This window comes from Cryptotermes secundus, unplaced genomic scaffold, assembly GCF_002891405.2.
Source record: "Cryptotermes secundus unplaced genomic scaffold, Csec_1.0 scaffold3240, whole genome shotgun sequence".
Classification (NCBI taxonomy): Eukaryota; Metazoa; Arthropoda; class Insecta; order Blattodea; family Kalotermitidae; genus Cryptotermes; species Cryptotermes secundus.
In genome coordinates this window covers 221,567-293,655 of record NW_019738910.1, presented here as the reverse complement: position 1 = coordinate 293,655, position 72,089 = coordinate 221,567, and the positions used below count along the sequence as shown (strand labels likewise).

The window sequence follows — 72,089 nt, the reverse complement described above, 5'->3', positions numbered from 1 at the left end:
TCTGATCATTTATTGGTGTCTCAATAGGAGAGAAACATTTCATGAAACCTGAAGTGTTTCTTTCAGGACAATTTCCCAGTTGAATAAAATCTCTATTGCTTGTTGTTTCAATAAATGTTTAAGGACATAAACCAAATTACAAATGAAACGTTGTGAATTTCAGGAGGGGGAGGAGGAGAATGCTAAGGGAACAGAAATGGAAGCTCTGCAGAAAGATAACAAAGGTGAAGGAGAAAATGAAGAAGTAAGAGGCGAAGAAATTGATAGATGGGAGAGACAAGATGATGAAATGGAGGCTACTGAAGAAGATGGGGAGGAAGATGCAGGAATGGGTGAGGAAGAAGAAGAAGAGATAGGCCAAGAAGTTCATGAAAGACGTGATGTAATCGATCATGATGTTAATGCAGCACCACCAGAGGAAGATGAGGAAGTGAAACGACTTATTGAAGCAGGAAATATGGAGCAGCTGGCAAATCTGGTGCTAAATGGAGAGGGACATCGTCTTATAGGACAGACATCTGATGATCCCGATCTTCAGGGATTCCTCAACAATGTTCCAGCATACATGGTAAGTTTCTGATCAATCATCTAAAGTTCAACAACTTCACTGTGTAATGCAGTAAAATTAATGATCCCATACTGTGCATTGCATGCTAAAATATGATGTATAAATGACACTTAGATTAACTGGTTAGATAGCGTCAGAATGCAGCGGATTTAAATGGAGCCGTAAACATATGATAATTCTCCCATGTATCATAAATACCATCTTTTTGTCTTTTGACTGCTGTTCCTGTTTTATAAGGGTCATTGGATAAAAGTCTCTAAACTTTTCCTTCCCACAATACTTCCATTTTCAGTTTCTTGCTGACTCATTACTCTTTTCCTGATGTGTTGCAGTACCTGGCTATACAATTTTATTCTGGATTATCATATTGTCTTAGTTACCCATATCTGATGCATTCTAATAACTTTCCCTAACCACTAAAATCATCATCTTCCTAGGATCCATATCAGGGGTTTTATGTAATTATCTCACTTCTTGGTTAGTTCTAATTTTCCAAACTCTTGTTCAGTTACTGGTCTGTAATTGGTTACAGTTATTCATCTTCCCTACATGACACAAGAATGATATTATTCAATTGTGTGGTCATTTATTAATTACTCACAATGTTATTATTATGCACTGGATGCTAAGTTCCTAGGTCATATAATAGATAAATCAGTATATCCAATCAAACCATTGCAAGAGGATGGTACAGTGTAGAAATGGTTCATAAACATTTCTTAATACTGCAATATAAAATTTACTCAAGAATGTTATTTTATAGGGGAAGATTCGTGCAGTTCACGAAGCAGCTCAAGAGGGCCACTTGAGGGACCTACAAGCTGCCCTGGACAGACGTAAATTTGCAATTGCCCGTGATGGTTCAAATTCAATGGGATCTACACCTCTCCATGTGGCCATCCTGTTTGGTCATACAGCTATAATCCGGTACCTAGCTGGACGATTTACAGAGACTTTACAGGCTCGAGACAACAGTGATCGCACTCCTTTGCACTATGCAGCCACAATGGCAGACAATGGACACTATTACAACTTACTGCTCAAACTGGGTGCCGACCCTACACTCAAAGATAATGTAAGTTCTAACAATTGAATTCGGTTTATTGCTCTTTTCATAGACTGTGCAAATTGTTTCCTGTACCAGACTCAAAATAATATTTTCATTATAGTCTTCCTTTAGTCTCTGTTCTCTAGGTAGGCCACTTTATCCAATGGAGAAGTGGGCACCTGCTCAGGGACCTCACCACACAAAATTTTCATTCCACTTTGGAACAATAAACTTATTTTTCTTCTTAATTTTTATTTACAGAATTAAAAAAATCAATGGCTATTTCTGCTTCTACTTTTGGTTCACACACCTGGGCTTCAGACACATAAAGGACAAATAAAGTGTTTGGGTGTGGGGTGACTGGTATATTCAGCATTTCATATTTCAGATTTCAATGTATAAAATGTTAAGTTTGAATTCTTGTGTTCGGTTTTTACTCAGGTCTGTCTGGTAGAGTTAGGATGGTGTGTCTTTTCAGTCTCTGTGTAGTTTAGCTATTGTCTAGTAGGTTCACTTCTAGTGAATTAGTGNTAGTGAGAGTGAGAGAAGAAGACAGATAAGTGTACGCACTGCAAGACGGATTAAATAAATCATGAATTTGTGTTTCTTTAATTTTCTTGAGCATTTTGTATTCCACAGTTTTATTTCACTGAACACTTTGCTCTTTTGTAAGATCTACATGGATCCTTATGCAAAAATTAAAGTGAATATGTGAAAATAGGTTTTCCTGACTTTGCATTGGTTTTCTGTGAAAGTTTTCTCAAATAACTGGCAGATTCATGTAGCTGGCATACTACATTTCCCATGCATGCTGAATAATCTGGAAATTGCTGCATTTCTTTTCAATACCTAAATTAAATTCCATTTACTCTGCAGCTAGATAACACTGCAGAGTACTACATGAAGAACCCTGGCATTCTCACTCATCAAGATCTGCTGGAGGAGTATGGTGTATCAGGAGAGGTCGCTAATAACATGCTTGAAGACAAAGGTAAGATATTTCAGTGCTTTTCACTTCACTGCTGGCTGTTACTTAGGTTGCATATGAACCCTTTCATTGTTCACAAGACAATGTCAGCCCATAGTGGACTTTCTTCACCTGGGTCCTCAGCACTTCATACGATTTCTGCAAGGATCTCCCACACCCACCCACCCCACCAGCGCCCATGTGAGCGCACGTAATTGTTCTTCAAAACTTTCGATGGACAGTGCCAGTAACAGGCACTTACAAGCACAGTGACGAACATTCTGATACTGTAAAAGGTGGGGGGGATTTCATCACTAGCAAAGTGACTATCAGCATTTCAAAAATAGCTCTACTATATGAAGCTATATGGAAATGTATATTACAGTCACATATAATACAATGCTCTAGACCTGTATTTCAGGTGGAGGGGGCTCTCTGTTCGAATCTCCACTGGGACATAGCTATCTTGACTGGTTTTAACAGCCCTCAGACAAATAATGCCTCAATTAGACCATGACTTCCCCCTCTTAAATCGTTTCTAGTTCATCAAATATCCTACCATTCAATACTATTTAACCTCAATACTGTGACGGTGTCATAAAATAATCCCCCAAAAGAACATCCGCACAAGAACAGTATTGTCAGTTACATATAAGTTACATTCATGATAGATTCTCATGGTTCAGGGAACCTCAACATCTCACAACCTTATGGGCCTCCATGGCCTGTTACAGGGATACTTTCACTTTATTTCTTTTTTACATTGAATATTATAACTTGGGAACAGGTTAGTAAGGTGACTAATAACTAGACATCCTCAGAGTCACTACATTATTCTTTACGTTTGCAGATGTCAATGTAAAAGAAAAATAGGATATAACTCACCAAAATACGTGATTTTCAATTTCAGATTTTATTTTGAATATAGTTGTAATTAGTTACTTAAATATGGCACTAGTGTAACACAGTGAACCTAAGGATGAGTACAGAATTTTCTGTCTTCTGGGTTGCAATGTTGTGTAGTCTGGTAGATATTTGCCAACTTCTGGAGGAGCCTGCTGCTTCCATCTTCAGGGCAGAAAAGTAAAGTTCTGATGACAGTGAATGTGACTATTACTGCCATCTGAGATGAAATGCCACGATGTCTGGTAGATATCTATCAATGTCTCAGAGGAACCTGTTACCTCTATCATTAGGGTAAAAGAGCAGAGTTGTGATTCAGAGAATCTAGCTTGCTGCATCTTCTACCTGAAGCTGGAGAAAGCAGTTTTTACTAAAACACTAATAAACTGCTACAAGATTATGCAGCATCACATCCCAGGCAATAGTAATCTTCACAATCACTAATATGAGTGCCTCAAATCTCATAGTGGATGATAAGTTACTATTGTTGCCAACACTCACCTACCATACTCACTTTGACAATGAAAACATGAAGATGGAGGCAGCATATGCCTCCAGAATGTTGTCAGCACTACCCAAATCAACCCAGTGCAAAGATTCAAGAGCAGAATCAACTTCAACAGTAAACCACATGAATTCATAGCATCAGTAACTAATTATCACCATTATGTGTGAAGGCAATATGCGTTTCTACATATTTAAAAGAACCGGAGGCTAGAGTAAGAATACATGTAGAGCCATGCCATAGCTCAAGCGGTTAGTCGCTGGCTTCCCACTGCGGCGGCCCGGGTTCGATCCCCGGTCTGGTCAAGTGGAATTTATGGTGGACAAAGTGGTGCTGGGGCAGGTTTTCTCTGAGTACTTCGGTTCCCCTGCCAGTCTTCATTCCACCAATTGCTCCACAATCACCCTCACCTATCATCTGGGTCTGGTACAATAGGCAAGAATTGGCCGCAGTACAAGGGACTTAGTCCCACCCCACTAGGAAAAAAGTAAAGCTATCCCTGTAACAGGCCGTGAAGGCCCATAGGGTTGTGAGATGTTGAGGGTCCTACATTATCTAGACAATCAGCTCAAAGATGGCGGTAAGGTTGTCAGCCTTACGTGCTGGCCGCACTTTACTCCCCAGGAAAATTATTTATTTAATTCCTGGTACTCATTTCTGTTAGAGACTGAGTGAACCCCAGGGCCATAGTGCGGCCAGAAGGATCAGGTCAATTGGAAAAAATCCAACGACCTCATCGGGACTTGAACCCGTGACCTTCCAACTTGTAGCATAGTGCCACCCCACTAGCAATAAAAAAAAAGAATACATGGAGTTGGTTAATATATGTAATTTGTATTAGGACAAGGCCAGGCTATCTTTACTGAGGATTTCGTAGTTTTACTCATTCTATACATTAACATTTTTGAATAGTACTCCAAATTATGTGACACCTGTTTCTTTCCAAACCCCTGCTTAATCATTCGTCATAATTGTCTTGTCACCTCAACTTCTGTGGTGGATTACCATCATCATCAACATCAATTTTATCATTAATCCTGTTATTGCTGTTATTGTTTTTATTGTTATTTTTGAAAGTGTAATAAACCAAGGAAGACACATATAAACACATATTACTGCATGCTGTACACCAGATGCCCATTTTATTAAAGAAGGTACATATGCTCGAAAATGTTCCCACAATGTGAAGCACCATAACGAGACCCCAGTTTTTCCATTGTCCCCATGTTACAAGTGGAGATGTGTTTTTACAAATGTTTTTGTCCACATTTATAACAAAAACAAATTTTGTAATCAGCAATAACTATAGTAGGTACACAAAAATATACTTATTAGGAATTCCTAACAACTTAAACTTTATTTTATGATGATGGGAAAATCACAACCCTTATATCAAAAATGGAATGCTTGACCTGGGTAGTAGGAGATTAAATTATATTTGTTAAAAATGGAAGGAGTAATGTCCAAAAAAACTGATACTTATAAAAAGATAACTTTTTGTCTGAATTTAAAATCTTTCACACAGTGCTGTTTTATAATAACGATATTTGCAACAGAATCAATAAAAGAGCAAATGCTGAACTGTTCTCAGTATTTTTGCTCCACATGTTTCGGTCCTATTAGATAATTATGTGATGGTAGTTATACTAATGGCCAAAGGTTAATTATTCAAGTTTTAATAGGCGAAATTAATACAGACGTTTCTGTAGGATGCAATGCCATAGCTACATAATTTTTTAAGGAGTTCATACTGTGCTGTTCTGCATTGTGACACTGTGTATTCTTGTACATTTTGACCAAGCTGGTTGTGTGGCAGATACAATCTAGACTCATATTAAGAAAGTGTTTGTTTCAAATCTCAGCTGTGGCACTCACTATCCTGACTAGAGTGTTGTGTGCTTTTCCTCAGTCCTTCCATGCAAATGCTGGGATAGTATGTCAATTAGGCCATGTCTGCTACCTTACAAATCCTTCCCAGCTTATCAGAGTCATCCTTCCATCTGAGGCATCATACAGTCTAGATTCTGACAGCATCATAAAACAACCCATTGAACAAAGAGAACCCAGTCAAACCAACATTTTGAAGAAAATAATTCCTCCCTTTGTAGGGCACTCCAAAACGTTTGTATTTATGAAACAGATGCATGGTATCACAATACAGAACATCACAGTATGACTGCAGTATGGAGTGAGAAGTATGAATGTATGCCTCTTAGATGAATGAACCTATTGAAATTGGTGATGTTAAAATTAGACTCAATTAGACTATTATATGAATGTGGTTGAGAAAGTTTGAGTGGTAAAATTCTAAATGTTTGCCATTATTTGCAATATTTGAATGCAGTTCCAAATGACACCGTCTCTGCAAGACGTGACATTGATGATCCAGAAATACTTGATACATTGGAACGGTGCTATGAACTTGTACGTGAAGAAACCTCGACCAATGGGCAGCTGATGTCAGGAACATTGCTACAGCGTTACCTGAAACGACCAGTGTTTGAAAAGTTGAAGATGCGGCTAACAAGAATGGACCACAATCTCTTGGATGTAATCTGGCCAGGGGCCAAGGAAATCCCTGAAGACAATGATGCTGACCTAGATGAAGAACTAGAGGAAGTAATTCAAAGAAATGGAGGCGTGACTGCTCCAGATTATGAGTCTTACACCGTATTTAGTGACCTGCTTGTACCATTAATCAAAGATTTGCATGGTTTGCTTGTAAACTATGATCTTAACCCACAACCTAAGTCGCTATTTTTCTTGGAGGAAGAAGAAGAGGATGAGAATGAAGATCAAGAAATCAGAAAGAGAAAGGGACATATTGGTGAAATTATTATTGATCCGTCTGGTAAACACATCAAGTCTGGAAGAATTGAGTGCTGCAGAAATGTGGCTGAGTATCAGTTACCTTCAGACTTGAGTTTTGCACAACTTGAGGCTTTAGAGAGGGATCTGGTGAGTTCTTTTGAAGACTGTGACAGAAGAGAAACTACAAACAATGATGAACAAGAGGAAGAAAAATCATATTACTCCATGGCTGAAGTGTTAGAGGAAAACTCTGAAATTAAAGATAAACTTAATGCTTCAAATTTGTTGGTGTTGTTGACTGATGCTCAAGAAAATGAAGAAAACCTTTTACATGGTCATCACTGGCCACATGGGAGGGGTGTGTTTCTCATGAAGGATGGAAACATGGCCATCTGGGTCAATGTACAGGAACACCTTCGTGTAGTGTCATCCACACCGAAAGGTAACCCAAGCAGTTTGGGCAAGGCATATGATCGCATTGCACACTTGATGATGGATCTGGAAACAATGTTTGAATTCAAGACAGACCCTCTACTTGGGTATTTAACCGCATGTCCATCTGCCTTGGGGAACACCCTTCACATTTATTTGACTGCACATCTGCCTAAGTTGGGACAGGAAGCAGATAAACTACATCGTTTATGCTCAGCGCGAGGACTGAACATAAAAAAGAAACCAAGAGGAGAAGATATGTTTAACATATGGAATCAACAAAGTTTAAGTATAACAGAGCATCAGACACTGAAAGATTTTGCAACAGCAGCTTCCAACATTATGCAGCTAGAGAGAAGCCATCCCAGGAAATCCAAAAACTAAAGGGCTGCTTGATTTTTAATGTAAATTATGAGTACCTTCCTTTCTATCTGAGCATCAGATTTCACTGAAAAAGAATCAGGCTCTTGATAAATGTATCAGAGATAGTAGAACATTTACACTCTTCAAATGAGTGAGTTCTACACCTTTTGAGGGCTTCAAACTGCATGAAGCATTGTATGCTGAAGAGTTATACCACATATTTTATTGACACAGGTATTAGACTTCAGTTGCAAGCATTATATCTGTGGTGCCTAGTTTTGGTATTCATTTGTCTTCACCCAGACTGCAGGATATCTTTGCTACAGCCTTACCACCAAGTATACAACCAATTGTTGGCATTGGGTATATCAAAATAGATGTATAACATGGCGGAGATAAGACAATATATGATTTGATCAGCAAGGTGGTAACAAATCCTGAGGAAGGAGTATCCTTAATATCTAACTTGTGCTGAGTAATGGAGAGATTGCATTGTTGGTTTAAGACTGCATCATGAAAAACGATGAAAAGTATGGTTAAATGTTTACTGTATGCTGATTATTCATGAACCTGAGGCCGGACAGAGGCAGAGATATATGTTCAGAACTACTTAAGTACAACTATGATTGCTAGTACTACCACTACTACTACTACTACTACTACTACTACTACTACTACTACTACTATGCAATTCGATCTGTTGAAAGTGATCAGTCTTAAGGTATTACATTTCATGGGTGCTGTACTTTAACCTTATGATTGCCAAGTCACTATTTTCGATTGTCAGAGTTATGTATCTTTATTGTAAAATATATACACAAAATCCCTCTAAGAAATTCAAGTATAGGTTAGAAATTCCCTCTAAGCCTTTCTTGAACATATTAAACAGAAGTAACATATTTCCTCTGTTTAATTAATTATGCATCACAGAATGAAGATGTATGACGGGTGTGTAAGTATAGTTCCTACATTAACCTTGACACTAGATGGAGGTGTGTGATCAGTTTCATGTCTTTGCCTCATTATCTCTGAGACAATAGACCCTGGTACCCATTGGATCCTGGGATAAGTGGATCCAAGGGCCGGTCTGGACATTGTTAAGAAGAGAAAAATTTCTTGTCTCTGCTGGGAATCGAATCATATTATTCAGCCATTCAGCCCATAGCCTAGTCCTTATACTGAGTGAGCCATCCTGGTTCCTTCTTGAAAATATATTGTGGTTCAGATGAAATGTCAACTGTCACATGCTGTTGGATACAAATATTTTTGTGAAGGTCTAAATTTTTGGTACTTGGCATTTGCATGGTTAAAGTCTGCAGGCGGCATAATCTGAGGCATTCAGAAAGTTGGGACAAAATATATGCTACAAGAATAAGTTTTGTGTTAGATTTACAATTTTCAAAAGATGATTAAAATGTATGTAATTACAACTGTAATACTGCTGGGACCTAAAGTTGTGGCTACCTATTTAAGAAGTTTAATTTATAATTGCCTAAAGCAGAGTTTCTCAACCTGGTCTGGGGTTCCCCAGTGGCAGGACTTAACAGTTGGTTATGTGGGAAGTGAGGCCTAGAAAATATTAATTAATTCAGCTACACAAAATATTCTCTGTATACCAGGATTTTTTTTCTCTATGATATGAATTATTTTCCTGTAATATACCTTAAATACATATTGAGTAATGTTACTCATGGTTACTCCTAATAGAATTTAATTTTTTTATATAATTATAGTAATAAATTATGTTATAAAATACTGTCATAATTTCTACTTTTTTACTACTTGTTTACTACAACACAAACATGCACATGATTGTAAAATTACAATTCTTGGAAGAAGAGAAGCATTGTTTTTTATAGGATGGGATTATGGTCATTTGACAAAATGACTGATGGGATATTAAGATGCAAAAGTTTGAGAATCACTAGCCTAAAGCTTTAGATCCATGAATGTTATTGGCTGTGTTTGATGTACTCAATGCAGTCACACTTCAGAGATCTCTTATTTGAACTTTGTCACACATTAAAGTCATTCAAGATTAGCTCATCCTACTGCATTCAGCCATTTGGGACCAAATAGGGAATGTAGGGTTCACATAGCAGTGAAAATTAAGGCCATGGTCTTCTGAAACCTGACACTATATAGTTCAGTAGATAGGAACTAATGTTTGGAGAAACCTGCAGTATGCACCATCAGGGAAGAAGAGTAAACCTACGTTCACATCTTACCATGCAAATGGAGACAGAGGGTTCCTATGAAACGTTGGTGTCTATCTATAAAACTATATTTTGTGACAGTCCAGAACACCATAATCTTACAAGCAAATACCCTTAAGAATACATTATGTTTTTACTAGCTTTTCTATATTTAGATTTGATAAGGGTACTACTCTGTCTGAGTGACTGTATTACTTGTAAAGTAAGATTATTCTTAGTTCTTAACATATAAATATGTGGCCCGAAAGTTCATCAAGATTATGCAAAAAATTTGGTAATTTTATGGCTATAAGTATGGGTGTTCTATCAGTAACAGGCAGTTACATGATCAAATAACTCAATATGTTGAATTACAGTAAAATAACTTCACATGTAAAGAATGAACATTAATCTCACTAGCATGAAGAATGAAAAGCAATGAGTGAGGTTGTTAAAATCACATTTCATTTTACTCAGTGTGATCTATCATTCTACATACAAACACACGTGGAGTTTATTATGGTATGTGTGTGAGTAATGTTACCAAACACTTTTTATACTTTTGCAAAACAACTGAAGTTACAACTACAGATACTTTTCCAAATCAGTACTCAAGTTATGGAAGAGTATAGCATATAACTTTTTATTTATTCTTAGTATTCTCTGCTAATTAAGTATGTTGCAATTTCAGTGTACAGACTTGTTACTAAGAATGTATATAATATGGGCTTCTTTAACTATATCTGTTAATGAAAATGGTTACACAGAGATATTGCATGAAGATTATATAAATCAAAAGAATCCATTGAACATATGAAGGGGTCAGGTATAGCCAAAAATATTAAAAAAGCAGTGTCATTTCTTAATGATAATTTGGAGCTAGTAGAGGTAAAAAAAATGGCCATACAGATGTGTTTGATGTCAAGCAACGTCATAAACATTTTAGTCATGACCGAGCTGTCCAACTTGCTCCCACTACCTGTGATTGTGATGCCCCCGAGAGTACTCTTCGATTCCCTCAAAAGAAGTTAATACTTTCATGCTCTTTAAGCAAAGTGGTGAATCATGTTGAAGAAATCCCAGGAAAAGTGTTAGGTTTGGTATGTAGCATTGCAATATAACACTTAAACAATATATTAGAATCTTATGAATCCAGTTCTTATTTGTATCCTTGTGGTTCATGAATTTGATCATTGTAATGCTAATATTTATATTGGTATACTGCAAAATATATATTTTATAATGTAGCCTGTAGGTAGGTACTTTATGTACAATTTTGCATTGTGATGTTGGGCAGCCCTGAGTTACATATGCTTTTAGCTCTTACTTACCTTTTGTTGTTAATCATATGGATTGTAAATATAAAATTCACAAATGTCTGAGTAGTTGCCCAGACTACTGTTTAAGTGTTCTTGTGTTAGCACTTGGCTGCAGTTTAATCTAAATCTATTATCTAAGTCTTAATATCTAATCAAGCATTTATAGCACTTAATATAACACAGATATCCCCTGATGTACATATGTAATATTTTCATTACAAAGAGTGGTTGCACAGCTCAGAATGATTGCTATTCCTTTGGTTTCACTGAATTTCATTTTCATTAACAAACTACTAATATTTAACTTTAATAATATTCATTTCAGATGTATATGAACCCAAATTTTCTTGTTTTATATAAATAAACTGCATTGTTTGTAGTCCTTAAAAATCTTATGCAGTTGTGTTAATGCACAATTTGCATAAATCAAAGTATACCTGTACTTGAATTTTGAAATATTTAACAATTTAAATATAATTTTTCACTTTAGATCACATGGTGATTTAAAATATACCAAATTATAGTCAACAGTCAGTGTTTCCAGTTTCTGAGATAGTGTCTGGCTAATATTTTAGAAGCAAACATTATTTAATATTATTGTAGCTGTACCCAACTACAGTATGATCCACAAATATTAACCACATTTCAGCCACAGAATTTAAATGTCGCGGGTTCAAGTCCTGATGATGTAATTGGATTATTTCAATTGACCTAATCCTTCCAGCAGCACTATGGCCCTGGGGTCGACTCAGCCTCTAACAGAAATGAGTACCAGGAATTAATTAAATAATTTTCTTGGGAGTAAAGCACGGCCGGTGCGTAAGGCACACAATCTTACCGTCATCTTTGAGCTGATTGTCTAGATAATGTGGGACCCTTAAAGGCTCACAACCCTATGGGCCTTCATGGCCTGGTACAGGGATAGCTTTACTTTTTTTTTATTACTGATATTTGCTAGGAACTAAATGCATGGGATCTGAGGTTCTTATGGTAGTGATTATTAAGATTTTGGTTTCCTGGGATGTGACATTGTTTTGTTTTGTGTGTATGTACCCAATTTTCTGCTCCCTCTACAGCGTTGAATATTCTTTGGAAGTGTTAGTACCTATGTAACAAATTAGATCTCTTAATATTCACTGATGTGAGAACCTCAAATCTCATGGAGTTTACCAGACCCCTTCATTTCTGTAGCTAGTTTTTAAGTCACTTAAATTTGCCCCATTTCAAATGTGTTGGGTTGATGTGCACTGTTCTGTATGAATACGTATTTTATATGTAACTTTTTATATGAGACATCTGTTGTAAGAGTGTACTTTTACTTGTTAGCATTATATTAAAATAGAATTAAATAAACCGTACATACAAGTTAAATGTAGTCATTGAATAACTTTCTCATTTGTAGAGCATTTAGATAAGAAGATAAGTCAAGATCATAAGCCATCACTCATCATAATCTGTAGATATGAAGCTGGATTCCACTTTCCTTTTCGTATATGATAACCCCTTGAACACAGATATAAGCTTAAGTTCTGGTTCTCATAGTGGTCAAAATTAAGCTTATGAACTTCTGTGATATGAGGCTGTGTAATCTGGTAGCTAGGCACCAATATTTCTGAGAAAATAGCTGCTTCTTTCTTCTGGGTAGAAGAAACAGTTGGGTGGGGAAAATATTTACATAGGAAAGCAGGGCTCCAGGTGAGACTATGATCGAGCCAATGGGACTTGGTGGTCCTAATTAAGGCTGTCTCATTAATGGGGGTGAGGAATCAGTGATCCCAAAGTGGCTGGTTTTTAATTGGAGGTTTTCAATGGACTACACAACATTATAGTCCAGAAGATAGAAATCATCATAACTACTGCTATGAGAACCTCAAATCCTAGAACTGTTTACTAGACAGTGAAGCTGTCACTCTAGTTTTGTGGAATGAGTTCCTCTAAAGGATCCTGAAGTTAATTCTTGCATCTGTATAATGATGAGTTTTAAATTTGTTTCTAGTTTCCTACACGTAACCTTCCTAACTTCATGATGATTGTTTTTTTTTAGAAGTTTGCAATAAATATCACTATAATGAAACAACAGAAAAACTCCCATGGCTCAAACCTTTACATATTTTCCTTGAGATGTTACCGAGTCCAACTTGAGACTAGCTACACAGGTTGCCAATTTACTCCTGAATCACCAGATCCCCCTTTCCAGACATAAGACAAAGAGTGTAATATGTTGGGCTGCAGAATCAAGATGATTTAACTAACCCTGCATACCAAGCACTAATTTTCTTTTTGTGTGTGTGACAGCCTGCTCCAGCATTTCTCAGGTGGAATCCATAGATTGCCAGTTGGTGTTACATTACATATTAGTGTAATACATGTTCAAAATTCAGTGAAAAATCTCGTCATTTGTTGCATTGGCTTTCATATTGTTAACTTCACTTCCATTCTCATATGTTCCTTTACAGTCCTACATAATAATAAATGATATGTTGAGTCTGATATTTAACGGCATCACCCATGAATAACACGCACAAATGGCCAATCATAAACCGTCTCATTTATGTAATAGACTACACTTCACACATCCATATAAAATATTATCCAAAGAAACCTCAGAAACACTCCAAGTGAGAAAGAGATCATTGTCTTCTACAATGTATAAACAATCTTCATTTTATCAAAAATATGGAAGGCATATATTTAAAAAGAAAACATCCAGTTGAAAATGAGATTTGAGGATCTCATAGTGATGAATATTAAGATTATTATTTTCTGGTGTGTGACACCATGAAGTCTGGTAGCCTTAAGACGGAGGTTGCAGGTTCCTTTAAAAGATTTGCTACCTGTCTAACAGACTATACTGTCACATGCAAGAAAATTATAATTTTAATCCAACTGGAAAATTCCCCTTTCATACTGCATACAGTATTTCAATCACGGAGACTTATGGTGTAGAGGTAATATATGTGGCTTATGAACATATTCTGATGCACATAAATACTTATGTGTAACCTAACGTCCAATCTTTTGTTCTAAGTTCTATCTTTTACACTCTTAAAAATCTACTATCCATCATTTGTATTAATAAGTTAACTACAGTCTCCTGGGAGACGAGTATTATATCTTCATTCAGATCAACGCGGTTCTGCAATGGGACACACACTTCTGGTTTCATTTGGGCTGAATTTTAGGTCAGTACAGTACCTCTTCATTTCTGAATTTAAATTCCTTATAGTGGTCAAAATGACAATAAAAATTCTGTATAACTATCATACTTGTGAATGAGCCATGTAGCTCAGTCATTATAGTGACTGGTTTAGGGGCTGAACAACCAGAGAATTGCAATTCAGCTACAGAATGGAGGGGGGGAGTCTCATCACCATCACCTCCAGGCGGACTCTGGGTTCCATTCAGCTTTGTACATGATGGGTGCCAGGGACACTTTTCTTGGGGATAAAGCAATCAGATCAAATCGCTTATCACTCGCCTTCATCCAGAGTTGAATATTAAGAAAAACTGAAGTTACACCTCCACAAGAAGGCCAAGGTTCACACTCAGCTTGTGATGTAACTTCTAGCACATTTTTGAACAGTTAGTCTTCAAATAAATCGTAGTTAAAGTATTTACATGAAAGTAATGTTAGATCAACTCTGAATTATTGCATATGACTTGCATTCAAAAGACAGCTAGCTTGACTTCCTGCCATGAATGATATCTGGACAGTCATGTATCTGTTGGTTTTATAGTCTACTCCACTGTGTTGGCTATTGATAACTGTCAATAAACCAAACAATTCAAACTCACATTCAGAACCCATTCCTAAAACAAGACTAATTTAAAATTATTTGGTGATGGTATGACATAAGGCTTAAGGTTATTTATTCAGATTTTATTCATCATCTAATTTCATAAAAGCTGCAATGTTTTGGAAATGGGTTCTAATTCTGTCTTTGAGTGGTGAGCAGATGAAGAAATTCCTACTCTGTTGCTCCCTTACAAACATGTGATAGCTCTACCTATGGACCCAAGAGAGTAGAGATTATTTCATACCCTCTCCAACTGAAAAAAAAAATAGAACAGATTTCCAAAATGAGGTAGTGTTTGTCTAAAGAAGGAGAAAAATGAGCAAAATCCAAACAAAAATGCCTTAAAATCTAATTATTTTTTCTTATAGGGGCATTTCCTCCAAACCGGATGTAATGTTTATACCCATGTGACTCAGCCTGCTGAGAATTGTTTATGAAAATATGCTGCTCCATGTAAAGTTCAGGTTGACAGGCCCAGATGAGAGATTCCTGAACACTACATATTGTCTGGTTGGAGATATTCTATAAACAAATTCTTTTTCCTCTTTATTTGAGTTTCACTTGAATGTGATTGTCTAACAGTCAAGTCTATCTATTTTAGTCTTATAAAAATCCTCTTTGATTTCCACCCCAATTCTTCCTTTCATTTCTGTGACACCATTCCCAGCCTTATATTCTCATTTTGATCTCGTTTGTCCTCTTGCTTGTTTCCCTTCCACTTTCAGGTTCAAAACATTCAATGGAAATCTCTCTCCTTTCATTCTTGAAAGGTCTACATATAATCTTATTCTGTCATTTGTCAGTTTAACTTTCAAAGGTTTCTAGCTTCAAAAGTCTAATATATTTTCTTGGCACTTACCTTCAGTGATTTAAAATGTAGCTGATAGAGCATCATAAGACTATCAAGTGACCAAGCAACTATGCTAAATTTTCAAATTATGTAAACATTAATATTCACAGTGTAAAGTTATATGAATTTGATGATCATTTTGACTACTTGGCTTCGTCTGGCATGGCTCACTCTGTTCAGTTTTTTCTGAATCATCTATTTCTCCCTTCAAGTTACAGTTCTTTGCTTAAGATCTAGACTACCTATATTTTAAAACTTATTTTAAATACTTATATATTGACGCATGCTGATTGTCTATTCGCACTTCCTTTGCATGTTTTAACACTCTCTGTAGATAAGGTTTGATGAATCTTTGCACATCAGTCCAACACTCATTGAAATGAGAACCTAACTATGCTTGATTATGTAAAACAGAATGAAATAATATGTAACATTTTCTGGCCGGTATTATTTGAGTGCGCTATTAATTCAGAATTTTTTCCATTGTTGTGATTCAAGAATTGTTTAATTTATATTAAAAATAATAGAAAACTTTGAGACAATGAAGTGTTCTATCTTCTGGATATAATGCATGCAGTCCATTGCAATTCAACCATAAAATTCAAGGCTGACTTTCAATAGGTTACACATCGTTTTATACCTGAAAATAGAACAACCTCAAAGGCTATTTAAGCAGAAATTCATAAAGTGAGAATCTGGTTAAATTTCATACATTATATTGCCTTTATATGACAATTAAATAAGAATCTGAATAATGTCAATAATACCAAATGCAAAACTGAGAAAATTCTAGGCATTAACACCTTTCTGAGAAATTTAAGAAAGACTGTCATTACTCAATTTCATTGTCAAAGGAGCTCACTAAGTCCAGACCTTGGAATACTAGTGTTCTCAGATTATAGTTTGGAAACCAATGATCAAAATAACCCAGTTAAGTTACACGTAAGAAAATATGCAGTCACCATCCTTGACTAGAAACAATTTTGGAAAAAGAAATTTTATGATTTAATAAAAGAAACAGAGCAAATATCCAAAATGTTGTATTAATAATTAATAATAAATTGTAATTAATACAAATTAAAACTAATAATACAACATATCTTTAAAACACATATTATTTTCATATTATTTTAATATTCATGAATTGCAGGAAACTCACCCCAAAGAAATATTCCAGTTGAAAGATCTGTTTTCTGGACAGAAGAGGGACGATATTTGGCAAATGGTAAGCATAGCATAACTTAAAATTATTTGTACATTATTATAAATTGGGGCAGTTTCTTCATTACACCTGTATGACTTGCTAGAAGAATGTATTACTTAACTACAAATATAGTTGACTTTGTGAGAAGGTTAAAAATTGTCATCACAGTCTTCTGAGATATGGTACATACAGTTTGGTAAATCTGTGCCACTGTTCTGGAGGAAATTGATACCTCCATCTTCAGGTTACACTTAAGATGCTACACACACATATGCCAGAAGAATGTGATCTTGATATTTACTGCCTGCAGGACTCTCAAATTTTATTACACATGAATTTAATGTAGGTGAAATGGTTAAAGAATGTAAGTATTGTTTTAAATAACTTATGAAACTGCACTAATTATTACTATCATGAAACAAAATTTTAGTTGTAAACCTTCGAGGAAGAACACTCCTTGAAAACTAAAGTTGTAGGTAACTGGGTAATATTAAAATGATCCTAGAGAAATATGCTGTGAAAGTGTAAAGTAGACATGTCATTTACTACTTCACATTCATGTTTAAATTCAAATATTGTTAGTAATTTTGCTATTATGTTTATCAAAATATTGTATCAAGATTACTGTTTTCTGGAATGCATTGCTGTGCAATTGGTAGAAGGGTACCTATATTCTGGAGAATCCTGCTATATCTATACTCATGGGAGAAGAGTTGGTAAACTTTCTTGTATCCTGAAGATGGAGATAGCAGTTTCTGAAATCTCACAAAATTCTGTGTGCCATATTTTTTCAAGTGCCATTAGTGTCAGTGGTTTGCTGCTGTTGGTCTAGCCCCAAAATAGTGTGCCTGTCTATTAATCGGTTTCTCTAATGCAAAGGCTATCTATGTCCATTGTTATTTCATTGCTTCACAACAGTTCAGTTAAAAAACAATCAATAATACAAAACTGTCAATTTGTCACAAACAATCATCAGACTGTCATAACAAACAAATCATTTCATTATTTCAGCATAATTTATTTTAAGGAAAACCCAAGACAATAATGTGGGGGTTTGGTAGTGAGAAATAGGTTTCTCTCTTTCGAAATTATTGTCATCTGTGTTGTGGAACCACGAAATCTGATAGAGTGGTACCAGCATTTCAGAAGAACTTGCTGCCTTCATCTTCAGGGTAGAATGGAGGCAGCAGGTTTCTCCAAAATGTTGGTGTCAGAGTGCATGTTGTCGCATTCCAAAGGACAGTAGTCTTCATATTCATTTGTTTCAGCTCTTGGAGATCCACTCGTCAGAGGACTCACCGAGGTGGCAAATACAAGACCCAGTGACCCAATTGCGTACCTTGCGACATGTTTATACAATTATGCCAATACATCAAGAGATGTAAGAAATGATACTCAGGTTAGTCAGATGAAGTAGAAATGTTTGCTCTTGCAATTGTCTCTCTTACGAAATGAAGGTAAGGTAAAGTTGACTTTGTGTTTAAGTAATTAAACATTATGAATGAATGAATGAATGCCATGGGGGAGCGGAAGTATAGCTCCACCATTCTTGACCTTGGCGCTAGATGGAAGTGAATGTTCTACCTTCACGCCTGGGCCACTTTACCCCCCCCCCCATTACGGGGAATACGTCCATGTTATCCCCTGGAGTGAAGTCTGAGTGGACTTCAGCGCCAGTGTGGACACTATTACATGATAACAAAAAATAATTTGAAGACAGTAAGACAATAAGTGAAATTCAGACTATTTTTCTTCACGTATTAGATTTTAATTGTTATGCAGCAGAGGTTGTTACTGAGTGTCCAACGTTTCATTTATTGACTAGTCTAAAAGCAATAAACATTTTAAATATTTCTGGGTATTTCATAATTTTTTCAGAACAAAATTCAGCCTTCATGGCTCATAAAAAATATTAAAAAGTGCTACTTTCAGGAATGTAACAGTGCAAGGTCCACTAGAATTTTAGTTACATTTCAGAGGAACGTTGGTGGACTCCTATGAGTTATATGACATTACAACCCAGAAGATACTATGCTTCATAGTCACTGCTGTGAAAGCCTCATAATCAACAGGTCTGATTACTGCTTTTGAAACATCTTCAGCTTCTCAGTATTCATGGATGTGACATCATACATTCTGACAGGTGTACCTACTGATACCTATCTGCCAAACAGCATGGTATCATATCCCAGAAAACCATAATCTCATATTCATTTCCACGCAAAACTCAAACATTTCACATGTTGAAGTTTTCTCAGGTGATCAGTCAGCTTTTTCTTTCTAGCTGGATATTTAATGATGCTGTCAGTGTGAGACTATATTATACCAGATGATAAAATGACTGCTGAATTAGAAGGGATCTGGGAGGAAGCAGTCATGGCCTAATTGAGATACTACCCCAGAATTTTCCTGGAGGGACTGAGGAATACCACAAAAAACCTCTGTCAAGATAGTTGTTGTCCCAGACAAGATTTGAACCTAGAACCTTCCAAATACAAGTCAAGGTCATTGCCACTAGATCAGCCTGTTTAATGTCTGCCATGTCAATATGAAGTTAGTACCCAACATCCCAGGGACTGTCAGTGACTTCATCATCACCATTGCATTTAAAACAAGGTTTCTGAGACTGGGCTCTGTCTCTGTCATCTGGTAAAAAGCCTACTCAGTTGGGCTGAACTGATAGATTTAGTTCCCACCTCTGGACCCACTGCAGACTCCAAAACATCGTTTTAAATAAAAATAGGAAGATGTATGATGTCTAAAAACAATATTGTATTAATACACCATCATCATGAACCTTTAAGTTTTATTTATGATCTCATTAGGTGTACATGTGTTCTTATTATGATAATACCCATAGGAATCAGCCATGATGATTACAACGGGCCCCCCTGAAGCAGTTGGCAATTTCGCTGCACCGCCACCTGCCTCACTGGATGAGGACCCTGACACAATCCAACCAGCCTCTGACTCTCCAGAAACTGCACTTACCAGTGCAAACAGGGTAAAGTAATGTCTACCGTAAAGTCATGTACTAAATATTAAGAATCTCCACTTTAGAGTAGGTATGCTCAATAAATGTTGGAAATAATTCATAATTCATAATTTATTTACATCCATAAACTGTTACACAAATTAAGATATACTTATACAGACTATATCACTCATAAGGTTGCCTATACAGGGAAGACATACTCCAGCTCATACAGCAAATGGATTTCACTGATATTGTGAAGGAACCCAGTGACTCAATCAAGGCTGGGAAAGGAGCTGATAATCACTTGTTGGTGAATGTTTCAGGATGAGCATGGACAGAGCATGCTGCACTTCGCAGCTGCACGCTCTCATGGGCGCAACGCCCTGTTCCAACTACTGCAGGAAGCAGATATCAATGTTGGTTACCGGGACGAACTGTATCGAACAGCCCGTGATGTTGCCATCCAGGCAAAACTACCTGAGAACATACAAGACATTGACAAGTGGGTCCTATACATGGCTGCAAGAGGTAAAAAGAACAAAGGCAGAAGATCCATTCTGATTCAGAGCTTCTTAAGCATCTTGCAGGATGTGACACCATGTACCAGTGTTCCAGAGAAACCTGCCGCCCCATCTTCAGGGCAGATAAGTAAAAGAGTCACATCTACCATGATGATGGAGGCAGCAGGTTCCTCCAAAAATATATATGTACCTATCTACCAAATTACACAGGGTCATATCCCAGGAGTCCATAATCTTAATATGATAATCACAAATCTGACTGGGGTTTCTTGTCAGTACTTGCATTAAATTACGATATTTTCTACATGTATCGAAAATTATCTCTCGCTTATTGCATGTTATGTTCATATTCAATTGGTATACACATTAGTCTCATAGCAACACTTCATGTACCTTTTCCAGAGAAAACTTAATTTGTATTTCAATCAGTTTTCATGCTTCATTAATTAAATACTTTTCCTGGGGAGTAAAGCGCAGGCGGCATGTAAGGCTAACAACCCTACCACCATCTTTGAGCCAATTGTCTAGATAATGTGGGACCCTCAACGTCTCACAACCCTATGGGTCTTCACGGCCTGGTATAGGGATAGCTTTACTTTACTTTATTATTATTATTGTAATACTGAAGAATAATGCAGCCATCAGAGTAGTTACTGCTCCATACTATATGGGTTCACAGGTGAGACTGATAAACTTATGGAACTGCTTCTGGAAGGATATGACCATATTTTAGATGTGGAAGACGAAGAGGAGAACCACATTTTTGATGTCGTACAGAGGCGAAATCAACACGAGACTATGGCTTTCCTACAATCAATACCTTCATTTGAGGTAAAACTGCTGTTTCTTTTCAACAGAGTCAAATTTACTTTAGTCCTTTAACTGCCCAACACTACAACTGAATTATTTGCTAGAAATGCCAAGGCTGCTTGAGGTTAAATGCACTTGCACAGAACAATCCACATTATTTCATCAAATTATTTTTAACAACCATAAGAATTTATTAAGTGAAAGCCTGTTATTTTCTCTAAATATTGTTGTGTTATACCTGATGCCATCTACTGACAGAAATGCTGTAGATTGAGAATGAACTGTTCTGTTTGGCTGTAGCAGTTTTAACACATGTAATCCAAACCAATGTAATCAGCTCATGGCCTGCATGGGATAAGATTACAGTTGTCTGGGGTGTATTGTTATGTACTGTAGTAGATGGGTACCAAAGATTTGGAGGAATATATTGTATCTGTCTTCACTTTTCTACCAAATTGTACAGAAAGACATTCCAGATGATAGAACCCCTCAAATAAAACAAACTCAATTAAGTTGTACCTAATTTTATTTTAAATTCCTAACTCTCTACTTATCTGAAATGACATGAAATCTAAATGTTATTATTTTAATATAACCATCAGCTAACATGTGTTCATTCTATGTACTTTGTGCAAACAATACCTTAACACTCTTTAGGCATTTCCAGCTGGAGCTTAATGTGTGGCTTTGGGGAATAGTCCACATCGAATATTGAGCATTTTCCAACATTTTGCAACTGCTGAAACATTGGAAAACCCTTAACGTTTCAAACAGCCTGCGCTGAAACGATGAGGTACACAATAAATACCTTTTCTTCAACAGACCACAAGAGAATGTCACAATAAAACAGCTGAATGAATTCAAAATTTATTTTAGAAGGCAGCTCTTTCAGTGTGCTAAACCTTATTTCCTGGTTCAGATGTAAGCCTACCGGCACATTAAATGAATTGTGGCCAGTCACATAAAATTAAGTATGACTCATTAGGACACTGCGACTGCAGACTCATTTGTCTTGCATGGGATTCCTACATATTTCAGTAACATTTTAGAAACAAGGTCAAGTCTGTTAAAACTTAAGATCTACCTTTTCAGCATCTCAGTGAGTGAGAACTGATTAATCTCAACTGGACTCAATTTTGTTAGTACACCAGCAGACTATGATCTCAAAAAGGCTGCTGGGGTACACCCATCTTCTTGACAGTTTGCTTCTGACAAGACTTAACAAGGATTTTGATGCTCAAACCTTTGAAGTCATTGAATTCATAAGGCTGACTGTGGTAAATGTAAAGAGGATGAAGTTGTGAGTGGAGGTATATCTCCACAATTCTTTATATCGGCTCTAGACGGAGTTGAGTGGTCAACTTCACGCCCTGTACCCATTGGATAGGAGGCTGGGTGGGACCCAGAAAAGGTCTGGATGCTGTAGAGCAGAGAAAAATCTCTTACAGTGTTGGGAATCAAACCCCAGCTCACTGCTATCCTGACTTTCAAGGCTGGTAATGGACGGTCTGAAATTACTCAGGCTTGCTGATCCTCATAGGCTGGATTTCTTTTAGATGTAATTCAGTATATATTAAGAGATATGATTATGAATGGTTTCTTTACAGGAAAAACGTGAGGAGTTACACAGCGCAATTCGACGGGGAAATGTGGAAGAAATGAAAAGCATATTAACTCCAGAGGCAGGAAAAGGTAATCTCCTGGCAGTAGCAAAAAATGTTTATGGGCGATGCTGTCTACATATAGCAGTCCTGTGCCAGGATGAGGAGATGACTAGATTTATTGCTGTTAATTTCCGAGAGACACTTCGTGCTGGAGACAATGTAAGTGAAAAAGTTGTAACATGTGTAACTCATCTCAGGCCACAGTACCAAGGGACTCTGCCCCACCCCACCCCTAAAGAAATCCCATAGATTCTGTATCAACACAAACCACAGGACAGAATACGAATGCCCAGTAAAAAAGATGCAAGCAACTGTTATAACCCTTTAAACCAAACTTAAACGATTTCTTCTTATCCTGTAATTAGTTTCTATGCTGAACACTTTGCAAACACAATTTTGAATGTATTTCATGGACATCTAGCATGGCTCATGAGGCTCACAAACAGAGAATTTGAATTTGATTTGTGGAAGGGGCATCCATTTTTCCTTTCACTGCTCTGGGTGACATCCAACCCATTAAATGGGTAGTATGAACAGAATATGAAACTGGTCACTAACATTCATCTAGTGCTGAGGAGTGCGGAACCCCCACTATCCCATACATTTTCATGGAGTGTTAATTAAGCACAGAGACTGCTCCCTTACTTTATGCTTCTTTTCCCCCACGTATGCTATAAGAAGACAAGATAACTTAGTCAGTATAGTAAGCAGCCTCTGTAGTCTAGAGGTAACGTTCCCACCTCATGACTCGTAGTACGTGGTTTCAAATACCCGGCAGAAGTCATAGAATTTTTAAGGGTGGAAAAATTCAGGGAACAAGTCCTCCGGGAGGGACTTTAAGCTGTGGGTCCCGTGTCGTAGCTTTACGGCACATAAAAGAACCTCATGTCTCCAAAGAAGGCCACTGAGCAAAATTACAGACGTTTCCCGCCCAGCAGTAGTCTCTAATACCTCTGGTAGATGGGGGAAGCATTATAGATACCACTCAGCTAGTAGAGGCCGATCTCGCTGGCTGGGCGGGACTGATGGTAAGCACCAGTTCCGGTAGGATATAGAGACTGGTAGAATATCATAGAGGGAAGCTCAATGGACCAAGACAGGTCTAAGTGCATGGGGAAACCCACCCTCTCCAATAACTAACTAACTAACTAACTAGTCAGTAAAGTGATGGGCTATGGGCTGAATGGTCAAGGAATTGGGATTTGATACTTGACAGTGGCAAGAGAGTTTTCTCCACAGTATCCAGACAGGCACTTGAGTTCACCAAGCTCCCTATCCATAGGTACCAGGGCCTCTTTCTCCATGGGTAAAGTGGGCAGTGTATGAAACTGACCACTAATGTTCACTTAATGCAAAGTTTAAAAATGTGTGAAGCAATGCCTCCACTACCTAACAAATCTTCATGGATTGGTGCTTAATTAAGTATGGGGACAACTTTGCCTTTACCATGGATGTTCTCCCACTCAACACAGCTCTGTAACTATAATGGGTGAATGCTAAATGTAGAGCCATATGATGCTATTGAATTTGGAAGATACATATCAGTGTTTCAGAGGAAGATACTGCCTCAATCTTCAGGGTAGAAAAGTGCGTCTACCCTGATGATGGAGACCGCAGGTTCCTCTAAAACACTCTTACCTACTTAGCAAACTACATAGAATACTGTAATCTTAGTATTTACTGTTGTGAGAATTCAAAATCTCCATTTTCCAGTTGGAAAGAACATCTCTGCATTATGCTATGGCCTTGGAGAAGGTTGAACCCCTCAGCACTATACTCATCAAGGCAGGTGCCAAACGAGTACTCAAAGATCTGGTAAGTAACTCAATCAGCATGCATTTCCAGTTTGTGAATCCAACATTTAGAATCAATGGCTGTGTGTGTACTGATGTTTATCATGTTTTGTGGCAGTTATTTTCAGTTTGTCACGATCCTGACATCAGTTTGTTTTAATTTACTATTTCACTGAATGTCATTGGAATAACTGTCTCCTTGCATTCAGTGACTTCCCTCTGACAATACACAGTGATTCACCACACATGAATATTTGATGTTGCTTCTAACTTCACTCTTACACTCAACTGCACATGTCCCATCAGCTCAGTCATTTCTTTCAGACTTCCTCATCTCACGGACTCAACCACTTTTATCTGCCTGATGTAATTCTCGAGCCTTCTTGCAGTATCTTTGACCAAACTTGATCTCCTTCATTCCAGAACCTTGCTGACGTGACAACATTTTTACCGTTAATTTTGGTATCAGTCAGAACACATGAGAATGAAATCAGCAGATCAATTAATAAATTCTGTCTAATCTATTAATATTACCTGCCCTACATGCACCTTCAGTTACTGTAGGTAGAAAAGTACTGCCGGTTACTACAACACTCCTATGGTCCTTTTGTGACTGTTTGTACCTTATTATTTTCTGAGGTACATTTCATATACACAATTACATGAATCTGACAATCATATGCCATTAATGTAGTTCAGCCTTCTCCATTTCATCCAATCACATGCTTTCATCAAACTCATTGACCACTGACAGATTTACACAGGGTCTTCAAACTGCCCAACCCCCAAAAGACATTAACACTAAAGATGGAAACTGCAATGTCTGCTGAAACGGTGGCAGTCCTTCAACATCCTATGTGGTGTATTCCCAAAAGCCAAAGCCACGGATTTTAGACTAGCCTCATACAATTAAAGTCTCATAAAATGTACCTGATTGATTATTCACATTTTTTAAGTTCCAAATCTTTTATTAAGACTTGATCATAATATAACAAAGCCTCGTATACTCAGTTTGGTACTTAAGATACCACAATATTTGCCACTAGAACAAGGCACTGTCATTCTGATAATGACTAAAGAATATAATAAATTCAACATGGCAGGGAGTAGGACATAATTAAAATTTCATAATGTCATATCAAATACAAGCCTTGTATACAGGCATTTGTGCTGTGCCCTCCAAGCCTGGGACTAACAGAGGACTGAAACTTCAGCTTGCAGTAAACAGAATTGTAATGGGGGATTGAAAAAGAAATGCTTTGAAGGTTCATAAAATTTATCAAAGAATGTAAACTGAACAATTCACTATTAAGATTTCTAATAATTGTCTAATTTCTTACATGAACATGAATGTTTAGCACTGTCCAGACTCAGGTTTATTTGATACAATATTTCAGAGACTGGATCCGTTCCCATCATGCGTGACACGGAAATCAATTCAGTCTCTGAAACACTGTGCATATCAAATACATCCGAGATAATGGACGGTGTCCAACATATTTGCATAAATATACATAAAAATAAATCTGAAAGTAAAATGCCTCATCTGAATATAATGGATATTAGTACAGGTATTCCTTCTATGCAAGTTCAGATGATGTGACCAACTAATTTAGATCAATTTCAATTAATAGCAGTTGTTTTAACATAAACTGCTTGCTGGCTGATTGTGAGATGTGGGGAGAAGGGGGATGATATTATTGTGTGGGTTTGGAGAGGGGAAAATTATGTTCAATTTATGCGATTTCACCCATTTAAACTATTTTTTGGAACATAACTATTGTAAAAATTGATGAATCCTGTAATTAATTGTTCATAGATTTGTCTGCTCTGAAAATATTCTTAATTTTCAATGTTACAGAAAGGAAGACAACCTACCTACTACTTCATGAATAAATCTGACATTCTCAGACTGAAAGATGATGAGGAGGCCATGAACGTATAGAACGTACATTCTTTCTTTCTGCTGTTATAAATGTACTTTAACATTGAACCTGCTAAAATTTATTTGTATGGTAAATATACAGTACTGTTAAACAGGTGTATATTAAAATTTGGTATGTACAATATGAGGTTTTATATACATAACTGAACCTACTTGATATATATCCGTATAAAAACAAGATTTAAACATGGTAATGCTTTGAAAACAGAATATTTTAGAGTACTTTTACATGATTCATTACTTAAATGAGCATATTTGTCCTAAACTATTTACCACATCCCAAATGCAATTCAAATGTTTCTTTGTAAAGTACCAGTATTTCAGCTGATGTCTATTTATGTGGTTCTTTATGGTTTATTTAATGATGCTGTCAGTAGCACTCATGATACGGCATCTAATGGTAATAATAGTAATGGATGATGAACTGGAAACTGTTAAAGTTTGTTACATTGTTACGTAACAATGCTATCAACACAGCATTAGTCACAGGATGATTAATGAACGTGGTGTGGTTGGTGGAATGAGAATTGGCAGGAAAACCCAAATTACTCAGAGGAAACCTGCTCCAGTTCCTTATCCTCCACATAAATCGCGCATGGCCTGACATGGGCCAACGCAGCACAAAGCCGGTGACTAACTGCTGTAACTATAGCACAGTCGAATTGGGAAGGCTGTGGAAGAGGTCATAGCCTATTTCAAGGTATGATCCTGGCATTTTCCTGCAAGGACTAAGGAAGACCACAAAACATCTGCCAGAACACTTGTGTTGCGGCTCACATTCAGGCTCAGTACCTCCCAGATACACATAACACACCATCAGCAGCATAATGCAGCAACTGAAGTAAATGTCTGCTGCATAATTATGTCTTTTAACAGCGTTACAGAGCACTGATGGGGAAGGGAAGATGAGGAGCACATGTGGTCTACAGATAAAGTGGGAAGGAAGTCATAACACAGCCACAAAATTCTTTAAAAGGTGTCAAAGTATATCATTTGAGAATGACAGCAACAAATCAAACTTTGCATTAACACTGAAGTTAGCAGCATGTTAAATCCAGGGAGCTCTTGGTGCCACTCAGCTCAAATATTTCGTATTCCCACCTGATACATTCAAATGTAAAGATAAAAACACACAGAACTATACTTTGTTGTTTTGTGTGCATGTGGAACTTGCACTTTCACATTAAGGGAAGGACACAAACTGAGTGTGTCTGAGATTATTTGGATTTATGAAAGGTAAGGCAAAAGGACATAAGAGAGAACTGATATTAGACAGCTTTGTAATTCATAACACTGTTAGGATGATAAAATCAAGAGTGGGATGACAGCGCATGAAGTCTTGAAGAACGTGAAAAGATGTGGATGTGACACATTTTATTGGTTACCAGATGTAACAACAGCAAAACGTCCTTGGTTACCAACTGCAACAACTACTCAAGTATCACTGCCTACCACTTAGAACAGCAGCAAAGCATCACTGGTTAACGCAGGTTTAGGTTACCAAATGACATGACATCATGTGGTAACATCATACCTCGGAAGAAATTTTTGAGTCCCAAAACTTTCATTACATAATTCAACAAGAAAATGAAATCATCTGTGACCTGCATACAAAACAGAAATACGTACACTAGCTGAAATCTTGTAAGTTATTCAAAACACATAATGATATATTAGTAAAATTATTTCAAAGGTGGTGATTAAGAAGGAAATTTTAAAAAATCTACTGCCATTAAGATACATCTCTAGCTTCCATGTTTATTCCCACAATTTGTTTTGGTTTGTACCAGACCCATTCTGCGTCAAGCCAATTGTGCTGGTTCACTAGGCCCCATTGTTCACAATATAAATCCCACTACCAAATTTAAATCTGCAACCAGAGCTGCAGTAGCAGGTGACTTAAAATCTAGCTGTTAAAGGTTAAAGCATGTTTAACATTTGAAAACTGATGGGACAATCTTATGGAATCTCATCCTGCCCACCAAACCTTGAACCATATGAATTACTTGTAATCTGAGATAAATCGACAAACACATGATTTTCCTAAGATCAAATTTAGATTTGTATTCCTGTACTGAGTCTGAGTCTTATGTCATGGCTGTCAGTCGGCCAGTTTATCTTGGAATAAAGCACCCATCTGGGGCATATGATCAGACATTTATTACTGTCAGAAAGTTGAGGGTTTGTTGATGTGGGGTAGTCTCTCTGACAAGAGGGTCTGTCGTTTACAATTGCTGCTGGCCCTTGCCAGCGCAGTCATTCTCGAGTCAAAGTCCTGTGGGACTCATGACCATATTTTACTGTCACAGATTCAAGACTTTCCTTTCCATCACCTCCTATGACCTGCAGGGCTACGGAGGAGGTATTCCATCCCATGTCCACATGGGATTCCCATACTAAAACTGTCTCGTCATAAATATATTGTGATGATGCCCAAAAGCCAGAATACTGGAGCCAGAGCAGATGTTCATTGCTAGGCAATGACTCAGTAAACATGTTCCTATGACAACTAATACGAACACAATAGAAGAACTGTTGGAAGCAGTGTTCTCTATGCAGTAAGGCTCAGCAGCATATTATTGCAGGGGAGTCAGGCAGTGAGTTGGACCCCTCATCTCCTCGAAGATGAGGCCCCATTTCATAAAAGGTAAATGGTTTTGGAACAAACAAAAATATGGTCATGAGTCCCATCAGGGCCCGAAACCAAGAATGGCTGTGTTGGTGAAGGCCAGCAGCAAATTACTCAGGAGTACAGTCAGTGGTTAGCAGTCAGCAACCAGCAAGGACAGGAGATGCAGGGCACAAAAGCAGCAAAAGGCATCTCCAGTTAGAAGCTGCTACCAAGCACAAAGTTCATGAAGACATAGCGTACTTGGAAGACTTGGAGCATGCTGTAATTATCTGTAGTGTGCAGAACAGTAAAAGTAGTGCAACTCTTTGTAGTTAAGAGTAATAAGCATTCAATATTCAACCCACGTTGTGTCTACTCATTAACATGCGACAATATGCTGAGTAATCATTCCATTGTTAGATATTAGGTTCTCATGGCAGTGACTATGAGGAGATGGGTCTTCTGGACTGTAACACCATGAATTTCAGAGGCAGCCTGTCATTTTGGAAAAATATATCACTTCCATCTTCACAGTGAAGCAATAAGCCAGGTAAAAAAGAAGCTACCTGTTTCAGTCTATCTTCAACCTTGAAGATGGGAGAAATACTTTCCTCTAAAATGTCAAATTTGAACTACATGGTCTTACAAAAGAGAAAATTTAACTAATAATCCTTCCCTTGTTTACTGCTATGAAGCTCCACACCGACTGCCTGATTACACATAGCTGTCAGTTCTCGGACAAAGAAGCAGGAATGAGGGAAATGGCAGTCATGTCCCTTGAATTTATTCCAGCACACCCACCCTTATATCTGAGGTTGGTCATCTGCTAGCACTGCGTCTAGACTACCATGTACAGCCAAGGCAGGCCAGTATTGAGCTGTGACAAGAAAAAATATTTTCTTCTGCATTCCAGCATGTATTTCTTCCCTGTATCACTAAACAGTGCACACAGCCACTTTCTGTAATTCCTTGAATGTGTGTAGATCATTTGCTGTTCATTTCTTTACAGTAAAAGTCTGGGTTGGGGCGTAAGCCAGCAGCAGAGTTGCTGGGAGTGAAACTGTTTTAATAGACTAAAATATCAAGGCAACATATAGTTTTACACTGTGAAATAGGAATACATATCACCAATATCACAGACAGGACAGAATCTGCTGAATTTATCAAGATAACTTTGCTTTTATTCACAAACATTCATTACATTGTAAAAACCAAATGAGTCTTGCATCTGCTCAGTATAAAGTCTCCCATAAGAGGGTAGTGTGTTCAAAACCTGCAAAATGTTCACAGTTACATTACAGGATATGGCAAAAGTCAACGAATACAAAACACAACAGTCACCCTCAATACTTCACAAAGGAATGTAGGAAAAACCTCTCTTGTTTAGGACCAGTTATAATCTTCAGTTCTTCAAAGCCTGCAGGAAACTTACAACATAAAGTTATCTGGCTTTTACCACACTCTGTAATTGTGTTTGCATGTGTGGAGGAGAGGAAATGGAATTAAAAAAGGACCAAAAAACAGGGCTTAAGCATCAAAACTGTTAATGGTAGGGCTCTCTCCTGAGCATATAAATAACACAGTTACATCCCTATGGTGTCATGTTTGCATTCTATATTACTGCAGTACCTCATCTAATACGACAGTAAATTAAATACACATCAACTATTGTTTTCAGAGACCTATAATTTGTGTAGTGGACTAAAAAAAAATTTGCAGCATTAAGGAAAAAGGATAGATCACTTACAAAGAGGTGTAATGAGATACTGAAAATGGCAAAATGTGGTAAATCAATCTTAAGAAAAACCTACCCTCACACTTATAAATTATAAAATGAAACCAAATTTGTAATTTCTTACACAAACTATATTCGTGTGTATGTGTGTTTGGGGTCACATTAGATTTCACCAGATCTTTTTGTATAAAATTTCAGTCTGCTTTGACATTTATAAAAATGATTATTTCGACTGCAAACCCCTTGTCCCCTACCAATCGTACAAATCTTAACAACAGCATGGAATTAGATCAGGGAGTATGGATTTTCTAGTAAAGCGAATCAGCGTTAGACGATCGTGGTTTCTTGATCTTCTCCAGGTTCTTAACCACAATATCATGAAGAGTGCAGTAGCGATTCCGTATCTCACACATGACAAGCCACAAGCTCACATACTCCTTCTCGTCAAGTTCTTGCACAGCTCTCCGATAATCTTCAATATGTGGGTACTTGGCCACCTAACAAAAACAAACATTAAATACCAAACAGATGACAAGAATCAAACTCACAGACTCACTATGGATTAATATGTATCACTTTGAAGAGTTATATCTTCTGGGATATGCCACTGCATAGGCCACTAAAAAACAACCGAAGTTTCAGATGAACATGTTGCCTCCATCTTCAGGGTCGATGATTAAATCAAGCACGAAACTAGAATGGAAGCACATGGCAAACAGATGCTTTCAAGCTGGTTTGCTAGGCTTATTTTTCGACCTTGAAGATGGAGGTGACACGTTCATCCAAAACATCGGCTGACTTTCAACTGTCTGCACAGCGTTATATCCAAGAACACACAACTCTCCATAACCGCTGCTGTGAGAACCTCAAATCCCATATCTTACTTCAATTTCTATGGTATTTTTTGTTACTGCTTACTTCATGATGGTGACAGTATCTCTCATACTGCAGCTAAAAAATCTCTGATGGTATGTCATACCCTAAGCAGTTCAACCTTATGGAAGAAGGGCCCTGTGTGTTCAACAATACCCCAAGTGTGGTGATTTTCATTCCCATGGTATGCAGAAAACTAGACTCTAGTAACTTTCTAATGGTGACAGAAGGATTTACATCACAATTTGACGACGATGTACCCTCATAGACGTTCTAAATTAGACAAAATATAGAGACTAAGAGTAGGAAGACTGGTGGCTAATGAATAGTAAAGGATGTGGAAGGAAACCATCACAATCTGATATACAGAGAGATTCTAAATTATTTTCAGTGTTTCTGTGCCCTATAATTTTCAAACCGAAAACAACAAAATGAAATTGCTTGTAGACTCTGAAAGTGTAACTCACTTGCTGCACTGATGTCTGCGGGAAAATATATCATACCTCAAAATGTGCGTACGTTGGTGTTTCAAAACAAAGTCCATTGTCAAAACACAATGTCGTTACAGAACTCATTATTGAAAAGATTCACCATCATATAATGCTACCCGACGCTGGTCAAAGTAATTCCAAGGGACTGGTAAGGTTCTGCACCAAAAAGGAGCAGGAAGACTGAGCACTTCACAGGAAGATCTTGACCGAATCCAGGAAGCTTGAACATCTTATGTGATATGAAAGGGGCACACACTGAAGTTGTTTAGCATTCTGCAGTATTGATTCTATAAGCATTAAAACTTTCTGAGTTACACTTGCATATTCTGTAAGCAGTCTTATTTGTTTCCGGTTTTAAAATTATAAGCCATGGAAACCCTGTAATAATTTAGAATTACCCTGTACTATTCTGCCATCTGTCTCGAGGGCATCAAATGGTAGGATAATCAGGGACTAATGAATTGGGATGGATCTGGAAAAGTTGTCATAGTCTGAGACACTGTATCAGCATTTGCCTTGATGGACTGAGGAAAACCACAAAAAGCCTCCAAGCTGAAACATAACCAAGGGCCTGCAAATACAAGACAGAAGTGACATCCACTCAACTGCAATGTTTGGTGCTGTGTCTACGGCACACACATAGCAAGCACTTGGGGCCCCCTCTCCTTTTCTTTCCTCATACACGCGCAGATAAACCGGCAGGCTTCCTGCCTATATTGCCGAGTCACACACGTCACGTGCTACATCCTGCAGGTAGAACTGACAGCTTTCCTACAGTCCAACAGCCCAAACGATTGGCCGGCCGGGCGCACCACACACATCAGTTTTGCCTTTCAGTCTTCAACTGTGCAGGCCGAACATGAGGCCAAACTGTGTGTGTATGGGGGCCCTTACACCCATACTGAGACTATTTTGTACTCTAGACCAGGTTTCACTACTGCATGGTTTGCAACCTGACACAAATACAATGATTACTTATGCCTGTCAACACTTTATGGAAATAAAAACACAATTTAACAAGCTGTACTGAGCAGAACTCTTTAAGCCAACTTTCCTATTACACACTCTTCTAATCTTCCATGTCTGTTAGTATTACTAGCTTAAGCACAGATCATATGTACTTTAAATTTGGAGTTGTCAAAGTATTACACCCTTGCTACATGTTTGCAATTACAGACTTACAAACAGCATTTCACACATTGTTTGTAGGTATGTCTAAGAACCATCTCCATACCGAAGTTCACATGCCTAGATCCATTGGTTCATTAATTATCACCATAAAACTAAAAAATGAAAATTTCTGCATGTCAATTTACATTTTTAAAAACACTTTTCCACTGGATCCAAGGTTCAAGGGTTTAAACCTGCCAAAGGTAGATGGATTTTCGTTGAGTGCCGGGGGGTCCCACACTGTATATTTATGGCATTTAAAAGAACCTTTTGCTCATGATAACAGAAGTGTGAAGACAAAATTAGATGCCATTTTGGGTTCCTGCTTCTGGATGCCACTGCAGTCATATGACTGTAGGGACCTCTCAGAGACAAGAGTGGGTGCAACTTGAAATCACTTAACCCAACTGAAGTAAGCGGGAAAACTGTCACAGTTACAAACACACAAACCAACCATATTACATGATGGTACTATCACTCCTACCTCACAAATTCTTATGCCCACTACATTCTTGTTATTGATGCAGGAAGTTGAAAGAGGGAAAAACAAAACGAGGAAGAGACACGTAAAAGTGAGTATGGAGAACAGAATATGAGAAAGGGAATAAGAGGAAAGAAGAAAGTTTTCAAATTTAGTCCTAATTTTGATCTGTAGATGGATGCAGTATGTTTGCCTAAAACCGTGTAAATATCTCCCTTAAAAGCAGGTGAAGTATCTACCTTATATCATGGGATACCCTATATAATCAAAAATAAATATCTTACAAGCATGCTACATTGTTTTATAGTGACAAAACCTGTTGGGGAAAAAAAACTGCATAATGTCCCCCCCCCCACAATTCTGAACAGTTAAAAAGGAGAACCTTACTTACTTACTTACTTACTTACTCATGCAGCTGAGCCCTTCTGGAGGAGCCGCCAATTCTTCAGCTACTGAAGAATTTTCTGGCATTTTTTGGAACCCGAAGGTTCATTACCGTGTTCACAAGAGCCCTCAACTGGTCCCTATCCTGAGCCAGATCTATCCAATCCATACCATCCCATCCTATCTCTCTAAGATCCATTCTAATATTGTCCACCCACCTACGCCTTGGTCTCTTTCCTTCTGGCTTTCCCACCAACATCCTATACGCATTCATCTCCCCCATTCGTGCTACATGACCTGCCCACCTCATCCTCCTTGACTTGATCATTCTAATTATACTTGGAGAAGAGTACAAGTTATGAAATTGATTATGACCGAAAGAAGGAAACAAGGGTGTTGACAGAATGGGTGGAGACAGGTGGCCAACGACAGCACAGAATTACAAACCTACAGCGCAAAGTGTACAGCAAAACAAAAGAAATGAAGATAAGAGGTACATTAGGCTGGTGAAGGAACTGATATGCCTATCTGTACAGTCAAGAAGACTGGAGGAGATAAAGAGGGGAAACGGTTTTTTCTTCTTTATAACATGATCTTCACATGCTCTACGAAATGCGTACCTTGGAAACTACCTTCCCCCTTGATACAAAGTACCGTGAAATCTGATCATAGAAGGTGGCAGCTTCCGTTTCAACAGACTGGATTTCCCCCAGGGTGTCCTCTTGAATTGACACCCCAAAGTTATTACCATCCTCAATTTTTGGAATCATGAAAGAAATCCACATTTTCAGCTGAAACAAAGAACAGAAGTATTGCTTAAAGCTGAAGTTCTTGTACATTTAGAAGCACAGTTCTTACCTAACAGAAAACACTACATCTACTTTATAAACATCATCTAGTTAATGTTATTTAGGGAAACAATAGCTATTATTCTGAGGGTCTTGTGAAATTTGTATGTGCATTATGTGGACAAAATGCAGAGCTTTTTAATGTTAAAGCACATGGTACATACATGACCCAATGGGCTTTGAAGGGTTAACAGAATGCAAAGCCTCAGAGTTAAAAATGATGTATTACACTATCATACTCGTTGATTTCCTTTTCCAAAGAGGACACCAAAATAACAATATGCTGCAAGATTTGAGGCTTTCATGGCGGTGACTATGAAGAAAGCAGTCTTCTGGGATTTGGCACCGTGTATATGTGGTGTTAACTGACATTTTGGAGGAACGTATCGCCTCCATTTTCAGGGTAGGAGGAAAAATATATAAGAAATCCGCAAGCGAAGAGACCGTGAGAACCAGTAAAAGCTTTCTTCATAACAATATGACGTACGTGCACTTCCATCCAATACAGTTTCTTCTCTGTGCACAAAATGCATGAAGCTTGAAGATGCTGACCACAGGAACTTGACACCACAGTCTGGTGGATCATTACCGATGTTTCTCATGAATTTGCTGTCTCCATCTTCAGGACAGATTCCTCTTCTAACCAGAAGATGGCAGCAGGAGGTTCCTCCAAAATACTGGTAAAATCTACCATACTATACAGCGTGATGTCCCAGAATACAGAAATAATCTTTACATGCAATGCCATGAGAACTTGAAATCTCAGTTAAATAGTTTGTTTAAAATGACAATGTATGAGAATCAATGGGGACATGCAGTAGTGTAGTAGGTTGAGGCACTATGCTACAGGCTGGAAGGTCATAGGTTGAAGTCCCGATGAGGTCATTGGATTTTTTCAATTGAAATAATTCTTCCAGCCGCACTATGGACCTGGGGTTGACTCAGCCTCTAACAGAAATGAATACCAGGAATATTCTTGGGGGTAAGGGGTGGCCGGCATGTAAGGCTCACAACCTTACCGCCATCTATGAGTCGACTGTCTAGAAAAACTATGAACATCTACCAGAGCATCACATCCCTGAAGATGGCACTGTTCTTAGTAACCTCTGTACACATCTGAAACCCAACAACAGTCATGTCATTTAAAAAGGTTCATAAGCACTGGGTTAAGTTACATATTTACCAGGTTTGCATCTTCAATTAATTGTCTGATGTGGGGCTTCACAACGGCAACCACATCGCATAAGTGTTTGTTACATGGCACTGCACCAGACAGGAGAGCCATCACCTTAGTACCGGACACCTCGCTGCCGCTGTCCACACAGTTATCATATTTCCACTTCTTGTTGGCCGGCTGTTCCACCACATGGCTTTCAACAAAAACTGGATTAAAACTAACACAACACAGCAAAGAGACATGCAACATTTAAATGAACTTTAAAGTTTGTTCACAATGGCAATACACATTGCTTAAAAATATTGTTGGGGTTCTTCAAAACCATTATGTTTCGGAATCTGGTTCTGCTTTTGTCTTTGGGTGAGAAAACCTACTCTGTCAAGCCCTTGGTAGAGCTATCTGCAGTATTAGTAACCTGTAGAGAATGGAAAAGCCGCTCACAGTGGCTGCGTGGTCTAAGGTATGAACCGTCTTTGCCCACTCGAATACTGGGATTGTGGGTTCGAATCCCACTGGAGGCATGGATGTCTGTGTGCGTTTATTCTGTCTCTCTGCTGATCTCTGTGCACATAGCGGCCTTGTGACAGGCTGATTCCCCATCCAAAGAATCCTACCACTTACATATATATTAACACTTTGCGGACTGGCAATTTAAATATTTAAATCGCCCTGGGGACCGGCATTTTTTTACCTACTACCGTAACTTGTGCACTGTTCACTTTAAAAATTAATTTAAAATTCCTAATTAATTTTATGAACGAAAATTTTTTTAGAACACTTACCACTGCTCCTAGAAGTGCTTGGGGGTGTGATATATTTCTTGAAATATTTCTCTGTGAAGTGGCATTACACAAAACTTGCAAATGTAGACAGTCTTACTCCTTTTCTTGTGAACTGCGCAAACACAGCACTGCCTAGAAGGATGCTTCCCCTTGAAATGTTCACTCGGGTATGTTTCCGCGTATCACCCAAAAGTTGCCCAGGGGGGTCAAAATGAGGCCTGCGTGGGGTGGGAGTAGACAGGCCCGGTCGCACTAAGACTGTGTCTGCCGCCGGGTAGTCTGTAGCTCAGGCTTTTGCCACATTCAGCAGAAATGCCTTGTATTTCAATTTTGAATGAGGGTTTAGATTTTTGAAAACCAAAAATGAATTGAAAATGGCACAATTTATAAGGCACAAGACAACTTTCTTTGTCCACTTTACTGTTTTCCGAGGAAGCGAATAATAGGCCAAGTACTGATCGGTTCTATCAACTCCCTTCATGAACATATTATACTTGGAAATACAAACAGGCTTCTTTCCTTGCCCATGTCTCCTTTGAACATCAACCATGCTCGAATTGTGAATTGTGGAAATCATATTCACAACACGAGTATCCCTCCAGGACTGAAGAGCAGGCAGCTACGTGCAAGATGGGAGGCGCCAGAGAGATGTATAGTGTGTTGCAACTTATCATATTCTAAAAACGTATTAATACGCAACCGGTCTGTCACGTTTAAAAGCGAAAAACGTATTAATGCATGCGCGGACCGCAAAGTGTTAAGAAACTGAAAAAGCAGCCAAGGTTTACAAGGGCTGTAGAGCCATAGAGAAATAGAAAAGTTGAAAACACTGGCGGCTTCCATACTCAAGGGATTCATGTTTGCTGGTAAAGGCTCCAATGGGATTTGCAACCAGTCCTCTGACTTCCATTACCATGCAGTAGGTCTTTTTGTACACTTATTTTCTAATTTATATCTAATGTTATCTATCAGGTGTACAGTTTTTGTTTCATGAAGGAACAGGCAATGTACACTATGATGAGCAATGACAGTAGCCACGGTTCTCATTAAACCCCAATTTTGTGCAAGACTTTAGTTTTGCCAAATGTGGTGTTTTCCCAGAAAATAACTCCATGTTTAATAAGCTGTTGCTGTCTCATACCTAACTGGTCAACTATGGACTTTGTAAAATAGAACTCTCCATCAATTCAGGTCCTTCTATACTTCTGAAATGTTACATAATTCAAAGCAATAACTACAGTGTAATTCTCCACACTTCTAAAACTTCAACCCTCCCACCCAAAAATGTTTATAGTGAAAGTCATAACAGCGAACTTTGGAGGAACTCGAAAATTAGGTTAAACACCCTTGATTATAAACAATTAGTGGATAAATTATGTTGCTTTTTCTTTGTGGATTATTTTACAGGACTGTCAGCAGCTAGACTATATGGCATCAAATGATAGGCCAGATGAATGAACTAGAAGTGATACATAAGGAAGCTGTGACAACCTGAGTTACTATCCTAACATTTTCTCAAGGGACACAGGAAAGCCACAAAACATCTCAAGGCAGTTTTTGTGTCCATACAAGGTTCAAGCGAGGACCTCCAAAATATGAGTCTTAGAATGTTACTGCTAGGACAACCGACTCAGCAAACCGTGCTGGGGAAAGATATTTCGTCTTCAGATTTCAGAAAGGGCAAAATCTTGTAGGTAAATATGTAACGTGTAATACGATTACAAGCAAAGTACCACCTTCAACCTTGCACGAACACAATCCCTGACCTGAAGAATGGATTAAAATTCTACTTTACACACTCATTAGCTCATTAAGCCCTGACAGCTGAAACTCCACACACAATCACACCTTTGGAACCGTAGTGAGATACGACAACATTTGCTCTTGAAGAGTTCTCTCTTCTGGGATATAATACCATGAAGTGCCCTGAGAGTCGACCAATGTTTTGGAGGAGCATGTTGCTTGATTATCAAAGGACTAGGTGATCTTACATAGTGCAGACAGAACTCTTCATAACCACTGCTGCGACAACTTCAAATCCTACATTTGCTTTTGTTTGCAGCCCCCATGTACTCACCTGTTAACAATGACCGGATCTGGCACAGGGATGTTCAGGGGCTGATGAATGTCTGTCAAATCTTGCCTCCCAAATTGTGCCGTATCAAGTAATTCATTTAATTCAACAATTTTCTTTGGGAAACCTTTGAGGATCAAGATTTCTGCCTGAAATATGCACAACTAGATGAACTAAATAATATTTAAAAATTCAGACCCTTATAAGAGAAAAACACATACTCTCAATCACAGATACCAATCAGTCAATGCTGTTTATTCTGTAAATCATACAAAACCTGTAAGTATGGTGTGCAGGCAAAAATGCAGTTCTTAAGGCAGGTGGTACATATATTAACCACTGTCTTTTAAAGGGTTAAAAGAGTGTAGTGCTTGTAGTGTTGACATAAAAAGAAATGTATTTGGAAATTCTTAAAACTTTTTGATTCTGCAGAGTGATATGTTCAATTTTGAAACAGAGAGATTCTAGGGAGTCTTTCTTGTGAGAGTAGTTTCATAGGCATGTGCAGTGTTTTCGAAAAACCTGACACAACAGGATCCTCCAAAACACTGGCACCCGTCTACTAACTACACAGTGTTACATCTTAAAAATCATCTTTGTTCATCTCTAAAGAAAAATACATTTTATTTTAAACATTTTATAATACAATGTGATGTCACCCACTCATGGAGCTGAGCCCTTCTTGAGAAGCTGCCAACTGTGCGGCTACTCAAGAACTGCTCAGCATTTTATGGAACCCGAAGGTTCATTACCGTGTTCAGAAGAGCCCTCCACTGGTCCCTATCCTGAGCCAGATCAATCCAATCCATTCCATCCAATCCTATCTCTCTTGAGATCCATTTTAATATTGTCCACTCCCCTACATCAAGGACAGTTGCTGTAGTTGTAAGAAATTTGGATTTTGTAAAGGGTGTTTCACTCAGGGCGGAACCTGGCATTTTGTTAATAACTCGGATACTAATAAAGATATTGCAACGAAATTTGAAGTGGACTTACCTCAGTTCATGTGAAGTCTGGTGATGTCATAACAAGTGCTGGAAATGGCAACAGTGTCGATGTGTTGCGCCTGTTAATCAGCTGCCCTTATCTGCATCCGGTGTGTCACACCAGTCTAGCCCCTGCGTACTCGCCCCTGCTGGTCTCATTTATTTTTGCACTTTTGGCTGAGGGTGTTTAGACAGTGCGGTTGTTCTTCTTGAGTGTTGTTCGCCAGTGTGAAGTGCGTACACAACGGAAAAATGGATCGGTACACCCTGGAGCAGCAAGTGTTTATTGTGCACGCATATTGGAAAACAGAATCCATCAAGGCATGTCAACAACAATTCCTGGTGAAGTTTAGAGGCAGAGTTCCGCCAAGTAAGTCCAGAATTTGGGTCTTGTCCAAAAAACTTGAAACCAAGGGGACACTTTTGGATCAGCACACAGGAGGTCGTCCAGCAATGTCAGCGGAAACGATCCAGGATGTGAAGGCCCGACTGCTGGCGTCTCCTAAGAAGTCATTGGGCTGAGTTTCACAGGAATCAGGTCTTTCGACAAGCACTTGCTATCGTGCTGTGAAGAAATCTAAGCTTCATGCATACCGAATCTCCATGGTGCGCGAGTTAAAAGAGCCAGATTACGTGAAGAGAGTGGCGTATTGTCAATGGTTACAGACACTTGTCCAGGATAATCTGGACATTCTGGACTACACTTGGTTTTCGGACGAGGTGTGGTTCCATCTTTCCGGATATGTTAATTCGCAAATGGTGGCCATTTCCAGCACTTGTTATGATGTCACCAGACTTCACATGAACTAAGGTAAGTCCACTCCAAATTTCGTTGCAATATCTTTATTAGTATCCGAGTTATTAACAAAATGCCGGGTTCTGCCCCGAAGTGTATATTACAAATATTGTATATTTGTGTATTTTAAAAATCAAAACACCCAATGTAATAGTAGTTTCTAAAAGTACTGATGTTCCCTCTGATGATGGTCTATGGGACCGAAACATGTTAGGGTGCTAAGAAGTGAAGTAGTAAAAGCTTCAACAGTCACAGTGGCCGGAATTGTTTATCATTTGTAATACAGGACATACTAGATAATAGAGGACATGACATTTCAGAAACTGGTTCTGTTTTCGTCTTCAGCTGAGAAAGGAAGACACCTACTCAGTTGGGCCCCTTAAAAAGAGCTATTCTCAATCACTGGACCTCTGAGTCTTTCTCATCTGGGAAACAGATCCAGTTTCTGAAACATCGTGTCCTCTATTACCTAGAATTCCAGATGAAGCAAAAGTCCAAAAATCCAATAATTCCACATAATTTCTGCTTTCCTTTCATTCTGTTATAATCCTTCCTTCTTTCTATTATTCTTCACTTCTTTCCCATGGACATATGCCCTCTTTCATTTTTCTACTGATCTTATTTACTTCATCCTATGAATTATTTTATTTCATTTCTGGGCATTCCTTTCATCATCCCTACCGACGTCCTCTCCTTCCCCTTACATTTCAACCCCTTCCCTATACCAGAGGGACATGGGGTAGTGTAGTTGCTTGAGGAACTATGCTACAAGCTGGATGATCACTGGATTTTTCAACTGAACTAATCCATCCAGCCACATTATGGCCCTGGGGTCGATTCAACTTCTAACAGAAATGAGCACCAGGAATCTTCCTTGGGGGTAAAGGGCATCCTGTAGGTAAAACTGGCAACCTCACCGCCATCTGTGAGCTGAATGTCTAGAAAATGTGGGAGCCTTGCTATCTCACAACCTATGGGCCTCCACAGTCTGTTACCTTTATCACCCTATAGCAGAACCACTGTTTTCCATACTAAGCTTCTCTACTACCCTATGCACTTCTTCAAAACATGGCACGCATCCGACAAACAACACAATATCTCAGAAGGCAGTAATGTTCATAATTTACAGTGCCTGATTACAGCTGGTCTGGTTCAGATCTCGTCTTCTTCGTACGTGTCAAATGACTGTCATGCCTCCACTGTTCTCCTTAATAAGAATCCCTTTAGTGTACCACTGACTGAGTGTTTATGTGATGCAACAACACTCTCAGGTCAGGTATTTTCACAATATTGCGAAACATCCATGGTATGTGATGGTACACCGTCAAGAGTAATTCTAAGAGAGATCCAAGACAATAGTATTAGCTATTTGTTTTTTTAACAATGCCTAGGTGATGAGTGGTAAATTTATAACACTGCAAAACAAATAATTGTGATCTGACTTGTCAGAAGCACCTAAGAAAGGTTTAAATATATGTGTCACGGCCCTGAAAGGGTTACGATACAAAATGACACAACTTGTCTGACATACTTTGTAAGTGAGTAAGAACAGCAAATTTCCCAAAACACCTGCTTTAAGCCGGGAGATGAGGATTAGTATGACTCACACAACACGCCGATCATTCACTCACCTTCGATTTCAGCGAGTCCTTGTACTCTTGCACCTGTAACATACAACACTGCATTACAAAAACAAACTCCCTGATTTTAGTCTGCAAGTGATCTATACCAACCAAGCAAAAGCCACTTGTCGGCGAAGTTAGTCCCAACTTTTGCGGGTAGTGGGTATCGTGTGGTCAGTGCAACGAGTCACCACGGTTGTTAATTTCGGGTTTCTAGACCGGAGCCGCTATTTCCTTGAAATAGCTCCTCAGTTATCCTCACGAGGCTGACTGGACCCTGTTCCAGACCCACTACTTCTCAGAAAAAATCTGGCAGCGCTGCAAATCAAACCCAGATCTCTGGATCTGACCACTAGACCACACAGGCGGTCACTAACACTGCATTAAGATCTTGCAAATTGTTTTCATGTATAATTTTAAAGATAAAAAAATAATGGTTGATGCACAGAAGTGTAAAGATTTTGCAAGACAAAATATGCCTACAGATATTACTACATTATAAATCACTTTAAACAGTTAACAGTCTAAAAGGAACTTGTATTTTATATTCTTAATACATGGCAGAAAAATGTTAATAGAACTAGTTTACATTAGATTAGTTCTGTTCAATCATCTATTAATAATTATGGACGTATGTTGCATAATGTAATCAACATTCTAATGAGATTTGAGGTTCTGAATGCAGTGAATATTACAATTATATATGTTGTACTGAAGCATCCTGTTGCGCCATGCAATCCAATCTTAGGATTCTCGCTTCACCATCTCTGTGCAACCCCATCCATATACTGAATTCACACTTTGAGGCACTTAGTCTCTTCTTATTACTTAATTTATTTTACACTCTAGGCTTCAGCCTAAATGGCCAATAATATATTTCATAAGCACCTCACATTACTCGTAAAATGTGAAATACACCAGCGTAACAACAGAGCAGCTGTTTCCATCAACACACCTGATGATGTCAATTTAGGCCAAAACACGTAGCGTAAAATAAAGTAAATAACAAAAACAGACAAAGAGACTTGATGTGTGAATCCTAAAACTGATTTTATATTGTCTGCACAACAGGTACAACTGTATTATAGAAAACTGATGGCTCCATCTTCAGGGCACAAGAAAGCACATTCTGTAATGAAGGGGTTAGAATTTTTCTGCAATGTACTGAAACTCCTCTTTTGGTCTTGTGCATCTTTCATTGTTATGTACCCTATTACTTACTCATGGAGCTGAGCCCTACTTGAGGAGCCGCCAATTCTGCAGCTACTCAAGAATTTCCCAGCATTTTATGGAACCCAAAGGTTCATCACCGTGTTCACAAGAGCCCTCCACTGGTCCATGTCCTGCGCCAGATTTATCCAATCCATACCATCCCATCCTATCTCTGTAAAATCCATTCTAATATTGTCCACCCACCTACACCTTGGTCTTCCCTGTGGTCTCTTTCCTTCTGGCTTTCCCACCAATATCCTAGACGCATTCATCTCCCCCATTTGTGCTACATGACCTGCCCACCTCATCCTCCTTGACTTGATCATTCTAATTATACTTGGAGAGAGTACAAGTTATGAAGCTCCTCATTACGCAGTTTTCTCCAACCTCCTGTGATTTCATCTCTCTTTGGTCCAAATATTCTCCTCAACACCCTGTTCTCAAACACCCTCAGTCTATGTTCCTCCATAGGGTTATGTACCCTATAACGGTTGTTATATTATCGTGATAGATCACTGCGTAATTTTTATGTGACTTTGACATGTGATGTATTCACCATTATTTTTTGACATGTCCAATTGTATTCACTTCAGATAAGGATGAAAATAAATTTGAAAGTTGTACAATATTTTTTTTAGTTTGATACTTATATTTTTTTCTAATTTACTTGTTTAATGATGCTGTATCATTAGAACTGGTACAGCCACTTTAATAATGGAAGTGCATTGAAATCATTTTTTCAGAATGAAATAGTATCATCAATGCTTTACACAAAACATCTCTCTCTCTCTGTTTCACTTTCAGTTGTGGTTTGTGGCTTATTTTATGACACTGTCAGTACCTAGGTTATACAGCATTTAGTGATAGAATGACTAATGAATGCAAAAGGATTTCGAAGGATGCAACTATGGACAAATGAAGGTAATATCAAAGTACTTGCTTAAAGCGACTAATGAAAACAACAAAGACCCTGTGAGGATAGACAGTGTCTTAGCTCAGATTTGAAATGAGTACTTTCTGAATGAGCCCAGAATGTTATCGCCATACCAACCTGCTCAGTTGTCATATGGTATCACTATACACATACTTCACACAGCCACTGGGTAACTAAACAGTATGCAGGTGGGAGCTACATAGTGGCCTACTCCAGGAACAATACTGTATTCATATGCCATCTACCAAACACTGTTAAATCAGGAAGAATTGCATTTCATGTTACAGTCCTGTTCTTTCCTTCTCTTTGTAAGTAGACATGCTGAACAACAGGTTTCAGAGAGGCAGTCATCTGTTCTATCACATTATTACTAACACACCTGGTGTACTAGCGGCTAACTTCGCAGATCTCCTGATGTAGATTACAGATCAAATAAGAGACAGCAACACTGTGAGTGGAAATCATAAGCATAACAAAGAATTTATACTTATTCAAGACTTTAACAATGTTTATGCATGTCACATTAGCAGTATGATTAAATAATGTATTAGTAATCACTCTTATAAGTTTACCAATTATCTTATTTCCAATATTCATCTTCGACATGGTGCCTCTTGTACAACACACATGAATTCATATGTAATATTCAGCATGCTAAGCGAGTGACACTGAAACACTTGAGCCATTCAATTACAGAAGCAAAAATCATAAACTAAGGACATAATCAATATTTAGTTCTGTTAACATCCTAGAAAATTACTAATTTTGTATCTGGGTCAAGATTAACAAATCACGAATTATTTCATTTATGCCCTTGCATGTTACAAGGTCATTCTTGGACAGAGGAAAGTTATTTGGCTGATCAAACAATTCCAACATTTTGTACTTAAATATCCATCACCATCATATGAGAACTCTTCACTGGATTTTATTCTTAGCTAGTTCTGTTCTATAAATAGACGCGTCATGAAATATGTTATGAAAAAAGTTTTGAATTTTATTATCCGGCCAATTAATTACCTTGACCATAAAATGCTGCACACAGAAATGCTTGATGCGCAAAACACAGTCGATAATAATTCATATGATCCTAGCACTTATAGCTTCCCTGCAGAGACGAAGTTTAATTTAATTTAACGTGAACAAATTGTTACAATATGTGAGGGCGCAAACCGAAATTCAATTGTAACGCTTTCAATTCATACACCATATACGAAAAACACAAAGGACGATTCCACATACCAGGGCAATGACGATGGAAATTCTATGAAAACATTGCTGCCCTGGTATCATCCTTTTCTAAGTATCACCAGATGAAATCTAATTACTGCTTAAAGAAAATCTTCCAAGTATTCGCGTATGGGGTTATGTCGTACGAAACAAACACGGATTTCTGAACGAAAAAGAAATTAATTATTTCATTTTATACATATTTATTCGGTGCACAGGTTTTAACTGTATAAAGGCAGTGAATATATATACAGTACCACAAACTAGAAACAGAAAATGCTATTTTCCTCCTCTGTCAACGGTTTATGTTTAGAATTATAAAACTACGATGAAAAGTGAAAAGCATATGTTTTGCAAATACTTACTTTCTGTGTTGGTCCATCTGCCATATTACTACTTGCAAATTGATACAATAACCAATGTGGCACCAGCAAGCGATCTGGAGACAACGGTTTTCACAATTTACCTAAGCTTATGCTCTTGTGTAACGTGCGATTTGAAACAGGAAATCGCTTTTTTGTAGGCGGAAGGAACTATTCAGTCATGTTACTTAGGAGAACTTACGATTTATACGAACGTAACTATAGAAAGAAATTCCATTAAATCCCGCTGTTGTAAATTAATTTTAAGATATAAATTTAATGAGATTTTATCATGGTAATGTTGCAGAACTTAATAAACATTGTGTAGACTTTTGATATTGCGCGGCAAATTCAACTTCATATCTTTTTTAAGCCTCGAATGACTACGCATTTAAGCGGCTATTTTCAGTTTTCACAAGGACTGCCAAGTTTCCAAAACAACATTTAGGGGCAGATATGTGCAATTTCTACTTCAAGGCTAAGGACCTCTATGACACATAGACAGGCCACCTGAGTGCCAACTTGCGAATACCGAAATCCATCCAACAGTTGTGAAAGAATACCAGTGATGTAGTGCAGATAACATGACAATTTGTTCTCGTATATAAACGTTTTGGACAGCTCCTATGTCGTGTACACGTATAGAGTTGCCATCCTCAAACGCTTTTTCTTATTTACTTATTATTTAACGACGCTCTAAGAAGCTCACATTATAGTATGGCTTCGGAGGGTAGGATAATTAATGAACTACTAATTGAACATACATGTGGAACAAAATGGTCCTGGACTCCTTAAAAGTATTATCCTGGTATTATCCTGTAGGCACTGAGGAAAACCACGAAAACCCTCAGCCAGAATAGCCAAAGTTCGAACCGGCCACCTCACGAGTACAAGCCAGAATTGTTTCCGCTCGGGATTTTCAAGCCTGGAGATGTTTTCCTGTGATACTTATGCAACTGGAAAAAAATTACACTCACGCATAAAAAATTTCTTGAAAACGATTTAGTACGAGTATTAAAAGAGAAAAATTTAGACCGTAATTTTATTTATTTGCAGGAGCCGGGATAGCTCAGTAACCTCAACGGACAGGCTACGGGGTGGAAGATAGGAGTTCGAGTCCACGATGTCCAGACCCATGCTGTAGCTCACCCAGCCTCATATCGAGTGTTCGTTGTCTAAGGATACAGTGGCCAGGGTGAGCCGGGATAACGCAGTCGGTATTGCGATTGGCTACTGGCTTGTCGACCGAGGGGTCGGAGTTCGAGTCCCGGTAGGGTCAAGAATTTTCTCTTCTCTACGTCGTCCAGACCGGCTCTGGGGTCCACCTAGCCTCATATCCAACGGGTACCGGGGACTCTTTCGCCTGGGGTAAAGTGGCCGAGGCGTAAATCTGACCACTAATCTCCAAATAGTGCCGAGTTCAAGAAAATGTGGATCTATACATCCACTCACCCATACGTCTTCATGGCGTAGTGCTTAATTAGTTACGCACGGGAACAACTTTACCCTTCCTTATAGAGGGGCAAGGTCGTGAATCTAACCGTTCTCCTAGGTTTAGTGCCAACGGTTAATGAAAAGAATACATATATTTTCAATCCCCTGTACGTCTTCATGGCCGGTCACAGTAGTCGAGCGGTCTAAGGCATGCACTGTCTTCGCTCGCTCGGAAGCCGGGATCGTGGGTTCGAATCCCATTCAGGGCATGGGTGTTTAGTTTGTGTGTGTGTGCGTTTTTCTGTGTTTGTGTACAGGCAGAGGCCTTGCGACGAGCTGATCACCCGCCCAAGGAGTCCTACCGAATGTGTAAGATCTAGAAAAACCGAAGTGAACGGAGAAGTTCATGGAGGTAGGCCTAGGCCCACTGAGGCTGTAGTGCCAAGGAAAAAAAATCTTCATGGCGTGATGCTTAATTAAACACAGGGACAAATTCACCTTCATTTTGAAACTTTTACGACTATTTTATTAGCTGGTCAGTCGGTCGGGTAAATTGTGCTGGTCCTCCTCAGCACAGTCATTATTGGCTCAGAGTTTCGCGAGACTCATGAGCATATTTTACGTTCTCACGAGTCCGGGAGTCCTTGTTTCCATTATATGTTACGTCTACGAGTACCTACTGTCTTTTTGGCCTCTGCACTAGTGCAGTGAGGTGAGTGATCCGCTTCACGCCCCGGCCACTTTACCCCTGGGAAACTCCTCTCCATACAACTCTTTATTGACCGTCACAACACAACAAACAGAAAAGATCAAGGTCAGCGCACAGCTATGTTTCGCTACCTGTTTCAGCCACTAACGGCCATCATCAGGCAAACATATATTAACAAACATATACCATTGAATTACAGTACATTAGATTGGATTCAATGTTATTAATCATTTAAAATACTTTGCGTAAAAATACAATAAGTCAGATTATATAAAAAACTAAAAGTTATGTATAAAACACGATAAAATTGATGTTATATAACATCGAATCAGTCGTTGATATTTTACTTTTCATACGTTTCCATGGACAAATTGGAAATTCGATATTTCTTTTATATAAGAATGCATGGGAGGCCCATGATGTTGCAAATTAATTAAATGTATAGCCGGTGCCTCATCTTACGTAGAATTGTCCGTACTGTATGGAGAGTAAACAACGACTCCATACCCGTTGTATAGGAGGCTGGGTGGACCCCAGAGTTGGTCTGGATGCTGTGGAGAATCCAATGGGAATCGAATTCCGGCCGTCAGGCACGTAGCCCGTCGCTGTACAGTTTGATTGTGCCTCTATTATATTATTTAGATATTTGTGAATTTAGAATGTAATATTCACATTTGGTTTATGTCTACATGTGACATTCAAGAAAGAATCCTACCCGGTTAAGCCAGTTAGAAAGAGCAAGCCTCGACCTCTGTTATAAGTCTCTAAACGATAATGATAGTTGTTATCTTCTGCCCTAAGGAACGTCTTCCGTGTGCCTCCTGAGGCTATCATTAACATTTCCTTCCAAATTCCTTCCTATTAATCCTACCCAGACAGTACCACGAGACTCTGCTTAACCTTAGTAATTCACGTAGGTCAGAAATCTTCAGGCTTGTATTTTTGAGGTACTCGGTTCGAATCTAGACTCTAACTCCGGCGATCACTACTGAGGTTTCTCATGATTTTCCTTACTCCCTCCAGACAAATACCGACACAGGACCTCAATTGGCCTCACAGAGAGTATTTGAACTACTCTCAAAGTCGTGAAGGAGAAAAATACGGCCATGTATCCCGTGGGATCCGGAAACAGGAATGAATTGGCTGGCGAGAACCAGCAGTAATTTACTCGACCAACAGATTGATCAGGCCACTATTGCTTCCTTCCAGATACTCATCGATTTGGACAAAGTCCAGAAACCCAGTAATTCTGATTTTTATACACCATCGTCATAACCAGGGCCCGGATTTTGATATGTTATATTTTTTTCCTTGTATCCTATGCGATGCTCTTAAATATATAAATCTCGGATATGAGCTGCTGGTTACAGAAATGTAAATTTTATACGCAATTTTTTGTCATCTTTTGACATTTTTAGGTTTAAGGTAATTTTTTTTCATTTTTGGTGTAATTTTATGGTAAATCTTTGGACTTATAAGGGTATTTCTTGTCATTTTTGGTCATTTTAGCGAATTTTCTTCAAATGTTTTCTGAAATGTGAATAACATGGAAGCGAAGTGTTCTTTCTTTTCTCCTTTAGGTAATTTTTCTGGATTTTTCGGTCATTTTATAGGTCATTTTTTTAATATTTTCAGGTTATCAAAATCCGGGTCCTGCATATTACATTTTGGGTCATTTTTCTGGATTTTTTCGGTCATTTTCTAGGTCATTTTTTTAATATTTTCAGGTCATCAAAATCTGGGCCCTGGTCATAACCCTTTAGAATCTCCTCTAAGAGATAGTTATGTGAGCATCAAAACTCTCCGACGTAACACTTACATTAATCTTGGAATGACATCACACAAAAAAAATATATATAGTTTACTGATAGTGGGACACAAAGCAGACAGAACAAACATTCTTTTCGAAATAGCCACAACACATAATAACACTACACATGTGCGTCTATCAGTATTGGCAACATTGGAGAAATCAACATCCCACGTCACTTAAACCAGCTTCAGGTCGAGACACACTGCCTACGGGCTACGGACAAAAGGACCACAGTTCGTTTCCTGGCAGAGCAAACTTATTCTCTTCTCTACGGCGTCCAGACAGGCTCTGGGACCCACGCAGCCACTTATTCAACGTGTACCGTGGGCTGTTTCCCTGGGGTAAAGCTGCCGGGGCGTTAAGCTGTATACTCACTTATATGCAGTGCAGAGGTTAACAACGGTGGAGTTATACGTCCATTTCCCATACGTCTTAACGGCGTGGTGATTAATTAATTCAGGCAAGGGAAAATTTTACATTTATTATTATTATTATTATTATTATTATTATTATTATTATTATTATTATTATTATTGCTCTACAGCCCTTCGTTGCGCCTTGGCTGCCTTTTCAGTTTCTTGATCTTATATACACATTCGGTAGGAGTCCTTGGACGGGGTATCGACCCTTAGCAAGACCTATACCTACACACAGAACAACACAAACACAGAATACATGCACACAATACAGACACCCATGGCTTGAGTGGGATTCGAACCCACGATCCCAGCGTTCGAGCGAACGAAGACAGTTCATGCCTCAGACCGCGCGGCCAATTGTACCTTTACCTTTGCCATCTATGTGCTCTGGATACACACAGCGTTTCTTAAAGTGCGTTGGCTTCACTCGCGGAAGGTCTACTGGACTGTACTGGACTGAGTGTGTAGACATCCACTGCGGAGTTCCACTACTGGGGCTGGCGTATTCTCTGAGTCAGCCTGCCTGCCTGGTCAACGGCTTTCTGTAGAATTCTCGTTGGAGTTGAACGGCGCTTCTAGATGCGTGTGCCAAGACTGAACTCTTTCCGAAAACATCCTCCGATGTCAATAAGCCTAATATAGGAAGCATGCCAGCTTCAAAACTTCCTTTATTTTTGGCAGTTCTGTATATTTTCATATTTCCAAGTCAGAACATGAACGAATAAACTGTCCAAGTAAAAAACAGCTAGCAAAGGTAAAGTGTAAAGATTTCGCGATTTGTATTACGGAGGTGGTCGTTTTGAATCTCGACTGGGTCACGGTTATTTTGACTGTGGCTTTTCGTGTTCTTCCTTCTTCCTCCAACCACTTGACAGGAAGGGCCAAGACAGCTTCTTTCCAAACCATTTCCAATTCACTGCTTGTCCTTCTTCCTACCATTCCACGCTATATAGTGTAGATATATGGATATGAAATTACACAAAACCACATCCCCCCAAGACACTGTTCTTTCCGAAAGAGTTAGAGGAAGAAGAAATTCGATGGTTTAGCCGTGTAAAAGAACGTATAGAAGGACATGAACAAGGGAATCTAACTAAAATTTTAAAACAATGAGACATAGAATAATAATTTTAATAATGGATAATAATGATCTTAATAAGAGCATTATCCATTGTAACACATGAGAGGTGTTTTTCTTTTATTCGCACAATGGGGGGGGGGTCGAGCTGGGTCCACTCGGAACGGCGGCCACTGATTGGCCTATTTTATCTGCCCCGGGTGATTATGATGATGGAGAATTTGGTGGAATGAAAATTGGCAGGGGAAACAGAAGCACTCGGAGAAAACCTGCTGCAGCGCCACTTTGCCCACCACAAATCCCACTTGACCAGACCCGGGATCGAACCCGGTACGCCGCGGTGGGAAGTCAGCGACTAACCGCTTGAGCTATGGCGCGGCCTGAGGTAATTTATTTTACTGCCTTTACATAGTTATATTCCATAACGTTAGACAAAGTTTTATATATTATAATTTTAATGCAATTACGCCTTCTGAAGATGACCCATATGGGACGAAACATAAAACAGATTACCCCACAAGCGTTACGATAGATAGTAGTCTTATTAAAATCACTATTAATACGAGCGTAAAGTATTAAATGCCGGCCACGGTAGCCGAGCTGTCTAAGGCATGCACTGTCTTCGCTCGCTCGGAAGCCGGGATCATAGGTTCGAATCCCACTCAGGGCATGGATATTTGTGTGCGTTTTCTGTGTTTGTGTACAGGTAGAGGCCTTGCAACGAGCTGATCAACCGCCCAAGGAGTCCTACCGTATGTCTAAGATCTAGAAAAACCAAAGTGAACGGAGAAGTTCATGGAGGTAGGCCTAGGCCCACTGGGGCTGTAGTGCCAAGGGAAAAAAAAGGATTAAATATGTAATGACACGTTGACTAAATTGAATAAAACAGAGGTTAATAGATGGCTGAACATGTGGGATGTCCCGGGCTATGAAGTGACAATGTAATTGTATGTTCCACCACTAGGGTGCCCAATGTTATAATACGATCTTCACCCCATCTAGTTTCAATCTTTAGATACACACTTATTAGTTCGAATTACAGCTGTTAGATGGCGGAAGATCCTGTGGGATGTACGGGGCACGGTAGTGACACGTAATTACTAGGTAGCTCCATGTTATAATACGATCTTCTCCCCATCTAGTTGCCAACGTTAGACACACACTTGTTAGTTCAAGTTAATGCTATTAGATCGCGGTAGAATGCTAGATCCAGTAACAAAGCAAGCTGCAGCATTCCCACCACGGCGGCTCGGGTTCGATCCCGGGTCTGGTTAAGTGGGATTTGTGGTGGACAAAGTGGCGGCGGGGCGGGTTTTCTCAGAGTACTTCGGTTTCCCCTGCCAATCTTCATTCCACAAAATACTCCATCATCATAATCACTCGGGGCAGGCTACAATAAGCCAATCAGTGGCCGCCGTGGCGAGTGGACCCAGTTGGACTCCACCCCCCACTAAGCGAAAAAGCTGCAGTAGATTTAGTACTGTGTCCACGGCTGAATGGGAGTGTAATGTCAGGCTGTTCTGGAATAGCAAACTGCACGAGAACCAAAGGGCGTCAGTGATGGACATTCTGTCTGAATACAGCAAAACAGTCAAAGTCAGCCTGAAGGTTGGGGAAGTCTCGAATCTGAGACAGCAAAATGAGGTTGTGGGTCCCGCGGGAATCTGACCCGAGAATGACTGCGCTGGCGAGGCCCAGCAGTAATTGTAAACGGCAGATCCGTCCTCTCGTGAGGGTTGATGTTACACTGAGGACTATATAACCTCAAGTGTCAAGTTGGAAAATAAAAATTCTGGTTGTGGGTCTCAAGGGGCATGTCGCCGAGGCGAACTGATGAACCGCGAGACGTAAAGTAACTCTGACTCTGACTCTGACTTTGACTAAAGAGTGATAAAGGTTACGTCAATGGCGATCATCATCTTACGAAATCATGAACAGCAGACACACGAAAATACTGAAAACCTCTCCCGACGCTTATTTGACAAGCATAAACCGAAGAAGAACTGGCCGGTTATTAGGTCTGCGTCCGGGTCTGGAAGATATATATGCAAGTAACACATCAAGGAAAACTGAGCCTGCCAAAGACTTCCATGTAACAGTTTAATCCGGCAGGATAAGAAGCTGTGCGTGAGTCATGCGCAGAGCACTCAGCGGTATTTGGAAGCTTACGTGGCGCACAGCGGCCCGCGAATTGCCCCTGTACGACTACATAACTAAATTATGCACGAGGCAGACAGAAGTAATCCTAAAACACGTAAATCCATACACTTGTACATGTTGTAATCGACAAGAGGAAGATATGCACAGTAATTCTATATTTAAGCGTCCTGTTGCGTAAAGTATTAAAACGTTTATGTATAACACAGTCCGTCAATAATGCAACAAATTGTTCCTCTTTCTTCCCCTTATGCTTTAACACAACATGTTTTGGCCCTAGATGGTCATCATAAATATCATCTTTAACATAAAATTTTAACGGGTTTAAATTTTATTTTATTAAGTGGACTACAGCGTATGATTTTACCGCATATTAATGCAGTGGAGCAGTTTTGATATATTAAGACTCCTGAAGATGGCCACACTGCAAAGGAATAGCCGTTGTTGGGAACTGCTACCAAGTAACGACTAGTGAAACAGACTGAGAAGACTTGGTGTGGAGTGGTTTGTAGTTTGGAAATTAGCGATATCGCTTTAATTGATTGTGGTTAGAGGTGTGCGTTAAAGTGCTCAAAACCCCAACATCCAATCCATACCCGTCTATAGTCTCACACACCCATAAATACGCGACAATAATATGCATACTCTGCACTGCTCTCTTTACTAGTAATAATTGTAATAGAAGTGGCACAGGGAGTGTTCTGTCAAGAATTATTAAGAAATAGAAATGATACAAAATTAATTACTCCATCAAGTAAACACACAATAAAATGAATCAACGCAAATTGAACAAACACATGGTAATACTTATGTAAGCTTAATGTAACCTTAGTTTTTTTATAATTTGTATGGAAAACAAAACTATTTAAGAGCTCTGAAGGCACAGTGGCTACTTGGAATTCTATTTAGCCCCTTCAATGAAAACAATCTTTATGGTGAACCGAACCAAAGAACCAGAATATTCCCACAGTTCGCGTAGTTCTGGCATATCAAATTTTGAACAAAACCGGTCAAGTAGTTCGGCTGCTGTTATTGGCAGCCGGACTGAAGGAGCACAAGGAAACTAATAGATTTATTTTGTTTGAAGGATAAGTACACAAACGAGTCCTCCTTTCAGCTGTTGATGTCTATTCGGAAACGAAAATATGCAGTTCTACGGAAATTCATGTGCAAGATTAGGGTTACGATTGTTTTAATGGGCCGGGAAAAAGTAAACGCAACTTTTTCAAAGAATTTTTGCTAAGCGGAGAGATATAAAGTGGATAATAAATGCCAATACCACACCAGTGTGACAGACGGTGCCGTTCACAGTTGATGACAGGCATTTTCATTTCAATTTCATAATGTTAAATTAATGTAAATTAAAAATATTTTATAAGCAAATTTTCACAATAGCTCTGCGGGCCGGAACCGGCCTAAGAATTGTAGTTTGACAACCCGGCTCTAGATTACTAACAGGGTCGTCGTTAAATAACACTCCCCCCCTCCCACATACACACACATACCCTCTTCGCAGGTCTTGAACTTGATTGTCTGTTGTTGCAACGTTTCTTTCTCAAAGCAGTAGATGCCCCAAAAGTGTGCCCCCGGTAATGGGCCCAAAAATGTGCTCTTCATATGGCAAGGTCGAACCATAACTAAGGATGTTGGTTGAGGGATTTTCACCGCGAAGGCTAGTTCAATCGCCGGCTAATTCATTAGGAATTCAAGGTCATTAAAATAATACTGAGTAAGGCTTTTCTTGGGCCGCGCCATAGCTCAAGCGGTTAGTCGCTGGCTTCCCACCGCAGCGGCCCGGGTTTGAGCCCGGGTCTGGTCAAGTGGGATTTGTGGTGGACAAAGTGGCTCTGGGGCAGGTTTCCTCCGAGTACTTCGGTTTCCCCTGCCAATCTTCATTCCACCAATTCCTTCACAATCACCCTCACCTATCATCTGGGGCTGGTAAAATAGGCCAGAAGTGGCCGCAGTACAAGGGACTTAGTCCCACCCCACTACGAATTAAAAAGGCTTTCTTTGAGTACTCCAGTTTTCCCTTTCGAATTCATTCTACCCATTCACATTAGACTAGTGCATGTGGACAATTTCAGGACGCGGTATTGTCAAGTATTCGTCTTCGACTCATTAGGTCCTCTGGTCTCCCATAATAACAATAATATGAACAATATGAACCATAATTCGATGATACGGATGAGACAGGCGAAAGGCCGCTACTTACACACGAGAAAAAAAATACGTGTTTCATTAGACTTGCGGGATTCGAACACTGACACATAACATTCAATACGTCCTTCATGTAGTAACACCGTTACCGCTCGACCACCAAGAATCTTTTGGTAATAATCCTACACAATAATATTTGTTGCTAAGCTTGATATCATCTTTCTAATTAAACAACGTCCATTAAAGTGAGTGACTTTATTAATAGCAATACGATTTTACAGTTATATTAACCCTGATTGTTAACTAAACCGCACCCATCAAAATAGTGACCACGTGTTTGTTACACTTAATTGACAGTGGTTTCTGAACGCGCCTGCCACACATTCGTCAACTTTTCCTCGCGCAACTTTTTGCTCTTCCGGGTATGATGATTGATTTGAAGTAAAATTAGCGAAACATTGTTGGTAGCTCTGAGAATACCAATTTCAGATTCCCTCGCTTCCAGCCATTTTACCGGAAGTAAAGTTAGGTACTTCGAAGGTGTGGCAATTATGTTGATTATTCGGGAACGAATTGTGGTGTTGAGTGTTTTATAAGTGTTTTATAACGTGCGCATTGAGGTTGGAAGGGATGACGAAAGACTGATATATCTAGAATTGGCAGCTAAGAGAAGTTCTTTGGGATGTAATGTCGGACTGGAAATGTGTATATGGACTGTGAGCACGAAGAAAGTTTGGGTGACGAACAGGATACGTTTCTGGGGTGAGTGCAGTTCAGTTTCAGATTTAGTTCGGATAAAAAATAAATCGTTCGTATTTCTGTTATTGACGCTTGCAGTTTTGAAAGGCGATGAAGTGAGATGTAACCTCAAATATACCACAAATTTATTATTTTCTGTGTTACTGAGCTACGATTTCAGCTTTGAGAGGGTGTGTAGCATATGTGGCGTTTCGAATAATGGCGGAAAATGTAACTTCTTGTAATATGTCAAAAGGACTACGCATGGTAGTATACTGATAAAAATATCGAATATGTTTTGTATGAGAATTATGTTAGTTTTAATTCAAAAGTATCATGTTTCTTCTTCGTTACGGCCGTGCTGGAAGGGTGAAAGAAAATGACTAAAAACTGCATTATGAATGTACGAGGAAAGGCTAATGAACAGGAGAATTAATAGGAGAAATTAATGCGGTTAGAATAGGGCGACCAACTCTCGACCATGAATTTAAGGGAGATTTAGTCGCGACAAATTTTGCGGATTTTTAGCGGCGTGGCGTCACTCCAGCAAATGTTCAAAAATGGATAATGTTAAACAAAACAATTAATTTACATTGTATGTAATTTACAGGGCACAGTATTGAATAAAAATGTTCAAATTTGCACGTTTCGTTCTCGTAACCAATATGTATTTGTCCACTGACGCTGTAGAACTAGGCATTTTTTATCTTCCTTTGCAACTTTCAAAAACAACTATAGTCATAATTAATTGCTACCATTAGCTCTGACTTAATTAGTCCTTAGTTGCTTTGATTTCTCTGTTCAGTCCATTTATTGCTCAACAGCGAAAAAGAAAAACTCTTTCAGTATGGGCATTTGAGCTTGGGACGTTTAAAACAAAGCCTAAGATCTTAATAAGGTTTGGTACATCAATTTGTTTTTTCTTAAATCACTGAAAATATTGACCCAACTTTGTTCTGTACTTCCTGTTTTTACCACAATGACAACACTTTCTGCACTAGAAAACTCATTTACAAAATCAAGATTAAATTCTTTAACAATGATTTGCAAATATCTGAAAGAAAGTTCAGTGTTTAAATTTCATGATAGAAGACAGTGGACAGGATTTTCACTTGATAACTCGAAATTCTTATAAATGTACTTGTACAAACAGCAGTAGAAATTAGTAAAATCATCTCTAGCACATTTCTGCAAGGATGGATTCAAAGAGTTTATTTTTTTTAGTGGCATTACCGAAAAACCTATCTTCTATCCTCTGCTGAATTATATTATCTAAACATTGCCATTACACTGTAGCATTCCATGATGCCAGTATTGACAGTTTCAAGAGTTTTGGCAGATTGAACACGTAAGGTACCAATGTTGGTAAAAAAAATAAGATAGGCCTCACTAACACACTCTTTTCTGGATTTTCATCACTGAAAGATTTTTTAATATTTTTGAACAGTCATACATATTTTTAAGTAACTCTCACTAGGTAACCAGTCTGCACTGATGAAAGCCAACTAGTGGCCACATGCTGAACAATCTCCAACCACTCGGCATCAACCAAATCAAAGAATGACTTCAACTCTTCTCTTCTTTTTGCTGATACCGAAAAGTGTCCATATGTTTTTAAGATGACCATTTCAATATCCAGATCTGTTCCATCAGATGCATGTTTTGTGGCATTATGCAGTATATGATTTGAGCAGTTTGCTTTAAGCACATTTTTATTATCTCCTTGAAGCAATTTGAACACAGATTCACATTTGTGTTATCTGCACAGTATGAAGTTAGATTTTTATATGTAACTTGTGTGTGTCAAGTGAAGACCTGATCAAATTATGGATAGCATTAGCTGTTTCATTAGCTTCTAACAGTCAGAGGATTCCTGTGAAGTCGAAAGTAACACTTACTTAGTAGTTCTATCTCCTAAATTCTTTAAAATAAATTTGGCATTAGGAAACAACATAGGGAATTTAATTTTGCTTGACTCAGGATAGGTATGTTTCAAGGGCTCTTGTGAACACGGCAATGAACCTTCGGGTTCCATAAAATGCTGGGAAGTTCTTGAGTGGCTGCAGAATTGGCGGCTCCTCAAGAAGGGCACAGCTCCATAAGTAAGTAAGTAAGTAAGTAAGTACTGCCGGATAGATATAAACGATAAGAGTATACGAAGACCAAATTGAAATTATCGAGTTTCTTAAAAGCGACTCGTGCAGACGTTTCGTACGTACATTAAAATTAATCTCACAAGACGTTTGAAATATTTTTCGCCTTGCTGAATATTTAAGCCAGTCACAGCAGAAGCATCGACACCATTGAGTAAGGTTTCGTGCAGTCATTGCTTTCTATGGACTGATACCACAGATATCGAGATGACATAACATCTTCAGATTTCCCTCTATTTTCTCCTCCCTAACATTTGCTTTACTTTATTCCTTCATTTTTCCATATTTTCTACTTATTTTCTTCGTCATTTCCTTTGTAATTTCCTTATTCCCCTCCACATCTGTTATTTTCGTTTCCTCCTTTGTATGCTTAGAAGTTTCTTTATGTAGTTTTCGTTTTTAATTGCATTTTTCCTTCTTCCTTTTCTCTGAATCTTTAGTTCTCTTCTTCCACTTCTTTTCCTTCCTCCTCTTCCTCTGCTTTCATCTTTCATACACAACTTAATTTTTTTCTTCTCCTACTATCATCATTTTGCTTCTGCTTATGCAGAAGTTCCTCTCTCTTTTTTCCTGTTCTCTCCTCTTCCTTGATCCTGATATTTCCTCCTATCATCACTCTTCTTCACTCTCCTATTCATTTTATTGACGGCACAAGCGTGCGTTCAGGGCTTGAAAGGGCTAATATGTAGGGAAAAGTGATTTCGGAGTTCAGTAATCTGAACAAAAGGAAAATATTTGTAACCGGATATCTGTTTATATTATTTTTTTGGAGACAACTTATTTTCTGTACGCAATTTATTAACTGAGTCTTAATTTCACATAAAATTTGGTAATGTTCGAAAGGATGTGTGGCCTCTGTCCACACTTCACATTCACTTCCCAGCGTCGTCACTACGAAATATTTCGGATAAGAGTGTGGCCAACGTTTTTACATATTCCTCGTTAGCTGGTACAGTGCTTTTTCTCCTCTTGAGCATAATAGCTTGAAGATAATACAGGACTTGCAATATTCTTTGAAAATTTTAATATTATATTCTACTTCAATGAATGGTGACTGGATGAAGAAACACGAGATAGCTTGAATACCTTTAGAGCAATATAAATAATTCTGCGTTATGGAAACGTTGTATGACTACACAGAGATATTGGGTTTTCGGACTTTATCCATCGTCCTGGTTTTTAAGATAACTAAGAAAAAACACGACGTTTCGGAAACTGGATCTGTTTCCGTCCTCAGGTGAGGTAAAACACCTATTCTGTTGGGTCCCTTAGAAAGAGGTAGCCTCAATCACTGGACCTACAGAATAGGTGTTTTACCTCACCTGAGGACAGAAACAGATCCAGTTTCCGAAAAGTCGTGTTTTTTCTTACTTATCTTAAAAACCAGGACGATGGATGAAGTCCGAGAACCCAATATCTCTGTGTGTTATACACCATCGTCAGAATCCTATAGTAACTTGTTGTATGACGACTATAACAACTCTTTTCTGCAAGGTATTTCTTGAGAGTCGCTTAGCTAGTGAAGCAATTATTTGCATTTTATGGATGGAATTATTACCGTGTTCAAAATAACCAGATACTGAGCCAGATGAATCCAGTTCACATTATCATAACACGTTTCTTTAATACTCGTTTCACTAATATCCTCCCACCAGTGCTTAGGTCTTCCATGTGGGCTCTTTCTTTTAAGTTCTCCGACAATAAACCTTTATCTACGTGTTTCATGCTATACTCATTTCACTGTTCTTGAGTTGATCACCCTAAGTGTAATTATTCTGTAATGAGCGAAAATTGTACCAGGAATATTCTTGGAATATTCCTGGAGGTAAAGGGCGGCCGGCGCGTAAGTCTGACAACCTCATCGCCATCTGTGAGCCGACTGGCTAGAAAATATGGGAGCCTCAACGTCCCACAACCCAATGGGCCTCCACGGCCTGTTACAGGGGACAGCTTTACTTTTACTTTACTCATTACGCAGTTTATTCTAGCCTTCTGTTACTTCCTCCGTCTTGGGTTCAGATACCCTCACGTGGTACAAGTATAATCTGCGAGTTAACGCATTTCATTTATATACATCGAAAGTAAGGTAACGGTGAAACGGAAGTCCAGAAATTATGCAGTTTGGGGTTACCGTAGCAACGAACTGTCGAGCTTTCAACGTTTTGCACAAAACTAAGTTTTATAATAGATCACGAAAGAGTAAGAAGTCTTGTGTTTTGTTATATTATATCTGTTATGTGGATATACATATATATTCCTGGTAGTCAATTCTGTTAAGAGGCTGAGTCGACCCCAGGACCATATTGCTGCTGGAAGGATTAGGTCAATTGAAAAATCCAGTGACCTCATCAGGAATCGAACCCGCGACCTCCCGGCTTGTAGCATAATGCCTCAACGAACTACTCTACCACGTGACAGAAATGACTACATTTAATGTTTGCTTTGGTGCAGAAGATCGTGATGAGGAGGGAGGTCTATTGCTCCCGCTCTGTAGTTGCAGCATTGCCCACTGTGATACAGACCAATGGGCGGGCAGCGGCGATTGGAGATAGTAGCAGTGCTGCCATAAGAAGTATTGTGATGATTACAGTCGAGGTACTTCTCTGGTTCAAGGCCTCATAATGTGGAGTTTTGATAATTTAATTTTTCTTAGTTTGTGCAGTGTTTGGCTTATGTACCCCATCTTGGTGCTGGTACAGGTGTCCGGAGATAGTGACTAGCTCTATCGATAGGGCCCAACTGAGTAGGTTTCACCTGAAGACGGAGACAGAATTCAGTCTCCGAAACGTTGCGTTTAGAAAAATAAACAGGACGGTTTTTAGATGAAGAAAAGGCGATGGATAATGTCCAGAAGCAGAATGTTTGTACCAAATGTATCGCATTTTGTTTGCAGTGTGCATGGGAATGCCGTGTAGTGTACGTAAGCGACAACGTGTCCGGGGAAGTACCAGTCGCGCGGTACACACGATGCGTGTATTCTGACAGTTATGACACAGTCAACATTATGGAATATCCGGAGCGTTGTGAACTACGCATTGAACACGTCTCGCAGCCTTTCCATCCTTCGTGCGCATGCGCCCCCTAGTACCAAAACTGAACTAAAACATTTCCAGCCGGTGTCCATGCCTGACGATGTCATGAATATTAACAAAGTAATACAGGAAACACGGTTTTATCGCGACACACGTAGACTAAACAGATAGATTGAGCGTGATACACGTAATTGACGGGGTTTGATTTGTCTCATTCTGGTCCGTCACACTATCAATTACAGAGTGGGTAATGTTCAGTCTAATGCGACATAACAAGTTCACAACACTTCAATCCTCATTCACCTTACATGTTTGGATTCAAAAGAAGCATCTTCAGAGGCGCACCACTACGATAAGGAAACACTGTCACATAAGATATTTTAAACAATATGCATTTAAGCTATGAATAATGCTCACTATATAAATTTTGATATTGTCATCATTGGTATTGACGTTTGTCTTAGGCACTCACAGTGGCTCTTCTTGAAGTGTAGATTTACTTATGATGAGGTTTCTTTTAAGTGTAATTGCTGGTTATTCTGACTGGGGTTTTGCACTGCACGCAATATGAAGTTCACTTTTCCATACAATTGCCTCCCAATGCGTTTAAAATTGTATTAAAATTTCTATGTAAAAATTAGTTATTATGTTAAAATATCTTGAGTCGACATTGGGTCATGTTGTTTTCCTCCTGACGGTGGGAGATGTCGTTTATTTCTCTTGATTTTATGTTCTTATTATTAGATTTAGATTAAATTATAGAAAAGCGACCTCTCTCAAGACTCATATTCGGTGGTGCTTAGTTTGAACCTCGGTGGGCATCGGCTTACATGACTGTTCCTGAGTCCCTCCAGGCAAGTGGCGGGGGTAGTACCGCGGTTAGGTTACGACCACTTCCTTCAAAATAATTTCCAGTTTCCCAGTCGTGTCATCCTACCATTTGACGCTGGATAATTACAACCTCGAGAAATAAAACCATCTTCATGGAATTTCGTAACTCATGCCTCTCGAGACATCTTTTGACTCGCACTTCTTAATTCTATACAATCGGAAATAAGCGTGGGGCGAAGGAGAAGACAGTAAGATTCAGTCGAAATGCAGTAGCCGTAGTAACAAATGTGAAGAGGTCGCGCCATAGCTCAATCGGTTAGTCGCTGGATTCCCATCGCGGCGGCTCGGGTTCGAGGCAGGGTCTGGTCATGCGAGATTTGTGGTGGACTAGGTGGCGCTGGGGCAGGTTTTCTCCGAGTACTTAGGTTTCCCCTGCCAGTCTTCATTCCACCAACTGCTCCAGAGTCACCATCATCTATCATCTGGGTCTGGTACAATAGGCCAGTAGTGGCCGCAGTACCAAGTGGACTGAGTCTCACCCCACTAAAAATAATAATATGCAGTAATCCTAGTCAAATAATCGTCTCTACACGCCAGGACACGTAGAGCGTCGTGTATGCAATAGTGCAAAAGGAAATTCCTGTATAAATATATTTGAATTTCACACCTTAATTCACTTAGTGGGGGGTGGAGTCCAACTGGGTCCACTCGGCACGGCGGCCACCGATTAGCCTATTGTACCTGCCCCGGGTGATTATGATGATGGAGAATTTGGTGGAATGAACATTGGCAAGGGAAACCGAAGTACTCGGAGAAAACTCGCCCCAGCGCCAATTTTGTCCACCACAAATCCCACTTGACCAGACCCGGGATCGAACCCGGGCCGCTGCGGTGGGAAGCCAGCGACTAACCGCTTGAGTATTTCACACCTTAGAGTCCTGAGAAATAAAGTATGGTCACCAGAGTCGGCAACAGGAATGGCTGTGCTGGTGAGGGCCACCACGACCACGACCACGACCACGGCGACGGCGACCACGACTACGACTACTACTACTACTACTACTACTACTACTACTACTACTACTACTACTACTACTACTACTACTACTACTACTACTACTACTACAGCGGTTGCTGATACCAACCAACAAATATAAAAACAAGTTTCTTCAATAAATTAATTTTTAATTACACAAATTCTTTTATTTAAGATAGGTTATCGTACAGTTATTGGTTTATTTATCTATGGTGTGTTTACGAAAACTTAAAACAGCGATAAGTCATTATGACTTCAATTCCTCTGTATGTAAAACTAAATGTTACGGTTGATGTGTAGAAAACCTTTTGTGAATAGCTTCATAAATCAACACAGTGCAACTGAAAACATGTCCCAGTATCAATATCATGAATGCAGCGCTTAAATGGTGAATCTGATACACAAAAAATGTGTCACTGACTTCTTGGCTATTGTCATTCCTACCAATGTTCTGAAAGTGAGCCTTGAAATATACATGAGCCCTATATCTTCCCACGAGACCGCCTTCCAGACATCGTCTCACGAATTTGTTGAATCCATCCCTGAACGGACTTCCTTTATGCAAGAGACCAGCGGACTGTAAAGAGATGGACGAGTCTCCAAGATGGCACAGCACTCTGCTGTAATCTACAACCCCGATCAGACTGGCAATATACCGCACATAAGTGTCAGCATTTATAAGGGCTACGTCACGTTCAGTGATCAGCCTTTTCGTGCACTCGACAAAGTCAATGCATAATACCCTGCGTGAGTCTGGAACAGCTACATGATAATCGTCATATTCCAGAAGAGTCAGAAAATGCTCTACTACTGGGTGGTACGCATAAACCAATTCCGAATTTACAACTTCCTGTACTGTTGTGATGGCCTTCCCATATCCCGGCTCTACAAGATACGAGACGAAGAAAGTTTGAAACACAGTGACCATGGCAAAAGAAAAACATACGTAGATCAGAAATAAACATCTGTGGTACCATGTTTTGGGCATTTTGGGGACTGAGACGGCCATTAAAATGGCCCATGCGTTATAAACGGATAGGGAAATGGAAGTGACAGTGCGCGGTTCCCTTGACTCAGAACGGTGTGACTTCTTTTCTAAACACCAAAATGTTGCACTCGTCAGTACGAACGCAAGTGCTAAGGTTAGCCAGACGGGGAGCGTGAAAATTGAGAACAGATTACTCATTCTGTGGACTCGAGAAGGACACGGAAGGAACAGTGAAAACGAGGCGGAATACTGTGGAATCGTATGCACGAACCCCGGAATGATTGCAATGGGTAATATCGGAACGAGGCCGATAAGAATATCAGACAAACCATCCATCTGATTAGCGAAACCTCTCACGAATGACTTTGGTGAATGTTCCATTTCTGGGCGAAGAAATACGCCAGTGAGGTTCATTTTCCTAATTGAAATTAGAAAGGCCTCAACCAATAAACCTCTTACATTGTACACGACGCTACCATCCTCCTGTGTATGGTTGTGCGTAAGAATCACAAATGGTTCGAATCCTATCGTCGACACCCTAACACGGCAACCCATAAAATCGTCTGGAATTTTAGGAGGAAACGGATCAGCATCACGATCAAATCTTCCGTTCTTTTGTAGGAGCCATTCGTCTATGATAATGACGTCAGTCACTTTCCCACAATTCTCCGCTGTATACGGAAAGAAAGTATACAGATTGAACGTTTTAATTCCTTCCATTTGCATGCGTGATGTAAAGTTCATTGTCGAAGGTTCGTGGGAACTAGGAATCAGGACTACGACGTTACATATCTTGCTGACCTCCCATAGAATCTCACAAATATGTCTAGCCACTGACATATGAGGCTCACTGTCATGACCGATTACTAAGACAAGGAATGTGGCCCGAGGATTCCACGAAGGGTTTTCTTGCTGATTTTGCATCTGAGCTCTAATTACGTCATAGATGCTTTCGTCTTGTTGCGGCCAGAGGAATATAATGTAGCTGTGAGGTATAACGACCTCTTCTAAGGTTTCATCCGCTAGTATATCTGATGTGAAGACGAGAATAGGCCATCGCGTCATATCGTTGAGTGCCCCGAGTAAAAAATTGACCATACGTTGGTTGTCCTCGCTCGGCGTGGCGTTTGTGGCTTGAAGATAGTTGCTTGGTGTTGAGACGGAGACAGGCCGTCCTGTAGGAAAGTGCCTCAGAGCTAGTGTGCGCACGCAGGATGCTGTGTGCAGCTGGACCTCCGTGAGCTGCTTGGGCTGGTAAGTTGGAGGGAGCCCAAACACAGCCTGCAGGACACCGTACATGAGCCACAGAAATGTCCACATATTCATTTTGTCGATTGACAGCAGTGTTTGATCTGAAATTGAACAAGACATTTCGGCAATTTTTTCTGTAATGTCCATGTTTCTAGGCTCTTAAATATCCTTCTCAAGGATCTACTGAAATGGCTGTGTCCGTCTTCCTGCACACAAGAAACAAGTTGAGAGTTGGCGGACCGATTTGCATGCCGTGTAATGTTACGAGTTTTATGCTTATTATCAGACATGAATAACGAACAGTGGCATGATAAGCTAAGCGCTTTGTTCCTGCGGTTGTACACTTTCTGAGATTATTAACAACAGACAACGGCACTCTATTTTTTTTACGATTTGTTGTTTTATATTCAGTTAGGAAACCTAGTTAATGACTCCTTAATGCTAAAACGTCAAATGCCTTTTGTCGTTATGGAACTGTATACAGCGATTTTGGATAGATTGGCAATGTCGTTCTAAAACGTTCAATTTGATATATAGGTGACATAAAGTGTTGAGGTTTGAACCTGCCGAAAGATGTTGTATTGTGTTCTTGTGGGCTTTGATAGCTTACAGTCTCATATGCCAACGATTCTGTGGAACCTTGGGCCTTCATCTTTGGCGTAGCTGAAGTTTATGACAGGGTATATTCTATTGGATGCCGGTCACGGTAGCCGAGCGGTCTAAGGCATGCACTGTCTTCGCTCGCTCGGAAGCCGGGATCGTGGCTTCGAATCCCACTCAGGGCATGGATGTTTGTGTGCGTTTTTCTGTGTTTGTCTACAGGTAGAGGCCTTGCGACTAGCTGATCACGCGCCCAGGGAGTCCTACCGTATGTGTAAGATCTAGAAAAACCGAAGTGAACGGAGAAGTTCATGGAGGTAGGCCTATGTCCACTGGGGTTGTAGTGCTAATGAAAAAAAAATTCTATTGGATGCTTACGACCGTTTCGGAGAAATCTATATATATCTGCCTGCCTGCCTGCCTGCTTGCCTGCCTCCCCGCCCGCCCAACCGTCCGTCCATATATATCTGCCTGCCTGTTCAATTTATTTTTTTATTTATTCCCACTGCGACCTGTTTGGCGTGATTACCGTAATTAAATGGTTGTTCTGTGAATGATGTACGTTGCTCTGATAATATGTTGCCCTTTGTTCGTGTGTGTGAGTTTGTTTATATTGCAACTCTGCTCTTGCTTATTTTTAAGTGATTTTTGAGCTCTTGAGCCGGGAACTAAACGAGGAAGGATCTGGTCTGAATTCTCCACATCTGTCAATCCTGCAGCTCCGTTCTCCTTACCTTTCGTGCGGCGATGTTGGCAAATGGAAACACTTCTCTTGCTCTGCGACTTCTAATGTAGCTTTATGACTTAACGTTTGTAGTTCTACAATCGTAGAGAGGTGTTCTGGTGCATGTTGAAAGAGGTGAGAGCATGTTTCGAACGTAGACTCTGTAATGCTCTGAACACAATGCACGCTGTTCGTAAAGGCACACTTCTGGGTTTTGTGTGCCGTGTGCAGTGTCACTGAATATTCCTGCCCAGTCTGACGAATTTACGTTTGCTGAAATCTTGTATCTGCTCGTTGCCAGCGATTTGTAGAATGGGAGCGATCCTTTTGATGTTACGTGGCACGATATATGTTAGTTCAGTTGACTTCACTTCTAACCTGCGCTCATTTTCTTAAGGACAAAAGGCTGCTGACGGGCTGTCAGACTTGTTCTCTGTGTGTCCGTCCTTTCCCACGAATTCTGTAAGAACGTTACGCCGTTGGTTGCTACTCAGACGCTCCATTTTTTAACTTCATGAATTTTAAATGCGGCAGTATTGAACAGATAAATTTCGCAGATAAATGTGTCTAATGGAAAACCAATATTCTGGCTTTACGTGAAATATAATTAGTGTAATATTACATGAGAAGAAACAGCTGCGTTTCTCTCATTGGTGTGATTGGTTTGGGTCCGTATCACAGTTGGTAAATATGAGATAGTATAAACAGAGCAAGCCATTCACAGTGGCCGCGCGGTCTAAGGCATCAACCGACTTCGCATGCTCGAACACAGGGGTCGTGGGTTCGAATCCAACTTAAAGCATGTGTATCTGTTTGTATTGAGTAGCGGCCTTGCGACGTGCTTATCCTCCGTCCAGTGAGTCCTACCGACTGTCTAAAATTAAGAAACTGAAGTGAAACGAAGCGTTTCACGGATGTCCTACGCTCCAAGTGGGAGTAACAAGAATAGAAGATGACTGCTATAGTAATTATAGCTTTATCATCTGCACAAAATAAATTGTGCATATAACATTTGCGCACATTTGACATGTGGAAGTTTTTCATCAAAATTTCTAACCTTATCAATCAATAATATCTAGGCTTATCTAAGGCCTAAATATGTGGGACAAATAATTTCAGCGACGTTTTTGAAGAGGACCTGGGAGACTTCCACGAAACCTTCTGGGGAATACCATTTCTCAACCACACTGCTCCACAAAACGTCTTTTTTTACGTGAGTTCATTGTCACGTGATACCTGCAGAAGTTCGATACTGAAAACTACATATGAAAATGAAAGTAGATTTATGTCCTTTTTAACAATGTCGTTCCATAACAAAGTCTTGTTTGCATAAGTAAGTAAATGCAATTTTCCACATATCCCAGTAACTGTGCCCTGAGCACTGTTGAAAATCCAGATGCGAAACCCATGGGGATTTACATTTCATTATTCCCATCTCGAGGTGACAGTAGGAAACCTCATGGACCGGCGTCGGTAGTTCTCTGTACAACATTGTGCAGTACGGACTTGGAATACTTTTTTCATTATATCGCTCGAATTTTGACACGAACATGTTATTAAATATTGAATTCCATGTACCGCCATTAAAGCAAGGAGACAGAAACCACGCCTTTCTCTTGTTCCGTAATTTCTCATGGTCACGATATGGCTTGACTGTGTACACAATAGCGGCTATTGCAAAATACCCATTTCTTGTTTGTTAATTAGATTAAGCTCTGAATATGATTCTCAAGTTCCCCTGACGCACTGCAGGAGAGTTACAGAGACGCGGTAAAGACGTATGTTTCTTAAATTCTTAATTACTCAGTTTGTTATTGTGATATTTGTTAGCCAGTTCTCCATCTGTACCACGTTCATATGTGCTCATAAAAGCGGTGTTTGTTTGTTATTTGGGGTAAATAGTATTTTGCCTTAGGGACTCATCACAAACTGGTCATTTTGAACGACGCACGGCGGCGAATACTCACGTGGGGACCATTTAAATGTTGAAGTGGTTTATTGAGTTTCAGGAAACGTATGAACGCTGTGCCATCAAAGCGTATCGTGTTAGTTTCACGCCCCGACCACTTGATCCCTTGGATGGAGCCCTCGTTCGTCCCTCGAATCTGTTGGTTGGGCCCAGAAACTTTGTGAAAGCTGAGGAGATGGGAAGGGACAAATCCTGCCTCTATTGAATACCAAGCGCCGGGCCTTGACTTCTCACTCTCACTTACTCATGGAGCCGAGCCCTTCTTGAGAAGCCGGCAATTGTGCGGCTACTGAAGAACTTCCCACCATTTTATGGAACCAGAAGGTTCTTTACCGTGTTCACAACACGCCTCCATTCGACCCTACCCTCAGCCAGATCGGTCCGATTCATATCCTATCCTATCTCCCGAAGATCCATTTTAATATTGTCCACCCCCCAACATCTTGGTCTTCCTAGTGATCTAGTTCCTTCTGACTTTCCCACCAAAATTTTATACGCATTCCCCTTCTCCCCCATTCATGCAACATGTCCTGTCCATCTCATCCTCCTTTGCTTGAACATTCTAATTATACTTGGAGAAGAGTATAAGTTACGAAGCTCCTCCTTATGCAGTTTTCTCCAACCTCCCGTCACTTAATGTCTCTTCGGTCCAAATATTCTCTTCAGCAACAGAGACCAATTTTCACAACCATACAGAAGATAAGCAAAATTATACTTTTGTATATTTTGATTTTTCTGTTTGTAGACAGCAGACCATAAGACAGAAATTCTGGACTGAAAGGTAGCAAGCATTATCCACTTCAGTGTCCTCTTAATTTCTTCCTGGATCACTTTTTGATTTGATATCGTCGTTCCCAAATATGTTAAATGTGCCACGCCTTGGTTTCTCACGCTGTTGAATAATCAGTATGTCATCCACTGAAGGGTAGATTGTAAATGCGACACGAAATATCTGCTCAGCGCTGGACATCGGGGATAAATTTTCATAAGGGAATGAAGTTAACAAATATTCTGCATTGACTGTTCTTTATTGTGCATATATTTTCCTGCCGTAAAACGTGATGCGAACACGAAGACTTTAAATAATCAGGCTCTAGTATGAACATTTACTTCTATTCAGGCAATTAAGTTATGGCCGAATTCATGTTGTGTTCGTAGAGAAATCTCCGAAGTTCAGAATCGATTCAGTTATGTTTCGTCTCTTATGACTGATACATGTATCTAAGAGATAATTCAGTTCAATTCAATTCTTTCAATTCAATTCAGTTCTATTCTTTATTATTAATGTGCCGAGTCAACAGCCGCAAGGCCAATTACAGACACAGCACAGTGCAGATGAATTACGTTATAGACAAACTTATTAAAAGTCAAATACAAATTACAAGTAAGTACTTGGAAGAAATAATAATGAATAAAAGTAAAAGTAAACAAACAAATAGCTGATAATTATGACAGTAATAATAATTTCATTATCATTAAACTAAGTGGTATTACGAATTGAGGAATGAAACATAAATATTTAATTAAGAAATGAATAGTATAGATTTTCAGAGGATAATAATAATATACGTAATTCATTTTGTTTTACTGGACATGCAAATAATAAAAATACTAACAGTTATACTATATTTAAAATTTGTTTGGGTAGAACATTCCTGGCTCCGAATACGTCAACATCCCTGCATATAGCATTAGCAGCTGCTGCGCATCTAGCAGAGGGACAATTTTTAAATAAGGAGCAAACATTGAACAATGCAAAATCTCTGATATACCGAGCAGGAACTCGGAGACCAACAATTTCCAGGACAGAAGGGCAGAATTTAGAGCCAAAATAAACTTGAATAAGAAAGAGGGCATCAAGGCGATGTCTCCTAGTACATAAAGTATGTAATTTTAACTCCTCAAGAGCAAGAGAATAATTGTAATGAACTTGAGGAAAGAAACGTTTAAAACAAAGGGCCGCAAACCTCTGCTGGATGCGTTCCAGCAATAATAATAATAATAATAATAATCTTTTTAATTACCACAAGTATTTGTGTCTGTGTAGGTAGATTTTGAAAATTGTTATATACCTGTTTTGCGTTAAATAATTTAGATATAGTTAATATTTTAATATCTTTATGACATGTTTGAGTTTTGACGGATATGGATTCCAAATCGCTTAGCTGTCTGTTCAACTTGGATTGAGGAAAGGTACTAAAATTATTGTTTCTAAAGAAAATGTATTTTTCAGTTTTCCTATTCTTATTATAAAAATCGTTTTTCAAATGTTGGTTGTATGTTTATTATTATTATGATGAAAATCATTATTTATTTTGACTTCAAGGGGGTTTTTACTAGGAGGCAGTTGTAATACAACACGACACAACGCACAAAATAGCCTGTCACGATCGAACAAAGTAAAACTCATAAAACTACACAACAATAATAAAAACTATACAGTGTGTTTCACAACTTTAGGGAATGACTGTAGGATATGATTTTCTAGGTCTTTGTGATCAAAAAAGTTCATATAAACACGTGTCCGATTTTTAGACGGTTACGGAGTTATGACCGT

At 39.1% G+C, this 72,089-nt stretch overlaps 3 protein-coding genes across 4 annotated transcripts in view; 1 reads left to right on the top strand and 2 right to left on the bottom strand.

Moving 5' to 3' along the window:
• LOC111871344 overlaps positions 1–26,825 on the top strand; it is a 33,753-nt gene extending 6,928 nt beyond the window's left edge. Inside the window, exons 5-15 of one of the 2 annotated variants that reach the window (XM_023864377.2) lie at positions 164–568; positions 1,332–1,643; positions 2,493–2,607; positions 16,909–16,983; positions 18,231–18,361; positions 19,823–19,966; positions 20,263–20,467; positions 21,140–21,291; positions 22,878–23,093; positions 24,648–24,749; positions 26,589–26,825. In XM_023864377.2, coding sequence (XP_023720145.1) covers positions 164–568; positions 1,332–1,643; positions 2,493–2,607; positions 16,909–16,983; positions 18,231–18,361; positions 19,823–19,966; positions 20,263–20,467; positions 21,140–21,291; positions 22,878–23,093; positions 24,648–24,749; positions 26,589–26,672 — 1,941 coding nt within the window. In that variant the 3' untranslated portion in view covers positions 26,673–26,825. The remainder of the gene's footprint in view (positions 1–163; positions 569–1,331; positions 1,644–2,492; positions 2,608–16,908; positions 16,984–18,230; positions 18,362–19,822; positions 19,967–20,262; positions 20,468–21,139; positions 21,292–22,877; positions 23,094–24,647; positions 24,750–26,588) is intronic. The other variant, XM_023864376.2, reaches the window with a different exon arrangement.
• Positions 26,826–30,438: 3,613 nt separating this feature from the next.
• On the bottom strand, positions 30,439–46,604 carry LOC111871343 (proteasome activator complex subunit 3). The gene is made up of 6 exons (XM_023864374.2): positions 46,444–46,604; positions 42,712–42,744; positions 39,302–39,447; positions 36,449–36,635; positions 35,038–35,208; positions 30,439–31,515 (listed from the first exon to the last, which is right to left on the bottom strand). The coding sequence occupies exons 1-6, from the start codon at positions 46,465–46,467 to the stop codon at positions 31,327–31,329; spliced, it is 750 nt and encodes a 249-aa protein (XP_023720142.1). The 5' UTR covers positions 46,468–46,604; the 3' UTR covers positions 30,439–31,326.
• A 17,599-nt stretch (positions 46,605–64,203) lies between these two features.
• On the bottom strand, positions 64,204–67,926 carry LOC117282849. The gene is made up of 2 exons (XM_033754217.1): positions 67,574–67,926; positions 64,204–66,340 (listed from the first exon to the last, which is right to left on the bottom strand). Exon 2 carries the CDS (start codon positions 66,312–66,314, stop codon positions 64,284–64,286), a length of 2,031 nt encoding a protein of 676 aa, XP_033610108.1. The 5' UTR covers positions 66,315–66,340; positions 67,574–67,926; the 3' UTR covers positions 64,204–64,283.
• Positions 67,927–72,089: the final 4,163 nt, after the last annotated feature.

What these genes read in the sequence shown, in the direction of transcription:
- LOC111871343 (XM_023864374.2), bottom strand. Translation starts at nt 46,467, where the DNA reads ATGGCAGATGGACCAACACAGAAA. An exon ending in CAGATGGACCAACACAGAAA is followed by an intron (nt 42,745 to 46,443) that starts GTAAGTATTTGC and finishes TGTATGTTACAG; the next exon opens with GTGCAAGAGTACAAGGACTC. An exon ending in AGGACTCGCTGAAATCGAAG is followed by an intron (nt 39,448 to 42,711) that starts GTGAGTGAATGA and finishes TGCATATTTCAG; the next exon opens with GCAGAAATCTTGATCCTCAA.
- LOC117282849 (XM_033754217.1), bottom strand. Translation starts at nt 66,314, where the DNA reads ATGAATATGTGGACATTTCTGTGGCTCATGTACGGTGTCCTGCAGGCT.